The 72,089-nt window shown below is 39.1% G+C and overlaps 3 protein-coding genes across 6 annotated transcripts; 2 read left to right on the forward strand and 1 right to left on the reverse strand.

Moving 5' to 3' along the window:
- The first annotated feature begins 10,338 nt into the window (after nucleotides 1–10,338).
- LOC130748493 (signaling peptide TAXIMIN 2-like) lies at nucleotides 10,339–11,155 on the forward strand. Its single transcript, XM_057601719.1, has 2 exons — nucleotides 10,339–10,608; nucleotides 10,903–11,155. The coding sequence occupies exons 1-2, from the start codon at nucleotides 10,499–10,501 to the stop codon at nucleotides 11,024–11,026; spliced, it is 234 nt and encodes a 77-aa protein (XP_057457702.1). The 5' UTR covers nucleotides 10,339–10,498; the 3' UTR covers nucleotides 11,027–11,155.
- Nucleotides 11,156–29,295: 18,140 nt separating this feature from the next.
- Nucleotides 29,296–32,751, forward strand: LOC130742545 (uncharacterized). Its single transcript, XM_057594640.1, has 3 exons — nucleotides 29,296–29,729; nucleotides 30,152–30,600; nucleotides 32,052–32,751. Exons 1-3 carry the CDS (start codon nucleotides 29,565–29,567, stop codon nucleotides 32,494–32,496), a joined length of 1,059 nt encoding a protein of 352 aa, XP_057450623.1. The 5' UTR covers nucleotides 29,296–29,564; the 3' UTR covers nucleotides 32,497–32,751.
- Nucleotides 32,752–34,661: 1,910 nt separating this feature from the next.
- Nucleotides 34,662–54,118, reverse strand: LOC130742547 (homeobox-DDT domain protein RLT2-like). 4 transcript variants are annotated; one of them, XM_057594641.1, is made up of 18 exons: nucleotides 53,413–54,112; nucleotides 52,464–52,946; nucleotides 49,460–49,533; nucleotides 48,833–49,258; nucleotides 48,671–48,760; nucleotides 48,430–48,594; nucleotides 48,122–48,344; nucleotides 46,937–47,037; nucleotides 45,385–45,471; nucleotides 45,043–45,195; nucleotides 44,799–44,954; nucleotides 43,270–43,479; nucleotides 42,499–43,176; nucleotides 41,811–42,371; nucleotides 40,845–41,471; nucleotides 40,602–40,706; nucleotides 36,695–36,958; nucleotides 34,662–35,737 (listed from the first exon to the last, which is right to left on the reverse strand). In XM_057594641.1, the coding sequence occupies exons 1-18, from the start codon at nucleotides 53,525–53,527 to the stop codon at nucleotides 35,000–35,002; spliced, it is 5,256 nt and encodes a 1,751-aa protein (XP_057450624.1). In that variant the 5' UTR covers nucleotides 53,528–54,112; the 3' UTR covers nucleotides 34,662–34,999. The 4 variants fall into 4 exon arrangements, with proteins under 4 accessions (XP_057450624.1, XP_057450626.1, XP_057450625.1 ...); XM_057594643.1 differs by lacking the exon at nucleotides 34,662–35,737 and adding an exon at nucleotides 35,798–36,054 and having other exon boundaries at nucleotides 53,413–54,116; XM_057594642.1 differs by lacking the exons at nucleotides 34,662–35,737; nucleotides 36,695–36,958 and adding an exon at nucleotides 39,601–39,954 and having other exon boundaries at nucleotides 53,413–54,118.
- Between the last annotated feature and the right edge of the window lie 17,971 nt (nucleotides 54,119–72,089).

Genomic DNA, 72,089 nt, shown 5'->3' on the forward strand with positions numbered 1-72,089 from the left:
TTCTCACATTCATTCCTCACTCTCACACTGGTTCCCTTTGCCGATCTTGCAAACTCAAAGCTCCGGCCCCTCTTGCTCCTCTTCTCACAGTCATTTCCTGGTTAGTTTCTTATCCTTTCTTTCTCCTTCTATTTTTACGATGCCTTCCGCAGGGGCCCTTTCCTCCGTAGAGGAAATCAAAGCCCATCGCTTGGCAACCTTTGCCACTCTCCCTTCCCCCATCTCCGAGGCTCCTGACCAGGGGGTTCTTGACCAACCATCAGAACTTTCTACCAGAGAATCCTTTTCTGACCTTGCCCACAGGGCTAGTGGGCTTTGCTGTTCTCCGCTATTAGAGGGCCTCGTTCGCACCGCCGGCTGCCAAGAGCAAGATCGCCCTTGGCAACACCGTGTGTTTAATGACCCCAAGTATTCCCACTTCTTCTTTGTATCTGAATACTTGTTTCTTGATCTTGGTGTTAAACTTCCCTTTTCACCCTTTCTCACCCAAGTGCTGTGTGACATTAACGTTTCTCCTTGCCAACTTCACCCTTGCTCCTGGGCCTATCTGAAGTGCTTTGAAATTCTCTGTCGCAGCGTTGATGTGGTGCCTTCCCTTGCCCTATTTTCTTTTTTCTTCGAAGCAGATCCCCAATCTCTGGAGACCCATGGTTGGGTCATTCTGGTGCCCAGGCCGGGCCGCGAACGATTTGCCCCTTACCAGGTTGGTCCCGAATCTTGCCTGGCCCGCAGGTACTTCCGGGTCATCGTCCACCCTGCCTACCCCACGTCGTTTACACAGAAGGGTGGGAAGGCCCTTTTCCCTTTTTATTGGACACAATGTCCCAAAACCACGCCTAATTCCCTCGAAACGCGCTCCTCCTCTCAAGAGAATTTCGCCATTGGTGTCTTATCCCAACTTCCTCTTTTCAGTTGCGCTGACCTGCTTGGCGCTTCCCCAGGATCCAAACTATTTCCTCGATTAGGTTTTTCCTTTTACCGCCCTCTTCACTCCTTCCTCTTAATCTTCTTTGCTTCTAACGATTCCTTCCTTTGTTTTTTAGGGAACATGAAGTTTTCTACTTCCGAACTGCTGGAGGCCTTCCTCTCCGGGAACGTTAAGGCACCTTCTCCGGCCCAAGTTAGAGAGAAAAGGCGAAGTTTGCCGATGAACGAGGGCTCACCCCAGAAAAAGAAACTGGGTGAAACAGGCTCCCAAGTCGCACCTCTGATTGATGCGGGCGAGGGACCCATTGCGCCCGCCCCGGCTGTCTCGGATAGCACACGTGACTCCTTGGTGCTCGATCATCATGGATAGGCGAACACTCCCCCTACTGTGGATACCTCTTGCCCCTTGACCTCGATGGCGGGCCAGCAGCCTCCGACCTCTGACCGCCCGCCGTCTCCTCCGCCCGTCCAGACTGCTCGTGATTCACCACCCCCCAAGGTTGGCGGCGAGGAAAAGGAACTTCCCTCGGACCGCCCAAAGGACCCCTCCAGCAGCTCTTCCGCCGATCCCTTCTCCTTCCTACTCTCTCACCCTTATCTTGAGAAATTGAGGGAAGTTCCCAGCCAAAACCCGCAGGAGGTTGCCCAAGAAGTTGTGTCAAGTCTTCTTCGCGCCGGCTGTCTGTTCGCCCAGGTGGCTTGGCATGCTCGGCCCCTCACCAGGATTGTGGGGCTCCGCCAAGAGAAGGAAAGGCTGCATTCCATCAACCTTCAAGCTAACGAGACCTGCTCCAAGTTGTCCACCCAGTTAGCCACTGAGGTGGATAAGACCAAGAAGATGTAGAAAAAACTTGCGGAAGCGAAGCTTGCACAAGTAGGGGCGGATGAGAAGGAGAAGGAACTTGAGAACCAGGTTGAGGGACTCCGTAAGGACCTTAGCGCCAAGGAGGCCATTATAGCTTCTCAAGAGGGAAACCTTGCTGCTAAAGATAAGGAGATTGCCGATCTGCGTGAAGGGCTGACGACCAAAGGTGAGTTACTTGCTGAGGCCCGGTCAGATTTGGAATCGAAATGCAAATTCTTGGCCGAGAAGGATGCCCAGGATGTCGCCCTGGAAGAGCAGATAAGGAGATAAGCTGCTTTCGCGACGGCCAACGAGCGTATCCGCGGCTTCCTAATTTGTAAAGCCCAGGTCAAGCACCTCCATCCAAGTGTCAACCTTGAACCCCTGGGGGTTTTCAAAAGGATTACCCCTGCCGGACTGGTGGGTCGGGAAGATCCGCCGGAAGTCGCTCACGTTGACCTTGGAGACGCTGTGGAATAAGAGAGAAAAGTGTAATATTAATTTGTTTGAAGTTATTGTGACGTTTTGCACCTTTTAATTTCGTTTAAAACTCTTTGTTTGTATTTTGCTTTCAAGTTTGATCAATTCAACTTTATTTCTTTACGTTTTGTGTTTGTTTTAGCGCTATTCCGGAGTTTTCTTTTCTCTTAACACCCCCATAGTTCCCTTGTTCCTGAATTACGTCTGACGACATTGATGGTGTGCTTTGTTTAACTAGGACTTCTGCTCAATTTTTGAACTGAGGCTTTCGTCACACCAATATTTTCCGTCAGAGCAGGTGTGGCCTCGCCGGTTTTGCCCCGGCGAGGACTTATTGTTGCTAGGGACCCAATGGCCATATAGGCTTACCCAGACTTATGCCTAGTTATGTTCGCGCGCCCATATTTCGGGGGGACTTTTGGGATAAGAAGCTTATCCGCACACATCGCCGACGAGTGACGGCGAGCTGCGTCGGCTTTTCCGGAGCGATGCCTAGACTTCAAGGTCGTGTTGGGATCGCCACCTTCAGAGAATTTTTCCCACCTAGCTCTCGCCGCAATTTAGTGTGATTGAAATTGCTGGATACAACTTTTGTATTTTCAATCAGACGTGATAGTCAACAAACTCCCGATATGGAGAACAAGAACGTGTCTTTGTTTTTACCATTTAGGTGCTTTGGCCAACAAACTCTCGAAATGGAGAACAAGAATATGTCTTTGTTTTTACACCTTAAATCTTCGCGAGACGCGCCTAACTGATCATCCTCGCGTCGAGACCAACTCCCTGTCAATCCTTTAGCTGTAATAGTATTTCAGGCTCGCCGCGTTCCAGGAACGTGGAACTCGCCTTCCGTCCAAGCTCTCCAGGTGATAAGCCCCCTTTCCTAAGGCCATCAAAATTCTGTAGGGGCCTTCCCAGATTGGACTCAACTTATTCCCAGTGCTCCCGGTTTGTTTTTTCAGCACCAGGTCCCCCTCCTCCATCGCCCTCGGTCGCACTTTCGAGTCATACTTCGCCGCAGCTCGCTGCTTCATCGCAGCCTCTCTGATGCGAGCCTCATCGTGTGTTTCCGACAACAAATCTAACTCTACCGCCATGTTGGCAGAATTCTCGCCCTCAAACCGCGGTGTTGTTTGCCAAGAACTGTTGTCTATTTCTACGGGCAACATGGCGTCCGCCCCATACCAGTCAAATGTGATTTAAAGTGTTTCGTCCTATGATTACGTTATAAACTGCTGCAACCCGTAGGACCAGATACCTTATCCTTAGGAGCTCAGCATCCTCGCCCACTCCAAAAACTATGTCCAACTCCACATAGCCGCGTACCTGAACCTGCTTTCCCGATAAACCTACCAGGTTTCCTGTGTATGGCATCAAATCCTTGTCCTTCAGCCCCAACTGTCCGAACGCGTCCCCGTAGATGATATCTGCTGAGCTGTCTTGGTCCAAAAGCACCCTCTGCACATTGAACCCATTAATTCTTACCATTATCACTAACAGATCGTCTGTATGGGCCCTGATTCCCTCAAAATCTGCGGATGATACTACTATATCTGGATGTTGGCACCCAAATGGAGCTGGATATCCCTGGACCGATGCCACCGCCTGTTCTCGCTTTTCCCTTGCCGCTGATGTGACGCTGTCGCCGTAAGGGCCCCCTGTGATTGCATTAACCGCTCTGGCTATCGCTCCTCCCCCGTCGTCGACGTCTTCCTCTGCTTCCTTTCCTCTCGCCATATTTATCTTCTAGTCCCCTGCATTTGGCGCTCGCTTCATGTTGTCCCTGTACAACCCATGTCCTGCAACCCGTGGTTGCCTCGCCTTGATCAACCGCCTAATTTGGCCTTCAGAGATAAACAGTCACTAGTGTTATGGCCCCCCAAGTTGTGATATTCACACCACTTGGACCGGCCCTTGACGTCGTGCCAGGGGTCAATTCCGTACTCGCCACCCTCGCCTGTTTCCACAACCGTCGCCCCCAGGAGTGACTTTGCCGATTAATCGCCCGCGTTCCCCCTGCCTCTTTCGTCGGTGAAAGTTAGTTTCCCACCGAGAACGCTTTCCCATGAATTCTTTAATTAATTGGCAAACTTCCTTAACCTTCAGCACATTACTTGCCAACGACGCCTTTGCCGCCTTCAACCGTTTTCTCTTACATGCATCGTCTTCTTCTTCCATGATGTAGTCTCTCGCTCGGGTGCGTACCTCTGTCATCGAACGCGCTGGTTTCCTAACTAGCTCGCAGCTCAGCTTTCCTGACGACAATCCGCTCTTAAAAGCGCATACGCATGTCCGAGGTTCCGCCTCTTCAAATCTTGCGGACGCGGCGCTGTACCGTTCCACGTACTGCTTCAACGTCTCTCGCTCCTCCTGCCGAATCTGAAACAGATCCTCGACCTCGCCGACAGAGAACTGGCCCAGGAATTTCGACGCAAAGTCGCAGAACTTCTTTATGGATCCCTGTGGTAGGGCCATAAACTAGGTCATTGCTGCGCCTCGGAATGTGGATGGAAGCATTCTACACTTTAACGCATCAGAAACCGCGCTTATCGCCATCTTCACGTTGACACGTAGCAGATGATCTTGCGGATTGGTTCATCCGTCGTACGTCTCCAACACGAGGCTTGTCATACCGTCTGGTATGGCCACCTCTCGCATCGCTGCAGAGAACGGTTCGACCTCCGCAACAGCCTCCGCCTCCTTCTCCTCCTCATTGCACTGCTTAAGGTGATAGTATTCCAATTGCTCCTGCAAACACTCATTTTGCAGTCTTAAGTCGCCACTCAGTGCTCGGCGTGCCTCCGCACAGCGATGTCTACCTAGCCTTGCGGTGCGCGGGGAAGAAATGTGGCTCCGCTCCGGTTCCTCGCTACACCGTTGGCGAAACGATTCCATCAGGCTCCGTTGATGAACCAAGAATTTGACCTAAAATCTTCAAATCGCAGAAAACCTCACAGAAAACCGAATTTCTCTAAACCAAATTGCAATCCACGTAGTCCGGGAATCAAAATCTACCGTTTCTCATAGACGGCGTCAAATGTTCCTTCATGAACATCAAGATGAGGTATAGTACCTAAGGTGCAAGGAACGTGATGTGAGATTCCTAGAGAGAATAAGAGCGTAACCGCTTAGACAGAGAGTGTAATTGAATTTCAAGTTTGTTATTTCTCAAATGAGCTAAGAGTCCTTTACATTTGGTATCACTCCCCTATTTATAGTTGGGGGAGTTGGGCTTAGCGCCTCTAAATCATTCTAATGGGCCGGTTGGGCCTCCGGGATGAAGGCCCAAGTCCCTGGTCGGCTCCTCCCCTTAGGCCAGCGCTCCTGGGCGAGGGACCCTGGAGTCTCGCCCAGTCCAACTTATGATCACCGCAAAAGTAAGATAATCATCCAAGCAATGTGCTCTTAAGTCTTAACTATGTTTAGTAAGGTTTGATGACCCGGGATTTAAGGCTATTTTCCTGGTTTATTTGCATGTAGTTTAATATAGTTTTTAGGATATTTCGATCATTTTAGGACACTTTAGGCTTAGTTCATGCATTTTAATGTTTTCATTTAGTTTTAGTATTTTTCTATATTTTTTTTGTTATTTTTATAGATTTCATTAGGATTTAATCAAGTTATTTGAATTCGGTATCTTACTCTATCTTCTAGTTAATCTCTATTATTGGTTTTTAATTATTTTCCTTTATTATTATTGTTATTTTAGGAGAAGATGTGGAATTAATGAGCAAATCAAGGGAGAGAGCCAAGAATCTCGAAGTCTGGAGCAATCTGGATTTCCTTGCGCCAGTTCTGCACCAATTTCCTGTTGCATTTCGCGCAGACGCGCGAAGGAAGTAGCTGCTGGAAAATTCTGCGCCAGTTTTGCGCGAGTTCCTTCACGAAGTTCGCGCATTTGCGCGAAATATCTGTCAAACTCTATTTAATTGCGTTTTAAACCTAATTTAGACACTTTTTCACGTTAGAACTTGGAGAGCTGCGTTTTTGGGTTTTTGCTTAGAGCTTACTTGGTTCTTTGTCAAGATTTTGAGGTTTGGCTTGAATTTTGATTTGTTTCCATGACTATGTCAGGCTAAACTCCCTTTGTGTTAGGGTGATTGATCTAGTTTTCCTTTAAACTATGTTTTGAACCAAGTTTCAGTTATGATTATGATTTCTATTTTAGTTCTTGAATTTCTCCTCTGGTTTAATTGAAACTTTCTATTGCAATAGTTTGTCTTACTATTTTCTATGCAATTGGAAAATTGGTAGAATTTAGGGATTTGGGGAGAAGTTGAGCAAGGGTCTTTACACCTTAGGGATAAGGGTAACAAATTGCTTGTGTTTGCCTGATCTAAATTGAACTTTTATCTCTAATTAATTAGGATTAGGTACTAAGGAATTAACTATCACTAATTAATTGGAAGAGACACTTCTGCAAGGAATTGATAAGTGGACAATTAGGCTTAGCACCTTGAAACTTAATTTGATACATAATTATAACTGATTGGGGAGATACATAGGGAGAAGGTTAAAGAAATCAGGATCCCTAGTGCGCTTTTAAATTGAATTCATTTCAACAGTGTTATTTGCTTTCTTTAATTTTATTGCAGTTAAGTTACTTACGAAAAATCAATCATCTCTTTATTTTTATTTTTACGTCCCTTCATTCTAAGTTTAGTTAATTTAGAGTATAAACTACGCAATCCTTGTGGTTCGATCTTTTTATTACTTCGAGCAATCTGTACACTTGCAGATTCGCTATCAAGGTTCTTAATTCAGGTGGTTCAAGCTATTAGAGCAGAAAGGGTTCTAGGAGGGATTTCACCAGTGATTGATCACCTAATGCCATTGTCCCTGACCCATTTGGTTTAGGCTTAGAAGTGGTTGAAAGAATCAGCAATCTCCAGAAAGAGCTTGGTAAAAACACTGGTTCCTTTTTTTTTTTAGGTTTAAATACTCTAGAAGTCCCTGAAATTGTCTGACTTACGAAAATAAGTCCCTGGATTTTTTTTTTCCAATTCCGAATCCCTGAAATTTTTTTTAATCAGAATAAGTCCCTACTCGTGTTTCCAGCCTATGTGGCTCAATTTTTGCTGAGTCATTTATTCCACGTGACTTTTTTTGAATACACATGGATTAAAAAAATAAAATTAAACATCTAAATTTAAAATTAAAATCTTATTAACCTAATTAACCCTAAATCTAATTAACCTAATTTAAATATGATTGTTATTGATTTAGGGATTTAGGTTAATTAGATTTATGGTTATTTAGTGATTTAGGTTAATTATATTTAGGGATTTAGGGTTAATTATATTTAGGGTTAATTAGGTTAATAAGATTTTAATTTTAATTTTAAATTTAAATGTTTAATTTTATTTTTTTGATTCATGTGTATTTATAAAAAAATAGAAAAGCAACGTGGAATAAATGACTTAGCAAAAATTGAGCCACATAGGCTGGAAACATGAGTAGGGATTTATTCTGATTAAAAAAAAATTTTAGGGATTCGAAATCGTAAATTTTGTTTTTAGGGACTTATTTTCGTACGGAAGACAATTTTAGGGACCTCCAGAGTATTTAAGTTTTTTTTTATATACTTATTTCTTTCAGTTTCAAATATATCTTGTACCTTTTGCTTATAATGATGATGCATTCTTGAGAGGTCTTCTCATTTTAAAGTTAAGATGGGAGGTGACATTTGTTAGGATAAAACATGTGATCTTTCCATGTGTATACACATTTATAAAAGAAAATAAGACTATTATTCATTTACTGAGAGGTGTGGTTTGTGACAATAATGTCCATAAGCCTAAAACTTTTTATGAGGTAAGTAAATTACAGATCACATGTTTGGAAACAGGATGGTAAACTAGCATACAATTCGTTAACATATTCCATTTGATCACATACTTCATATAAACTGTTTAAATAATAAAAAAGTTGAAGATGAGAAAATATGGGATATGCACAGAACAAGGATTGGTTGGTGGGTTAAAGCCGGGTGGAAAGGCTTTCCCTATTCATTAGAACAGTTCTTGAATAGCTAGGGAAGTATCAAACTGCCTTCTTCACCAAACAAAAACAGAATCTGGAATTGGTCCCCTCCCACTTCAGGTTTGTTAAAATTTAATGTAGATGTGGCATCCAGAGAAAATCCTGGAGTAAACTTCAAGATTTGTAATTGGTTTCTCAGCGGGGTATTGAGAAACTTCAAGAGTGAGATCATTGGTGTCTTCTCTAAGTCAATTGGTCATGCTTGAGCTTTTGAAGGGAGGTTCTAGCGATACAAAATGTCTTAATTTTCTGCCAGCATTTCAGGTTTGAAGAATTTTGTTATAGTAACTAGTAAGTGATTCTACATTGGTTGTTGGTTGGGTAAATAACAAAGAAAATCGACCTTTGAAACTGTTGGATGAGTTGAATCTCATTGATTATCTTAGAGCAGAAACAAACTGATTGGATGTAGCTCATATTTTTATAGAAGCAAACTATCTTGCAAAAGAGGGGTGTTCTAGACACACTCATTTGTGGCCTACCACTAGAACAATCCAATGTCCTTGTTTTACCTACATGGAGGAGCTACCTCGGACGAGGAAGCTACTCTGGAGCGCGAAGAACTACCATATTTTCGTTGTCCTCCATCTCTCTAAACACTCATCTGAGTGATTTGGTCGGACTTGTTGATCAAGGTGTTTAGCCTTACTTTGGTGAATTTGACCATGAGTTCTATCAACTTAACCTTATGTTGGGCCAATCGGTTAGAGAGGAAAAAGTCATGTGTTTAATCGTCTTGGCCGACCAGCTCAACGATCACTTGATTGTGTAGTCATTTAGGCCGATCAGAACGATGGTAGGCCGTGTGGGCGTTTGGGCTGATCAGAACAATCCATAAAAGCAATAGACAAAGTCAAACCAATGTGGTCCATTCCTAGAGGAATTGGATACAAGTATACCGAAGTCTCAAGACCATAAGGCAATTGTGGATGTAATTATGAAAGAAAATTTTAATGCTGATCCAGACAAGTCTTCAAAGAACTACACCAATATAATTTATCTCCAACCCTAATTTAAGATTAAATTAGGCATGCGAAGGCTTTGTCTAGCGTCCATCACCTTCTTGGGGTGGTGTGGCAAGCCTTGTAACTTGTAAACATAGGATTTGTAACTATGTGAAATAAGGTTTGTAATTTGAAAAAATACTTGTAAAATAGTTGTCTGAAAAGTATATGCAAAATAACTACAAAATTGTTATTCTCATAGCTAATTCACAGCAATTTGGCAACAATGTTTCCATCCACCACTTGAATAGGTGATAGACGCTAGACAAACCGCGCGTGAGAACCCTTATTTGTCATAGCTATTTTGTAAAGATATGAGATTGTACACAATAGAGCCTGAAAATTTCCCTGCTAAAATGCAATGGCTATTAACAATGTGTACTAGGACCCATATGTAATATTGCACATAAGGTCTGCAAAAGCATCTAAGCAGTCTGTGTTGTTGTACCAAAATGCTGAAAAGCCAATGAGGTCTATAACTTGTGTATGTTGTTTGTATCTTTGAACTTCTTCTACATAATAGGAAGGTCGTAGTTTGGATCCAGTGTGCCTTATGCTTAGTTTGGATCCTCAGCAAAATGAAAGTGTTTTAAACTTTTGACCCATTCAACTTTTAACTAATCAATTTAATGTAAAAATCAAAGACCAAGAAGTTGCAGCAGAAAGTTGCAGACTGCAGTGGATCCATATTGTCTTATGCATCAGATGTAACAAGGAATGTGAGTAAGGAACAACACACCAACCCAAAATTAGTTCAACAGCTATCTATGCCTATGAGGTCAAAGACCAAAAATTCTAATGTAGGCACTTGCACAAAGTACACGAGTAGTTGTGGACTGGATCGTACATGAATAGAAGTGAAATAATTTATTACTGTTATCCAATTTTAAAAACATGAGACAGGGTGGATTAGAATTTATTTATAGAGCGATTCTGATAAATTAATCACAGAAAAAGAACAAAAACAAAGAACAAGTCTATGGTCAACGAGGGAAAAATTAATCATAGAATAGAAGTCATCGAAGTTCACGTCACGGTGGGTGTAACCTTGAAAATTACGTCCAAATCAAGACCCCCATATACATATAAACATAGTTTCTCACTCCTCTTCATTCTTCTTCTTCATCAGATTCAGATCCCAGAGAAAAACAGATTCCAATTTGACCCAGCACTTTATTTTTCTTAAAAAAAAAGAGAGAATATGGAAGATGAATTTTGTGAATGCAGGCCTTTAGCTTTCTTGCTCGGATTACCCTTCGCTCTGGTGTCATTGGTTTTTTCTCTTGTTGGTGTAGTTATCTGGCTTATTGGGTATGCAACTTTCTCCAATTTCTCTCCAATTTTCTCTGCTTTTTTTTTTCCTTATTCTAAGATTATTAGAAGTCTCACAATAACCAGAAATGTGTTTAAAATAGTTTTTATAAACCGTAGATCGAGCAACTCTCGTCTTAAAGCTTTTGAGCAGAGTTATGTCTCATCCAAATGTTCATTTTTCACAAAATTTAAGGTTCAATGATTTTCATTTTTGGTTTACATATATTTTAGAATGTGTATTCATTTATGAGTTTCTGGACATGATGAATTGTTGTGGTGATGGAATTGTAGGACAATATTGAGTTGCTTGTGTCCATGTTGCATATGCTGCGGAGAATTGGCGAATGTAGCTATGAGTCTTGTGAAGCTGCCATTAAGAATTCTTAGATGGTTCATTCGGAAGATTCCTTGTTAGATGGTGATAGATAGATATTTGTAGCCTCTCCTTTTCATAGTAACTAGTTTGTTTGACTTGTTTGCACTACTTGTTCGCTTATTTTAGTTGCTAGTCTAATTTATGATTCAAGTGCTCTATTTGAGATCATTGATGTTTTGTTCACCACTCAATTCTACATCCAGCTCATGTGAGAAAGAAATAGAAGTTACAATATTTAAAGATAGGATTTGTATTGTGAACCAAGAAAAAGTTTGGTTTATAAGTTAAAATGGTTTTCTTTAAATTAATTTTTGCTCATTAAAACAAATAAAATATATGAAATATTAGTTGTAAAAATATGGTTCATGAATGATTTAATCATGATCCATCTTAAAAATATAAATGTGATGTGATGAAAAAAAAAACATAAAAAATAAAGAGATGAAATTGGGATGGAAAAGAAAATAGTATAAATATATTAAAATTGATTTGTCAAGTTAATTGGACACTATTGAACACATCAATTCCAAGTTGTTCTTATATTTAGCCCTTTTTAGCAATCACAAGAAGGTGATTTCTTTTGTATTCATCCAAAAATATTAAAGAGGTCTTGTACCTTTTTGTCTTATATGATTATTTATCACTCATAAATAAATTTTTATAATAAGCAATTTAGTTATGAATATTTTAAACAAACACGTTTTGAATCATTTTTTGGGTGGATTGTCATAGTTTTTTTTTTTGAAAGAGATTGTTAGTTTTATAAACGCGTTTACAATGTAAAAAACGCTCTTAGGGTTGTTTGAAAATGATCAAATCCAATAAAAACTAAAAAAACAAACCAAATTTAATCAAACTGAAATCTATATAAAACAGTTTTTTTTGGAACTGAATCTGATTTTAGATTTGATTTTCAAAACTAAAACAATTAATCTAAACCAAATATTTCCAAATATATATAATTTTATTTATAGATATATCATATTGTTCATGCTTACATATTTGCATTCTTACATGTTTATATACTAGTGTTTTTTTCCCGTGCGTTGCACGAGGAATTTGTCTATTGTATTTGATATATCAATTAATCATGAATGTGATTATGCGTGTTTGTTTGAATGTTAGATAATTATGACAAATCTTTTAAAATTCGTTTTCAATATCTGTTTTGGAATTAGGAAACACGTGTCAATAAAAGATAAATTATCTAATTCTTTTTTAATATATATTAATATATAGTGAATGAGATGACTGATGCAGTATCTTAGATAATTAGGAAAAATCTTTTAAATTTTAATGGATTATAATCTCAGCATTACATTTTTTTTATATTGTAGATCACGAGAAAGAATAAAATGAGAAATCATGGGATTCCTTTAAATATGTAGTAAATTAGGCTTGAGACTTTTTCTAATTTAAAGAGATAATAAAAACAGTTTCAAGATTTGTTTTGGAAATAAATTTAGTAAAGAGTAATCTAGGTAAATCTTAGATAATTAGGGAAAATCTTTTAAAATTCGGTTTCAAGATAAAATAACACAACATAAGAGAATCTATCAAATGGAATGACACGTGAATTTTTTTTATGAGAAATGACACATGAGAATTTTTTAGAGTATTAATTAATTTAAGATAAAAATAAACAACCTAAATCCTAATTAATTTATACTCTAAAAATAACTCTAAAATAAAATAAAATATTTCCTGAAATTAACATTAAATAAATAATAAGATAAATTAAGATAAATCAAGAAATAAACAACCTAAATCCTAATCAAATCTAAAATCTAAAAAGGTAATAAATAAAGATAGATAAAAACTACAAAAATCTAACAAATCACAATAAAAACTCATAAAATCCTGAATTAATTAAAAATTTGAAAATTCAATTAAAATACCATAAAAATTAATTAATACTCTAAAAATAAGTAATAAGATAAATTAAGATAAAATCATGAAATAAACAACCTAAATCCTAATCAAATCTAAAATTTTAAAAAGTACTAAATAAATATAGATAAAAACTACAAAAATCTAGCAAAGCAAAATAAAACTCATAAAATCCTGAAATAATTAAAAATCCGAAAATTCAATCAAAATTAATTAATACTCTATAAATAAATCAAAAATAAATTAAGATAAAATCAAGAAATAAAAAACCTAAATCCTAATCAAATCTAAAATTTAAAAATGTATTTTGTTATGAGACTTAATTTGAGAATGACACGTGAAATTTTTTTTATGAGAATTAACATGAGAATGACACGTCACTAAGAATTAACGTGAGAATGACACGTCGTTAAATCAGCCTGATAGAAGTTCTTCTTTTTTAATATATATTGATTTTTTATATAGCATGTACTTGTCCACCCACATATCACCAACAAACAGAAAAAAACACGGCTAAAAAGCATTTTTGGCCCCTGATGTTTCAAATTTGTGCAAAACATAAGGGGCCAAAAGTGCTTTTTAGCCAAAAAAACAATGGAAAAATAGGTCTTGATACTCCAAATCTCCATCCTCTGACATTGTGGCAGCTGATTATTGTAAGAAGAGATTTGTTCCCAACTTGAAAGAAGTTTTGATGAGGACAATAACAGGAAAAAAATGAAGAAAAAAATGAAGACTATGAAGATAATTAAGATGTTTTTGCTTTACTTTAAATGCTTTCATAATTTTGTCTTCATTTAGTTAGGTAAATATGCATAGGAACCTAGATAATTTTACTCTCAAATAAATATGTTGGACTGGGCGGGACCCCTGGTCCCAAGGAGGCCCCGCCCAAGGGTGTTTTGAGCAAAGGACAAGTTCCCAAAGCTAAGGGCGATGGGCTCGAAGATAGGTATAGTCATTCAAAGTAACCGCCATAGGGCGATCACTAACATGTAAAGGAACTAGGTCGAGAGTAACGAGGCCCAGTTAGCCCAAATAGGTTTAAGAATTAGGGTTTCATGTATCTACCCTATAAAAGAAAATTTTTGTACCATGAAGGTACTTTTGACATTTATCTAAAAATGGCTAGGTTATTACCTCACCCTGCTTCTGCTTGGGTTTGGGGCCTATGCCCGTTCTGGGTGTTCATTCCGGAACATGTGTTTAAAAGAAATTAATGAAAATTGATTGATAATGGTTTTCAATAATTAAAAGAATTAGGAACATTAGGAAAATATTTTTCATGTGTTTTGAAATTTGAGATAATAACTTTCAATGAGAGAACAACTCAATTTTGTTCAATTACATAAAGAGTGTTAAAGAGTGTGTTAATAACACTCCTATATTGTTTGAGTTATCCGTGTAAGAGAGTTTTGTGTAAACAAATAATGTAATTCGAAGATCTCTTTAAAGAAATAAAAAAATACATGTTTTAATCTTTGTTGGCATTAGGGATGGAAATATGCAACGTAAGGCTTCTCATGACCCAAGCCTGACTGTTGGCCTGTCGTGGGACAAAATTTAACGTAAGGTCTAGCCTTTTGAAGATTTGGCCTGACCTATCAGCATGTTTACAGGCTTATTTCACAAAAACAAATATATAACTTGCAAACTAATAAATAACATTTTCTCTTTCCTATCATCTCTTAAAAATAAGATAAGACTAAGAAAAAATAATGAAAAGGAATATTGAATCTGGATACCTGCAACGATACGCAACTCCAACGATGTGATCAAATCAAGAACAATTTCTCCTTCCTTCAATGATGCGAAACTTCTGTTGTGAATTGAAGTGTGATTTGAAGTCCCATATTGGTTAAGCATGAGTGTGGAAAAGAATTTATAAGATATCTTACCCATAAACCTAATGCCTTAAGGTTTTGGGTAAAGTTGTGGCGTCGATATCTCTTGGTGTCTTTCTCCTCGACTCATGGATTCCCCTAACTCTCACAACAAGTGGTATTAGATTTGATGGTTCGTGGGACCATGATAACAACTCCTTATGTCGAAAGTCTTCCTAACAATGTGGTTAGGCGGTGGTGTCCGTTGATGTAGCAAACAACGGTACAAGTTGAAGGTATGAAAAACACTAGAAAGGGGGGGGGGGAGGGAGTTTGAATAGGGTTTTTAGCTTTTAGAAACTTCCCTCTAAGATTAAGACTAATCTTTTCGGACTAAAGATCACAAGGTGCAAAAAATAAGGGAAGGAGAAAAGCACACGATGATTTTATCCCGGTTCACTTGATAAATCCCTCAAGCTAATTCAGTCCACCCGTTAAGGTGATTTCTTCCTTCTTAGAATGAAGGCAATTCACTATTCAATGATTGTTACAACTGCACTAGCAACCAGCTCAGTGACTAACAATACAATGAACTAGCAGCACTAAGACAACCTTGCCTTAGTCTTCTCAAGAATTCTGACCTCACTGGTCTCTTAAGGAACTACAAACAAAGTCTGTGAAAGAGTTTGGTTTACAAAGAGATGCTTCTAAAAAGTAGAGGTAAACACAATAAGAACAATGAAGAAATATTGCTAAGGTATTCGCTGAAAGTATTTCCCGTATGTGCACAAAGTTTCTTAGTTGATTTCTTCAATCTTCAGCCTTTAAATACTCCAAGGTTTAGAATGTGTATCCGTTGGATGAATCTGTCCGTTGGAGGGCAGTTCTGGAATTTCCAGAGCTTGCTGTGGCTGAACGTCGTAGGTGAGGCAGTCAGAATAGTACATTAGCTTTTGTACGAATGTCAGTGACAATGCTTTAGCCTAGTTGACTCTTAATCTTGGGCGTCGCTTCATGTTGGAACTTATGAAGCTTGTGTGATCAGAGTCAGAGCGAAGCTTGAATCTTCACATCATCAGAACTTCTACTTCTGGACTGTTCATCAGAACATCGAGCCTTCAGAGCATGAAGTGCTTCTGGTCTTGAGAGCCAGCTTACTCTTGGACTTCAGAGCTTCCAAGTCTTCAGCTTTTGGACCGTTCCTCAGAACATCCGGTCTTCAGAGCTTGGATCCTTCATAGTCCACATCAGAGCTTTTAATCTTTAGAGCATCTAAAGCGTTTGCTACCGTTCAGAAGAACGTAGTCAAGTGCAGAAGCGTTGTGCTGGTTACTCTTGGTCTTCAACTTCTGATTAGTATATCATCTTGGAATCAGAGTTAGAGCCTGTTTGTCACTACTTAAAAAGACAAACGTTAGAGTACCACAATTGTTCATACATAATAATAAACTTGTTATCATCAAAAATAGAGTTGTACCACCTGACCAAATCTTGGTCTTACAATCTCCCCCTTTTTGATGATGACAAAACAAAGTATTTTGATGAACAGTTTTTAAACAATAAACTGAATACATTCAGAGTTTAAGGTATCAGAGTTAAACTTATCTTGATATGTATAGTTTATCTAGCTCCTTATGAATCCAAGTAATGAGCTTGATTCTTAGCTAAGCTCCCACTGTTACTATGACTTAATGAAAACGTTAGAGTAGTCTAGATTCTGAGCTTGAAGTAATAAAATAATCAGAGTGATAATATATGTATCAGAGATATTAAGCTATCAGAGCATATGAATCAGAGTGTGCGGTCACTTCAACAGAAGTGAAATGTATTTCTTGAGCCTTATGAAAGATCTATAGCTATAACGATTTATCACTTAAATTCTCCAAAAATAAAAATAACACATCAAAAACAACACTGGGTTGTACTCCCCCTTTTTGTCATATTCAAAAAGGACGCAGAGTGTGAAAAACTAAGTGTTTAAGGTACAGGGTACGTCCCTTCAGAGTGATGGTTATTTGGAAAAACTGACTTAGGAACAGGGAAAGAGACACCGACCAAATGGAGTTTGACAGGAGTAATTGCATTTACCACCGGCCAGAAGAATTGATGACTTTCATCAGTTTACATGGTAACAACTTGGGAAATGGTTTTAGCAATAACTTCGGTGACCGTTCCTTGAGTATAAATATCAGTTCTTTCTCATCTTCTTCATCATACTCACATTTTCTGAAGTAATCTTTCAATAATCCTTAAAAGCTTAAGATGGCAGCAATTGAATCACGTCTTAAGGAATTGAGAGAGAGGTGCTTCGAGCAGAATCTTTATGCTGCTCTGTACTTCAGGGTCACGACCGTGATAAGCATCCGTCAGCTTATTGCGGAGCTTCTTGGGATGAGTCCAGAGCCAGTTCTGGACGCAGCTCTGCGAACTTTCCTCGAGTTCGTGGAGGAGCTTGGCGAGCTCTTTCAAGCTGAAGCGGAGGTCACCATGATGATTGGTGGCTGGGAGATGGAGCTCGAGATTCGAGCAGAGGACACGGAGGAACGACGCGAAGAATGTAAGGATGAAATGGCGCGTCTGATAGTCTAGAGACAGCCCATTGATAAATAGTTAGCGGTAATGCTAGAGCGTTACCATGATATGAGAATAAATCCTCCACTCTAGATGTAATCACTATTTCAATGAATAAAGAATCTTATGTTTGATTCATTGTGTTCAGGTTCATGTATGATGTTAGAAAGTGTGATAAATATCAGAGAATGAAAACGATAATAGAAGACAATAAAAAAGAATAAGAACACAAAAATAAACAAGAAAACCAACAAGATATATAATGAAGAGTTTCAAAAATAAAAAGGAATCAAAATCAAGGAAAAAAGAAATAAGAGATCCTAAGATACTAAGGTTTGGGATCTGGAAGCCTCTTGAGAATGTCAGGAAATATTGTTTCAACACTCTTGTTGAACACGGCCTGTTGATCAAGTTGCGTTTGAAAGCTATCGAGCCTTTGCACTATGGCACTTATGTCAGGTTGAGCAGAAGCAGGCGGATCATCTTGAATTGAGGAAGTATTAGAAGCAGATATAGCAACTAAAGCAGAGCTAACATTCAGAGCAGAAGTTGCTTGCGGATCCTGAGCAGATGTGGAAGCAGAAGCAAGAGCGGTGGCCTTCAGGGCAGCAACCTCAGCTTCTAACTTAGCAGCTTGTTTCAGAGCTTCTAGGCGAGTAGCCTCTTTTTAAGCAGCTTCAACTCTGGCAGCTTCAAGTCTTGCACCAGCGGTTCTTGCCAAATTGTCAGCCTTAGCAACTTGCTTTTCCAATTCAGCTTCTTTGGATGCAGATTCAGCTCTTTTAGCCTTGGCTTCCTCTGAATGTTCTTCCTGATTCTTGGTATTCTGAATTGCTTCTTTTATCTTGATGAACATTTGAGATTCTCGATGAACTCTTCTGCGTTCAGTCAGAGATTCGTGCTTTGCCCTTGCAGCCTCAACTTGATCAAAACGCTCTAGATCAGCGAAGGCATGCATATCCTCAATGCATCCTTGCATCCAGCTACAGAGTCTCTCCCACAAGTTATTAACCACATTTGGCTTTTCACTCGTATCAGCGTAAGCATAGAGATTTTTCAGCCTTGTTGATGCCTGATCATTAAAACTGTTAATGCATTCCAGAAGGTTGGTAGGCTCTGGATATGTATAGTGAATGATAGGAAAGTTTGGCTGAGGAGTGGGTTGAGAAGCTACAGCTTGGTTAGAGCTAGTTGCCTCTTAAGCAGAGGTTTCTGCTTCAGGAATTGGGGGTAGAGTCTGAGTCACTTGATCAGAAGTAGTCCGATCTAGAGTGAGAATGGTTTGTGCTTCTTGGTTGGCAAACACAAAGTCTTTTGAAATAACTGGTGTGTAGTTAGACAAAGAGACCTGTGAGGAATCAGGTGAGGAGAAATGAGGAAACACCATATTCAGAGGTGTAGGATTGTAGAGAGAAGAGGATGGTGGAATTGGATTAAAGATTTCTTCTGGAGGTACAAAGGTCCTCTTTTCTAGGAGTTGTTGAAATTCCCGTTCTGAGGAGGAAGTGTTTATGAGGGTGGATGACTGTGGTTGTTCTGGATTGTTTGGGAATGACAGATGGATGATTGGAGGAGTTGGAATAGAAGATTCTTGACGAATTTGATCTAAAATATCTGGTTTGGGAGGTGGAGGTGAGTTTTGTTCTGGAGTGGTGGTGTCTACTATTGCAGATGTGAAAATGGCAGTGGTTGAGGGAAGAGGGGTTGTGAGAGATTGGGATAAGGAATGAATTGTTTGGGATGAAGGTAGAGAAGGAATAACATTAACAATAATGATAGGAGCAGAAGAAATAACAGCTTGAGGCTTACTTGTCTCCTTGGCAGAGGATCTGGTGATCCTTTGAATTCTGCTCTGAGTTGGTTGAGGCTTAGCAGCCTTTGATTCCGTCTTGACCTTCTTGACCTTCTTTTTCTTTGGTTTCTTCTCAGAGTCTGAATCTGAATCTGACTCCTGAGGCCTTTTCTTAGATGGTCTGGACATATCTGGAGGACAATCTGGAAGAGAGTTGAAAAAGTTTTCAAAATCCACTTCAACTCCTTGTTCCTTCATAAGATTGACATACTCCTGAATTGCATCTGGAGAGTCCAGCTTAGTCCAAAGAGGGAAGTCATCAATAACAATCCTCCTCTTGATTATTTCTTCCTGAGGCCCCTTTGGTGGAGGAATGACAATCTCGTCAATTATGTTCATCCTCTTCAGATTCTTAGCATTGAAGGCTTCTCCAGAAGCTGTGGTCAGATCCTCTGTACAGCCCGTGGTAATCAGATGCCAGAGAGAATTTTTCAAGAATGTCAGAGAGAATTTTTCAAAAATGTCAGAGAGAATTTTTCCAAAAGGAATGTAATAAATTGCATTCTTCTTGGCACCGACAGTGGTTCTTGATTTCTTGACGCACTCCTTGAGATATGTGAATATGAAGAAAGACAGGCACAGCTTCATCTTCCTCTTGATTGAGAAAATCATCAACTTCTGAGTGGCGTTGATGTAGTCATATGAATTGGACAGAGTCCTAGGGTTAATGCAAGAGAGGATTATTTTGTGACAAACCCTCAGTTTAGGATGAAGATCAACGGGTTTGTACTCTACTTTCTTTGGCTCTCAGTTAACAAAGAGTTCCTTGTTGACGATTGACTTCATCTCTGGAATTCAGTTGCTTACATTCTGGAGCCGCTTACCAGCAGCGAGCTCCATGCCAAGAAGTTGAGAAATTGATTTCTCAGTAATGACAATCTTTCTTCCTAGAATGTGTGAAACAACATAGTAGTTGTCACACTCAGCATGTTTCCAGAATTCTTTGACAAGCTTGGGGTAGATAGGCCCAGTTAGCCTTTCAAAATAGTTTCTCCAACCTTGTGCTTCCATTTCCGGTCGGATGTCGATGCCGTTTCTAGACATATTCTCAAAATTAACCCTAAGTCCTTTAAGAACTTTAAGTTCTTTGACTGAGAAATTGCAGTGAACAACAACAATTCTCTGGGTAATTGAAATGACTCTTGTTTGATCTGCCAAATCAGTTTCCGCTTGCTGTTGAGGTTCTTCATTTCTGGATTGAGAGACTTCTCTGGGTGCGGATTGCCCAGTGGGAAGACCCACAACCATAGTAGGAAAGTTAGACGATCTTTCACTAGCAGCCTTTTCTGCTTGCTCTTTAGCCTTGTGCTCAGTAAAGAAATCAAGGACAACTTGCTCTTTAGGATCGGAAGAGTTGAGTTGAGACATGATGAAGGCTTGGGTTAAGAGGGATTAAAAAGTAAGAGAGAGAACGGAGAGAATGGAGATTTACTGAACGGTTTAAAATCACGATAGGTGTGTGAAGTGATGGAAACGTGTGTGAGAACGTGGATAGATAGTGAATTTTGAAATTAACCGCTGAGTGGTTGAGAATATAAAAGAGAAAGTGAAGATCAACGGTTGGAAATTAATGTGATTAAAATACGTAATAAGTACTATTAATAAGTGGTGGAGAATCAAGTAGATATGAATCATTACAACAGAAATTTCCGATAGGCACAAGAAACAAGATATCAGAATAAATCTGACACGTGTTTGACGACTTATCACAGAAGTAATACCAATGGATACTAGCCTCTGATTAAGTAACCTTCTAACCTGCTAAGGGCTTTGTGAAGATATCTGCCCATTGATGGCCAGTATCCACAAACTTCAGAAGAAGTACGCCATTCTGAACAAAATCTCTAATAAAGTGATACTTTACCTCAATGTGCTTGGCCCTTAAGTGTAAGATAGGATTCTTACTTAGAGAGGTAGCAGCAGTGTTGTCACAATAAATTGGGATATTGCTCTCAAAGATATGATAATCTTCTAGCTGATGTTTCATCCTGAACATCTGAGTGCTACATATAGCAGCTGAGATATATTTAGCCTCTGCAGTAGATAGAGCAATTGTAGATTGCCTCTTGCTTGCCCATGAGACTAAGTTACTTCCCAGAAATTGACAATTTCCAGAAGTGCTTTTTCTTTCAGTCCTATCACCGGCATAGTCAGCGTCACAATAACCTGAAAGGTTATACTCTGATGTCTTTTTATACATCAAGCCTAGGTGAGTAGAGCCTTTCAGATATTTGAGAATTCTCTTAACAGCAGTTAAGTGAGTTTCTCTAGGATCTGATTAGAAACGAGCACATAAATGAACGCTGAAAAGAATATCTGGCCTGGATGCAATCAGATAGAGAAGAGAGTCTATCATACCACGATAGAGCTTCTGACAAACCTTTGAGCTTGTGTCTTCTACTTCCAGAATGCACGTATGATGCATTGGAGTCTTAGTAGGAGTACATTCTGACATATTGAACTTCTTTAGAAGTTCTTTGGTATATTTTCTTTGGTGAATGTACGTTGCTTCTGGTTGTTGATCTACTTGAATCCCAAGAAAATACTTGAGTTCTCCCATCATACTCATTTCAAATTCAGCCTGCATCAGCTTAGAAAATTCCTTGCACAGAGATGGATTAGCATAGCCAAATATGATATCATCAACATAGATTTGAACTGTAAGAATATCATTTTTATAGGTTTTGCAAAAGAGAGTTGTATCCACTTTACCCCTTACGAACCCATTTTCCAGAAGGAAAGTACTGAGTTTCTCATACCATGCTCGTGGAGCTTGCTTTAGATCATAGAGAGATTTCTTGAGCTTGAAGACATGATTTGGATGTTGAGCATCTTCAAACCCAGGGGGTTGATGAACGTACACTTCTTCAGAGATATAACCGTTGAGGAATGCACTCTTGACATCCATTTGATGAAGAATAATGTTGTGATTCACAGATAATGAAATCAGCAACCTTATAGCTTCTAACCTTGCTACATGAGCAAATGTTTCAGTATAATCAATGCCTTCTTGTTGACTGTAGCCTTGTGCAACAAGCCTGGCTTTATTTCTGACTACTTCTCCTTTCTCGTTGAGTTTGTTTCTGAAAACCCACTTGGTTCCAATGACATGTGTGTCCTTAGGTGACTTGATAAGATTCCAAACATCATTCTTGGTGAATTGATTCAGTTCTTCTTTCATAACCAGAACCCAATCTTTATCTTGAAGAGCTTGATCAATTGAGGTTGGCTCAATCAAAGAGACTAAGCCCTTTAAACTTAGGAGAGACTCTTCAGAAGGCTTGAAAGCTGATCTGATTCTGACTGGTTCATCTTTGTCTCCCAGAATCAATTCTTCAGGGTGAGAAGCTATTACTCTGCTTTTCTTCTGACGTGAAGGTTCAGAAGTTGTGGCAGCTTCTTCTGATGCATTTGCTTATGGATTTGCATCCTCTGAATCTTTGTCTTCTTCTGAAATGATTATGCTCATATCTGTAAAATTTTCAGCTAGCTTTGACTTGTCAGAGTCAAGCTTATCATCAAATCTAACATGTATAGATTCTTCAATAGTTTTAGATTCAATGTTGTAAACTGTAAAACTTTTAGAACGTTCAGAGTATCCTAGCAAATAGCATTTCACAGACTTGGAATCAAACTTATGCAATCTATCTTTAGTATTTAACATATAACACACACAACCGAATGGATGAAAGTAGGAAATGTTGGGATTTATATTCTTCCACAATTCATAAGGAGTCTTATTCAGAATTGGTCTTATGGAGATCCTGTTCTGAATATAACATGTTGTGTTTCTGTCTCGGCCCAGAAGTGCTTTGCCATATTAGTTTCTTGCATCATGGTTCTGGCCATCTCTTGGAGAGTTATGTTCTGTTCTTTCTACAACACCATTCTGCTAAGGAGTTCTAGGACAAGAGAAATCATGAGATATTCCATAGGTATCAAAGATTTTCTCAAACTCCTCATTCTCAAACTCTCCACCATGATCACTTCTCACGTAGACAATTCTACTGCATTTCTCATTCTACACTTGGGCAACAAAGGTAGCAAACACAGAATGCGACTCATCCTTGCGTCTTAAGAATTTTACCCATGTCCAGCGGCTATAATCGTCAACGATGAGCATCCCATATTTCTTGCCACCTATAGACTCAGTTTTCACCGGTCCAAATAGGTCAATATGCAGAAGTTCCAACGGCCTTATGGTGGAAACAACATTCTTTGCCTTGAAAGAGACTTTTGTAAATTTTCCTTTTTGACATACTTCACAAAGAGCATCTGAAGAATACTTTACAGTGGGTAAACCCCTGACAAGGTCAAGCTTAATTTTTTTTTTTTGATAAGCAAGGTCAAGCTTACTTAGCTGAGAAATCTTTCTCATACTAGCATGCCCTAACCGTCTATGTCATACCCATTGCTCTTCATTAACATAAAGAAGGCACTTTACTTTCTGAGTTTCCAACTCAGATAATCTGATCTTATAAATGTTGTTCCGCCTCTTGCTGTTAAACAGAATAGAGCCATCAATCTGACTTACAGCCCTGCAAGACTTTTGATTGAAAATAATGTCATAGCCCTTATCAGCTAATTGACTTATTGACAATAAATTATGCATTAAACCGTCCACTAATAAAATATTATCAATGCATGAACCCTTACCGACACCTATAGTTCCAGAACCAACAATCTTACCCTTCTCGTTGCCTCCAAAACCAACTTCACCTCCAGGTATAAGTTTCAAGTCTTGGAACATAAGATTTTCTCCCGTCATGTGACGCGAGCATCCACTGTCCAGATACCATGATTGGAGTCTCAGTGGAGCTATCAAGGATATCTGCAACATAAACGATCTTTTCGTTAGGTACCCACTTTCTGGGTTCTTTCTTGTTAGTTACCCCAGAAGTTCTGACAATTTTGGGTCTTTCAACAGGGTAATGCAAAGGAATTTGAGCATGATATCTTGACATAGAAATTGATCCTTTCTTAATAGGTAAAGCAATTTTAGAAGGTACAGGTTCAGGTAGAATGGTACCAGATGGAACAAAATGTTCATAAAGAGATTTAGGTTTAGGCATAGGAGGCTCATTTCTACTAGGCCTAGAATAGCCAATACCATTCATTCCATTTCTGTTAACGCCATAGATCATTGAAGGCATTAAACTTCTATCTACGCTTTTAGCTAGAACCTCTGAAAAGATTTTTCATATTTGGTTTCATTCTTATCATCAGAAGTACTGGAGATAATAATCTCTTCTAATTTGGAAATTTGATTTTTAAGAACAGAGTTGGAATTAACAAGAGAGAAATTATTTTCATTTAATTCAGAAATTGTTTTCACATGTTTAGCAGATATATCAGAGGCATCAAGAAAATCATTTTTCAACCTTTTATGTTTAGTCAGAAGCAGATCATGTTTACTCATAAATACAGCTAAGGCAGATTTTAGTTCAGACAAAGAGAAGGATGCAAATACCTCACTTTCATCTTCAGAGTCTGACTGAGCCTCTAATGTTGAATCTGATTCATCTTTTGACTCTGCTTCTTTGTCTTTGACAATTGCCATGAGTCCTTCAACAACTTCGCCATCAGAGTCTACTTCTTCTACGTCTGAATCATCAAGAGTTACCATAAGACCTTTCCTAGCCTTGACATACTTCTTAGGCTTCTTGTCTTTCTTCAGCTTAGGACAATCACTCTTGTAATGTCCTGGCTCCTTGCATTCAAAGCATGTAACCTTTTTAGATGATGACTTGCGTTGACCAGATGAAGACTCTTCTTTTCCTTTGGCTTTTGATGAACCTTTGTATTTGTTGTGTCTGTGCTTCCAGAGGTGATTGATTCTCTTTGAAAGAAGTGAGAGCTCATCTTCATCAGAATCCTCAAACGATTCTTCTGAAACTTGTTCAGCTTGAAGCGCCTTGGTCTTCTCAGACTTCACCTTCAGAGCTATGGACTTTTGCTTCCTCTAAGCAACATGATCAGCACGATCTATCTCATGATTCCTCAGAATGCTGATGAGTTCTTCTAAGCTCATCTTTTTTATGTCTTTAGACAGCTTCAGGGAAGTCATCAAAGGAATCCGCTTCTCAGGAAGACCTCTGAGAATTCTCTTCACATGATCAGTATTGGTGTAGCCTTTGTCAAGTATTCTGATTCCAGAGATGATCATCTGAAATCTGGAGAACATGACATCTACTGTTTCATCAGGTTCCATCATGAAGGTTTCATACTTTTTGATCAAGGACAACGCCTTTGTCTCCTTGGCATCTTCATTTCCTTCATGGGACATCTTCAAGGAATCGAAGATCGCCTTGGCAGAATCACGGTCTGTGATCTTCTCATATTCTTCATATGGGATAGCACCCAGCAAGATAGTTCTTGCTCTGTGATGATCTTTGTACATTTTCTTTTGAGCTCCAGTCATCTTGTCTCTTGGAATCTTCACTCCATCTTCATCAACAAGGCGAGTCTAGCCATCAATAATGTGATCCCAGATATCAGCATCAAATCCAAGAAAGAAACTTTCGATTCTATCTTTCCAGTAATCAAACTTTTCTCTGTCAAACATAGGTGGTTTAGCACTGTAGTGATCTCTTTGAGCATCGCTGGTGGTGGCAGCCATTTGAGTTTTTCACACCGGTTCGGATCTCTGAACACTGTTAAGTGTGGTAATTAGAACTTACGCTCTGATACCAATTGAGGGTATGAAAAACACTAGAAAGGGGGGGAGAGTTTGAATAGGGTTTTTAGCTTTTAGAAACTTCCCTCTAAGATTAAGACTAATCTTTTCGGACTAAAGATCACAAGGTGCAAAAGATAAGGGAAGGAGAAAAGCACACAATGATTTTATCCTGGTTCACTTGATAAATCCCTCAAGCTAATCCAGTCCACCCGTTAATGTGATTTCTTCCTTCTTATAATGAAGGCAATTCACTATTCAATGATTGTTACAACTGCACTAGCAACATGCTCAGTGACTAACAATACAATGAACTAGCAGCACTTAAACAACCTTGCCTTAGTCTTCTCAAGAATTCTGACCTCACTGGTCTCTCAAGAAACTACAAACAAAGTTTGTGAAAGAGTTTTGTTTACAAAGAGATGCTTCTAAAAAGTAGAGGTAAACACAATAAGAACAATGAAGAAATATTGCTAAGGTATTCGCTGAAAGTATTTCACGTATGTGCACAAAGTTTCTTAGTTGATTTCTTCAGTCTTCAGCCTTTAAATACTCAAAGGTTTAGAATGTGTATCCGTTGGATGAATCTGTCCGTTGGAAGGCAGTTCTGGAATTTCCAGAGCTTGCTGTGGCTGAACGTCGTAGGTGAGGCAGTCAGAATAGTACATTAGCTTTTGTACGAATGTCAGTGACAATGCTTTAGCCTAGTTGACTCTTGATCTTGGGCGTCGCTTCATGTTGGAACTTATGAAGCTTGTGTGATCAGAGTCAGAGCGAAGCTTGGATCTTCACATCATCAAAACTTCTGCTTCTGGACTGTTCATCAGAACATCGAGCCTTCAAAGCAAGAAGTGCTTCTGGTCTTGAGAGCCAGCTTACTCTTGGACTTCAGAGCTTCCAAGTCTTCAGCTTCTGGACCGTTCCTCAGAACATCCGGTCTTCAGAGCTTGGATCCTTCAGAGTCCACATCAGAGCTTTTAATCTTCAGAGCATCTGAAGCGTTTGCTACCGTTCAGAAGAACGTAGTCAAGTGCAGAAGCGTTGTGCTGGTTACTCTTGGTCTTCAACTTCTGATTAGTATATCATCTTGGAATCAGAGTCTTCTGATTAGTATATCATCTTGGAATCAGAGTCAGAGCCTGTTTGTCACAACTTAAAAAGACAAACGTTAGAGTACCACAATTATTCATACATAATAATAATAAACTTGTTATCATCAAAACATAGAGTTGTACCACCTGATCAAATCTTGGTCTTACACAAGTATGGATAGCTTTTGCGGAGGGGGCCATAATAATGTGGTTGTGACTCGCACGTGAGGGGGAGATTGTTGAGAATTCAAGTGTGAATTTGAGTCCAACATTGGTTAAGTATGGGTGAGGAAAAGACTTTTGGGTAATGTTATGTCATCGACATCTCTTGGCGTCTTGCTCCTCGACCCATGGTTCCTTTAACTCCCCTAACAACTTCAACCTCCCATCATCAAGTCGTGTTATAGAATAAAGGATCCATAACAAATTGCGCATAACATCAAGGCCTCATTTGGTGTGTTTCCTCACTTCATCGTTGCACTGCCATGACGTCTGAGGCCCTTGAGAGAAATAGGCGATGATGGAAGGGATTTAAGGGTGGTTCGACAGAGTGGAGGCTCCACTCTCAAGTTGCTCGTCTTGTTTCACCATCTTCACCACCTCAATTACTCTCAAAACGTAGAAAAGATTAGGGTTCTTGTTAGTTTGACATTGAGAGATTATGGTTCATGCTAACTGAAGGCGGAATCTTATTTTTCCGTAGGTAAGCAAGGGGGTGTGACTAAGATGGGGTTATGCTTTTTTGTCACCTATGCATTTTTTTGTCCATTATCTTAGCTTTTAGTTTGGACTAACATCTAACTTTTCTTTTCAAACAGATCGGTTTATTAAGCCAAACAACTTCATTTTAATAACTTTGGTCCAGCCTATTTAATTAATTAAATTTTTAGAATGCTTTTTTTTTTGGTCAAAAGATTTTGAGAATGCTTAACCATGACTGTTTTAGTAAATGGATCATACTAGCGTGTAGAAGGTCAGACCATGGTCTTGAGTGGCCAACTGGCCTATTTAGTTGGCAGTCAACAAACAAATGACTCCTATGTAAAATAACTTAGTGCAGATAAGAAAGTCATCGATAGGGGTGGAAATAGGCCAGCCGGCTCGTCAGGGGCCTATGGCTCGGCTCGTCTGAGGCTCGGCCCGGCCTGGCTCGTTTATTAAAAAGGCCAGGCTTAGGCTTTTTAAAAGGCCTGTTTAACTAAAAAGGCCAGGCCCAAACAATTTAAAAAGCCTATTTAGCCTGATAGGTCGGCCTACTTATATATTATTTTTATTAATAATATAAATAAATATAATTTAATTATATATAATTTAATTTTTTTAAAACTGATGTATACTTTAGTATAAAAGAAAACCCTAAGTCCCTACCATAACCTAGATTAGAAACGTTCCAAACATATTCAGCATAGCACATCCTCAGCCACACAGGATGAGTCATCGAGGCGGAAGACTTCGGGTACACCCAAAATTCATTAAATTAATTGTATTAAAATAAATAATATAAAAATATATAAAGTGTAAAAATGAAATTGTAATTTTCTTTTCACTTTCTATTCAACTAACATAGTAGTGTTTACATCATTTTTCTCCTTTGCTCCTATCAAACTAAACAACTTACTAAATGTACTATATTTCACAATTCAACCTCTTCAATCTCTACTCATTTGGTTTATTCTCTCTTTCTCTTCTCAACAAAACATAAACATCCTAAAAGTTTACAATCACTATATTTTCGAAAGAGAAGTTCTAAGAAACCATTTTTCCAACATTTTCCTAAACACTGTTTTATTAATTGTTTAAATTTCATATGAGCCTCATTAATATTTTTAGTGAATTGAAATTAAATTTTAACATAGCATATGTCGTGCTGGGATCCTTTCAAGTGTAAAAAAACTTGAGAGAGTCAAGTTTTACCATCACACATTCTCACCATTAACCTTTGTGTAGATAATATGTGAAGAAATAAAATTAAATTAAATCAATGGTGAGATGATGAAACTTGACACTTGATGTTTGGTAGAAGGTTGGAAAATACATTCCCAAGAATAATATTCGGAGTTTGATTGTTGGGAATATCATTTCTGGGTAAGACTTAAGGTGTGTTTGGTTAAGATTTAAAATTCCCGGGAATATTTTTAAATTTTATTTAATTTAAAAATTCAAAAATTCAAAATGATAAAAAAGTTACATTCACTTTTCAGGAATGCAAGATTCTCACCTCATTTCATGAGAATCAAATGACGGAAGTTATGGAAGTTATGTCATTCCCGAGAATGTTTTATGGCCGAACATCCAATTTACAACCCCATAACAAACACGGGACTATAATTCCCTACCTCCACATTCCCGGATATAAATTTCTCAATCTTATACCAAACGCCCTCATTTCCGAAATTACCTTACCCTAGAAAAATCAACAGTGAGTTTGTGAATTTCTGGAACATTCCACGGAGACCGAGGTGTCACGCATCATGTAACTCGGTAAGCTTCCAAAACGTTAAAGATTTAACAATTCTTAGACACGATCATCACCTTCAGATTCTCTGCACAAGCTCTATGAACTGTGAAGAACATAGTAGAACAAAAGAAGGAGAAGAAGAAAAATATTGTGAAAGTGAAGAAGAGAAACAGAGAAGAACAACAACAAGCACCAGCACCAGCACCATCACCCAAGATGGGTGTGGACTATTACAAAATCTTGCAGGTTGATAAGATTGCTACAGATGATGACTTGAAGAAGGCTTATAGAAAACTCGCCATGAAATGGCACCCTGATAAGAATCCAAGCAACAAAAAAGAAGCTGAAGCTAAGTTTAAGCAAATTTCAGAAGCCTACGAGGTATGTTTTTTTTCTCAAGGGTATTGCAATTTTTCTTTTTGTTCTGAAATTATGAGTGGGGAAAAAATGAAACCACATGAAATTTTTTTATCTGGGTGATGCTTATGTTTTTCTGTTTTCTTCAAATTCTATTTTCAATATGGGTACTGCAAAGTTTTTAGCTTTCTCAGAAGTTGGGAGTAGAAAAGTGAAATTCAATCATATGGGTACTGCAAAGTTTTTAGCTTTCTCAGATGTTGGGAGTAGAATAGTGAAAATTCAATCAAAAAATTCATCTGGGTGATGCTTAAGTTTGTGATTCTAATGTTTCTTCACAAGGTTATTGCAAATTTGTTAGCTTTATGTGAAATTAGGAGTGGAACAATGAAATCCAATAATAAATTTTAGCTGGGTGATGCTTACTTTGTTTCTGTCTTGATTAGGTGCTAAGTGATCCTGACAAGAGAGCTATCTATGATCAATATGGAGAAGAGGGTTTGAAGGGTCAGGTTCCCCCTCCTGATCCTGGTGGTGGTGGTGGTGGTTGTGGTGGCAGCACTACTTTCTATTCCACAGGAGATTTCCCAGGATCGTTTCGATTCAATCCAAGGAATGCTGATGACATTTTTGCAGAGTTTTTTGGGTTCTCAAGCCCCTTTGGTGGCATGGATGGGAGAGGTTGTGGTAGTGGCATGAGATCCAGGTTCTCTGGTGGTATGTTTGATGATAATATGTTTGGATCTTTTGGGGAAGGTGGAAGAGTAAATGTGAATCAAGGTGCAACGCGCAAAGCTCCTCCCATTGAGAATAAGCTTCCCTGTACACTTGAGGAGATATATAGAGGGACAACAAAAAAGATGAAGATCTCTAGAGAGATTGCAGATGCCAGTGGGTGAGTAGTTGTTATTACCTGGCTATTTCTTCAGCTATTTGAGGATATTTTAGCTTTTTGGTCCCCACCTCAGTTTGTTATTATGGTTGGTTTTGGTGCATGATTGAAATTATTGAATTTCAATTTGGTAGCAAGTAAAAACAAATATGGATCCACTACCCCAGTATGTCATTGGCACCCTTTCCGGTAGGTCTTGAGGTGCCTCTCCGAGCCCTACCGTTTTTTAACCAAAAAACAAACAAGACAAATATGGATCCACTGAAGGAAAAACTAATATGACCATAAAATATGAAATTCTCCCCACAAGGATTTGCTAGTTTCATGTGGTTGTGTTGAGTGCTTGGCTTGAAAAATCAAATTCGAGAAAGTACTTGCTAATTGGCTGTCCATTGTAGGTGGCCATTTGGCTGTTGAGTTTCCTTTCTATGTCTGTACATCTATTTCGTTGATCAAGCCTTTGTCAATAGATGTTTTTGTTTACATAATAGTCAATGCATAGACTGTCATTTTGTTTCTTTGTTCCTTTTGCCTATTTGTTTGAAGAAGTATGCATGGTAGTTTCTAGTGACTGTTTAAACAGTTAGGTGAACATTAGATGCTTTCTACTTCGAAGTTTCTTCCCTGTAAAGTCTGTATTCCCTCTACATATATCTGTGCTTAAGACATGCTGTAATTGCTTACTGATGACATGATTTTTTCTCTCAAAGTTACATGTTTGGTACAAATTTTAGGAAGTGCGGTAGGGGAATGGAGGGAACCAAAACCCCTCATAATCAATTTTATCTCACCTCCAAAAGTGCTCCGGATTTGGAGGGAAAATAGTTTGTATGTCAAAAAAACATTTTCCCATTTTAAACTGCATTTTAAGAGTAAGGTCAATAAAAGTAAATTTTGTTTTAAAATCCCTCCCCTGCCCCCTCTTATGAGGATTGAGATAGGGGAGGGATGCGTGTGGGTGCCACTCCAACATGACTAAAAATTATATTAATGTAGAAATCCCTATAACGGACCAGTCTTGTATCTTTCTATGAGCAATGCTGTTTAGGCCTTTACATACTATTAGAGGTACACTTCTATAATGCTGACTACTATAGCTTGGAACCTGGAAATTCCCTCAGTACTACATAGCATATTTTCCATGTTGGTTTGGATTTCCTTAATTTAACTCCAATTAAGAGATCTTGTAAATTTTACTAGATGTTTGGCTAAAACTTGAAATGGTGCACTGATTTGTAATCCCCTTTTTAGCATCAAAAGTACATAAGATTTTATACACACACAATCTGTTTGATGCTGCACTGATTTGAGTGGGTACTTTTTATTTCTCAAATTGTGTAATATCCATACAGGATGAGATAGCATCTTCATTCCAGATTGTATGCTCAGTTTCTTTTCTGATATGATGTTTGTTTACCTTCATTATCGAATTAAGGACTTCTTATCGAATGCAGCAAAACCATGCCCGTGGAGGAGATCTTGACCATTGATGTTAAGCCTGGTTGGAAGAAGGGGACAAAGATCACATTCCCAGAGAAGGGTAATGAACAGCCAAATATAGCACCTGCTGATCTTGTTTTTGTCATCGACGAAAAGCCGCAGAGTGTTTTCACCCGCGATGGAAATGATCTGATTGTCACCCAGAAGATATCACTTGTCGAGGCCTTAACTGGTTACACAGTGCAGCTCACTACCTTGGATGGTAGAAACTTAAGCATACTAATCAACAATATTATCCATCCCAACTATGAGGAGGTTGTCCCAAAAGAAGGAATGCCACTCTCTAAGGATCCATCAAAGAAAGGGAACTTGAGGATAAAATTCAACATCAAGTTCCCAACTCAGCTCAATGATGAACAAAAAGCAGGAATCAGGAAACTCTTGGCTGCCTCAGCCTGAGATTGAATATAGATGGTATATAGTACTTAGATATGCCAATAAATTTGGTTGTTCTATATGTATTGTAGCTTAGTCACAAAATTTTGATGAGAAATTTCCTTTTTCATGGTTTTCTCACAGCTTTTAAATTCTTTTAATCGCAGTGATCAACAATCATTGCCATGTTCAAATTAAAAGAATGAGCTTCTAGTAGTGATCTATCTATTATAATATATAAATTCTAAATCTATCTATTATAATATATAAATTCTAAAGCGTGTATTGTAGCGCTAACAACTCATCTCTTTTAGGTCCAATGTTAGATCTTACAATGATGTGTCAAGCATTTTGCTTTCTTCACAACTCTTTCTTTGCATCTTGAACTTTTTTACGGCTTCGTTTGGTTGGAGGGAGAGGAAAGGAAAGGGAAAGAAAACACGAAAATCGAGTTTAGTCCAAATTCACTTCTCGATTTCCGTGTTTTCTTTCCCTTTCCCCTCCCTCCAACCAAACATAGCTGTCCTTTTGTCTTCCAAAACTTGATAATTATTTATCATTAAAAGTTTCCTTTATCCATCATCCTGTTAGTAACGTATTGAAGGGTTAATACTCCATAAATAATTAGTAATAATTACTTAGAAAATCATTTTCTTGTATCAACACATCTTACTGCTGTGAAGTCCAATCTAAATTTGTCGGTATGATGTGTCTCGACCGTTCCTAGATCTCCAAGCCACCTTTTGACTGACTTTAGATCCGTGAACTTCCCTGATCTTGGAACACCTTTTTGGTGACATAATTATTCACCCTTATAGTTACTACTATAGGATCATCCTTATGTGATTTGACATGCTCAAAATCCTTCGTAGTGAAAGTGATACCCAAATGATTCACTCCACACTCCACTTCATGAAGAGCGTGCACCAAGGCCACAACATCAACATACATCTAAACAACCTCCCTTGAGGTTACCACATAAGGTGTTACGCTTAAGTTTTTTTATATTTCCGGTTAGTATAATTAATCGTACAAAGTTCAGTATTCAGATTCTTAGTAGTTCATGTCAATTCAGCAATACACTACTATATGACCAACTAGATAAGAGTTTTATGTAGGATTGTTAATTGGATAAGTGACCAACTCCAATTATCAACTTGAGAGGTAAAATAAGCAATCATAAGGTTCATAAACTAGAACAAAATTGGGGGACCATAATCAATTAGTCATAACTTTAACACCTCTAAACTCTGGAATTTCTTTTGTTATTCTCTTTTTTTATATTTTTCCATGCTGACAACCAACTCAACTAATATTTGATTCACCTAAACAATGATATGTCCAAAGGAAGAACCAACCTTTGGCAGTGGAGAGCCTGAGGTTCCCTCCTCTCTTGACCCTGAGGATATTATTGTGGGTACTTTGGATAATCAGTTGGTGATCTTTGATTCTCAGAGCTTCAAGGGACCTGCGGGTGTTATGACGCGGGAGAGAACGGCTTTGGCCTTATGATTGCCCTGATGAAGTTGTCCTTCAAGGCATTGCAGCTAATATTAGCTCTCGGAGATTGAGGTAGAATTGATTGGGTGGCTTGTGATTATGTTAGCTTTCCTTGGACATATCGCTTGTTTTGGGTTTCTTTTGGTTTGGCTAGATGTTGATTTGGGATCTCTTTAAATTTTGGTTTCTATTGGGGTTGCTTCATATTGAGTGATGGTTAGCTTTTGTTCGCTCTAATCATCCTTTCCCATATGTATTCTTTGAGATCTAGTCTCATTTCTGAATATTTATATAGATAAATCCTTTTGCTTTCTAAAAAATAAAATAAATAAATAAAGTATTTATTCCTAAGTCTCCTGAGTACAATAACAGGGGCTTAACTTATATATACTTTTCGGATAGAGTGTGCCTACTTTTAAAGAGCGTATTTGAAACACAACAAGAATACACTATTGATAATGAAAGAGGAAGGGAAAGAGGATAGGGTTTGGGTGGAGGAAAAATTGAATTTTAGAGGTATCATTATTAATTTTTGGTCCTAAAATTTCCTAATTTTGATTTTACACATTCAATTGACACGTCATTCATGATGTGGCCACAACACAAAAGCTCAGATAGGACACATAAGCAAGTCACCTTAGATCATGATTAAACAATGACTAAAACCAGTTTTTTTCTGGAGGTATGGATGAATAATTTTTTTTCCAGCTGCACTTAATCTTATAAAAATGTAGTACAAACATTGTGAAAATAAATATATAAAATGAGCCAATACGAATTTCGGAGAGTGCAAAATGTGATCCCCTTTGAGGATGCAAGACTTTGCCTTAAGCTAACAAGATTTTTCCTGCTGTTGGAAACATGTTATAATGGCAGGGGAAACGAATTTCCTTTCATCATTTTGCAGTCTACCACTACAAATTCTATCCCAAAAAACCTGATCATTGGCCTAATCCTACATTACTAAAAAAAATAAAATTTAACTTATAGACACTAATGGAGTCACTCCATTTAAGTTTTTCTACTTTTAATCACTGTAATCTCTGTTGTCCCCTATATCTGAGTCCCCTCCAATTATATAATCTTCAACATCAACATCAACTTGCCCATATTCTTCATCATCATCAACAACATCAACATCTACATCTACATCATCTCCAATATCCAAATCTTCCACATTATAGTGGCTCTGGTCTATGAAGTTCTCAGGTTTCCCACTAAATGCATCATTATTATCCACCAAATAATCATCATACTTATTGCCTGTTGGTTGATAACTTTCATCTTCATAGCCTGATCTCTCTGAACTACTAGCATTTAGAGCAGTGGCTTCCAAAATACCAGCACTAATCTCCTCTCTGGCAAAGATACCAGGTGATTCCTCCGGGACATTTTTTGGGGTATCCCTCTCAACACTGGTTAGGTCCAAGTTGGCAGCTGGCTTCTGCCAGCTTCTAATGCTTCGAGGACCACGAACACGTCCTCCTTGGTCACTTGGTCTCCCTTTCCATCCAAGTAATTTGCCCATTTTTCTGTTTTTAGAGTTGGTACTTCTCTTTCTAGATTTGGATCTTGAACTAACAACTTTTCCTTGTGATTTTCCACCGCAAGAATGGACTCGGCCTTGTCGAGCCCTTTGTCCTCTGCTGTAGTTCGCAAGGCCAGCACCAAGATCAACACAGTCCTCATGCTCAGCCTGATGTGAAGTTTCAGTGGCACTAGCATTGTAGGAATTTTTTGCAGCAGCATATTTTGATGGAAGCTTCTGATAGATAGATAGATACAACATGTTAAATGGGGAATTCAAACAAAAACAAACATATGCCAATAGTAAGAGCTAATATTTTTATGTTGGTATAAATTATTCAGAAACATATATCATAAAACATCTTCGCTTTAGTTTTCCAGTTCCCTTCTAAAAATTTACAAATTGTCCTAATTTAAACAATTATCCACATCTCTGGTGCAGGCCTAACCCTCTCATTAGTTGGGCCATGAAAAGATCAGGTGCATCTCCCAAAAAAATTGGACTGGTCAGCCTATAATGGGGAGGTTTCTTTTGGTAACACCTGAAAACTCTCCCTGCACCACAAAAATAGCTTCCAGAAATTAATTTCAGAATCATATGGGTGGTGCAATGAGAGTTTTTGGGAGGTAACAAAAGAAGCCCCCAATATAGTAACACTGGCAGGACCCGTTCTAAATGTAGCACCACAACCATCCAAAGTAATTTTCTTTATCAGCACTTCTACTCCCCCCTCCCCTAAGAGCATCTCCAATGCATGGTTGCTAGTTGGGTTGCTTAAACACTATTTCCTTGAGCAGTTTTACTTCCCTTTTTTTAAAGGATGATCACTAACAATGGCCAATTTCCTTTATTAGCAATTTTATTCCCCCACCCCTAAGGACTTGGACAGATTTTCATTTTTTAAAAATAAGAAAGTTTGAACCTTTCAATCTCATTGATCATTTCCCTCAAATTCTTTAACCTTTTCAGTTGTCACTATAGTTCACTTTCAAACCAGGAGTACAAAGCATACAGTATATTAGCAACAATTTCAATTTTCTTTACCAAATTCTATTCTCCTCCCATAAGGACTTGGGCATCTTTTTCATACTTCTTTTAAACAAAAAGTATGAACTCTTCAACCTTATTTTTGTTAAATTCTTTAACTTTTTCACCATTGTTCACTAAAAAAGTAAGAGAACAAAGGATACTCACCACAACAATTCCAATTTTCTTATCCTTCTCAGACTCCAGCTTTTGCCGTGAGGTGTAAAAGATGCAAGCATCAAGTTCCATGAGCCTTAGAGCCACAGCAGATGTTGTGCACGGGACCCAAGGAAGTACAGGTATCCTTTCACCACCTATGAAATCATTAATGGGGCATTCAGAAGTACTGAGAGAACCCAGCAGCTCATGGGCAGTTTCATAGTTTGAAGCCAAATACTCCCTCTTTATGGCACCTTCCAATGCAGTCAATATCTAAGAATGTGATGCCTTACACATTAGTAAAGGAGTGCAAACAAGAAAGCTCATTAAGATAAATGAAGCCTAACATGTTTAGTCTAGGAATAAGTATGAATCGATTTCTGGGTTGAGGAAATAAGCATAAGCAGCAATACTAAATACTAAAATGTTTAAAACAACACAATAACTAGGTACATGCCAAGCTAGTAGGATGAAGAATATACTTCTTTTGGACATAATATAGCTATAATTTCCTCGTACCTCAAAGGACTAAAGAGAATACTGAAGGAAATTATAGCCAGGGTTTAAAACCCTGGCCCGCACAAGCTATGGTTCAGTTTTTATAACACTGAATATAATACAAGAACAATGTTACGTTAACTTATGATCTACCCAACAAGATTGCTACTACAAAGACTTAAAAGGTGAGGTTATTATCCACCACCCAGTTTGGAAGCAGCACTATCCTTCTTCTAGATACCAGTATTTTGAAAATATTACAATCTTTCAATCAGAATAATGATCCTAGATTTCTTAGACTTAATCACTTGAATTTGATGAAAATATTACTTGTATATTTCATTCATAATACTTGACTAGACTACAATATATATAGAGTAACAAAGAGATAAAAAGAAACTAAATCTATCTAAACCTAACTCTATCTAAATAGATATTATCTCTATTTAAATAGATACTAATCTAAAATAGATAAACAAATCTTAACTAAATCTCTATGAGATAGCACTAATAATAAACTAAATCTTAACAGATATTCAACACTCCCCCTCAAGCTAAAGCTTACTTAGCTTTAAGCTTGTAACACATCGAACCCAGGAAGAAAATTATCTTAATATATATCCCTTAATAATGACGGTCTTGGCGAATCTCTGAATTGAATAACCTTTCAAACTTCTAGTAAATTCATGGCGGCAAAAGACAACTTCTCATACTTCAAATTGAATAATCTTTCGAACTTCTGCTAAATCCATGGGCAGGCAAAAGACAACTTCTCATACTTGATCTGGCTGAAATTGATGCAAGGCAGGCAAAAACCAATTCTTCTGGAGTGTCGTAGGGTAGCTGAGCCAGCAAACAAGGGCGAAAAACCAGCAACAATACGCCCGAAAACAAAACAAAGCTGAAGCAACAACTCCCCAACAACAACCACACAGAAATAAAACATACTTGAAGTCAATCGATTGATGGCTTCTAAGACAAACAATGGTGTCAACTTTGACACAGACAACTCTAAAACATTAGAGAGTGGGCCAGCGCAACTCGCAGCTGAAGCCCTAAAACCAGAACCAATAACTCTCAACTAGAGAGTGGGTCAGCGCAACTCGCAGCTGAAGCCCTGAAACCAGAAAACCAAACAATCGAGACAAAACAAACGAAGGTGACACTGCCACCTTCAAAACCAAACCAAACCAAATTGCATAAAGTCAGCCAAGATTAATATAATAATAGCATCTCGAACCATGAGACGCAAACACCAACTCAAGTCTCAAAAACCAATGTGGACCTGAGCGTCAAAACAGAGTTAAAACTCTAAACCAAACCAAACTTGGCCAACAGTGAGATATGGCACGGGAAACGTCCAAACAGGGTCAAAACAGCTGACCCACAAACCAAACAGGGAGAGGAAGACCGGATGATCACAATTGTGAAGGCACAACACACGTTAAAACAGAGGATCCTGAAAACCAAACCTGGCTGATACACAAAGAGGACCAGCGAGAACAAAGCAGCGGAGAGAGCGGTGCAACCTGGCTGATACACAAAGAGGACCAGCGTGAACAAAGCAGCAGAGAGAGTGGCGCGTGGACTTCACACGCAGAGAGATGGGAGGCGTGTGGCTTGGAATCCGGCGGCGGTGGCTGACTGTAGTCTCTAAGATATTTAACAATATCTAACACTTCCCCTCAAGCTAAAGCATATATGTCATATGCATAGCTTGTAACAAATATTATTAACTCGAGAAGCCGCTGCTGCCGGAGAGAGAAATTCCCACAACACTTTCCCTCAAGCTAGAGCATATATATCATATGCATAGCTTGTAACAAAAATAATTAACTTGAGAAGCCGCTGCTGCCGGAGAGAGAAATTCCCAAAAACAATCCAAAAATCTTTTCCAACTCTAAAACCACAACTGTGCCAACCAAAACCAAGAGCAACCCAACACACTAATTGAGAACTGGACTGGACCAAAGAGCCACGTGGTGCTTCATTCTGGCATCATCAGAAACTTCTAATATCACCACTGCTTAAAGCAACATGAAAACTTTTATGTACCATTAAAGACAAACACAAACAAATGCAGTAATCAGAAATTGTTGAGGCTTGAAATTGCCCTTCAGCGCCTACTTCCAACGAGTAGGTAAAGACTTTGCCCCTTTCGCACAGTAGGAAAAAAGAGAGTGAATCTGCGAAATCTGAAAATCTCAACCTTGTCATGAACCAGAATTGTAATGATGTTGGCCGAACACTTTATCACTGTTAAGACTGTTAACACATTAATTTATGAAAAACTGATTTTGAGAAATCGCCACAGATGTAATGATCAATGATCTTTTTTGTGGTTTCTACACCGAATATTCAGTATATGAATTGACAAAGAAGGAAATTGACGAAGAAATCATAGGAGAATCACAAGATGAAGGGCATTAGTAGCGTTCTTTTCCATCAAAAAACTTTAATACCACTGCTGTTGATGAAATACAAAGGAAAGCTCCAACAAAAACCTCTTCTGAAGCTTTACCACCACATAGCGATAAAGTAAGTCCACACATGCACATAAATAGAAAAATCTGAAGTAGGCCTCCAAGAACAGCAAACAATACTCTGGATCTGGGCAAAAAGACCTCTGGAACAGCACCAGGAGGGGAAGACGACCTTGTCTGTGCAATCACGACAGCGAAAGGATGCTTGGAGGGCGGCGCGTTAACATCACGCACCAGGAGTGAAGCCGTGAGTGAAGGGACGTTGACAGTGTTGAACGTCAATGGTGACTGCCAAGAACGTGACAAGGATCACTAGGGTTCCAAGAGAAAGGGAACCATAATCAGAAAGAAACGAGGCCGTAAGAAAACGGCTAGAACTAACAAACGGAAGCAAAGTACGAAAAATAAATCCAAAGAGATTTGGAATGTCACCATGAATAGGATCAAAAACTTGCTCTGATACCAACTTGAATTTGATGAAAATATTACTTGTATATTTCATTCATAATACTTGACTAGACTACAATATATATAGAGTAACAAAGAGATAAAAAGAAACTAAATCTATCTAAACCTAACTCTATCTAAATAGATATTATCTCTATTTAAATAGATACTAATCTAAAATAGATAAACAAATCTTAACTATATCTCTATGAGATAGCACTAATAATAAACTAAATCTTAACAGATATTCAACATAATCAACTAAATGTTTTCCAGCCCTGGCCCCTTATTCAATTATTAGATCTTCCTAATAATCAGAGCATTAGTTAGTCTTTCTGTCTGCAATAGGTAAGGGAAGAACAAGGATCAGCTTTAGTGATATTGTAATGACTAAACCACAAGCCAAAAGAAGAATATTTGAACTTGAGAGTTGAGACAATTAACAACAAATCTAAAGCATGCTCTATCAGGATGCGTTAGATTATAACCTGAAGAAGGTCTTCAGTTGATGAGGAAGCTTCCAGCTTTATACTCCAAGGTTTTCTGTACTTCTCTGTCCAAAGAGGTAGCAGAGCTTCCTGAGGAAGGGATACCTACCATCCATAGCCAAACACTATCAACTCCAATGAACAAGACACAGTAAACAAGACCTTATCTAAACAACTATTCAGAAATTAATTATATCCATCAACTCATAAATCATTGTCATGAAAAATTATATAGGATGTCACCTCAACAACGGACAAGAGGATTTTGAGCAATCTCATCCTCAAAGGAGACGAGGGTGAAAAATAATCAGTGCCAATCTTCACCTTGCCTTCAGAATGAGCAATATGTTCAGAAGAACTAGAGTTGTTCTTACAAGTACTGAAGGTTTTATGACATGAAGGACAACGAACTTCTCCAAAGAAACAGACATGATGGCACACATCACATATGGCCAGCAGTTGGTTACACCTCTTCTTCCCAAACTTCAATGCACATAATAATGGGGAATTTAGGCATTCCTTTCGCATCCATTTCTCAAAGTCCTGATACCTAGTACAAGCATCTTTGTCATCAGCTTCACTTTTTCCAAGTTGGACCACAAAAGATGTTGAGGTCTCTGATGCATCCAAATTATCAATGCCTACAGTAGTAGGACAATGAATATCAGCACTGCAATCTTGCTCAGCCATTTCAACAGCTTCTGTCTTGAGTCTCCTGACTGTATCCCCATTTTGCATTCTCATGTTACTATTTAAGACATTCCTTCTAACAGATTCCTTGAATGACATCTCAACTCTTTCCAACATCATATGCAAGTAGGACTCCCTGATTCCACGGACATCCAGAGATGCCAATAAAGCATCAAAACCCTGCATGCAAATGGAACAAAATGAAAAACCAACACAAAACAGAATATACCTAGGATAAATCAGAAAGTACAAGTGGGAAAAAATAGCTCTATGAGGATAAGACTGTATTTCTAAATGCTCCGGAAATAATGATGTTGAAAAACGTTGCTAATAATTACATACTTGGTAGCAGTAGATGTCATGACTTCCGCAGTAATACACGTATGTTACCTTAGCTACATTAAGCTTGACAAGATAAATGCTCAACATAAAAGGTGGTACAAAGATATTACATAGAGAGATCACTTGCAAATCATATAGCTATCATCATAGATCAGCTAAACCTGAGAGAAGCAATACCTCTTCTGAATCAATCAGCTTCCAACACCCATCACGTAACTCCACAAAAATCCTGCCACAGCCAGGATCATTACGAGAAGCAGATGTAATGAACTGCCAGTATCGATTACGCCTTCGATCCAAACCAAGAGGCAATGCCCTATACATATAAGTCTGTTCAGCCAAGTGGCCAATGTATGATTTTAAAATTGACCTTGATTTTTCAGCAGCATATCCTGATTGTTGGAAAGAATAATTATCTGGGCCCGTAGAGCAATCTTGCATGTGCATGTTAACTTCTAATGGGGAACTGTGAAGATTGTTTTGATTTTCCTGTAGTGCATTTGTCTGTTCAAGCTGGTCACAAGGAGTGAGTAAATCCTTGTCATGTTTTACGTCAGCAGTAGGCAATGCGCACTGTTTACCCCCTTCTGATAGAAATGCAACAGCTGGTTCATTCTTATTGCAAAGATAAGAGATAGGCTGCATCTTAACAAAATAATCCTCTTTGATACGGCGTTTATCAAGCTGTGCTTCTGCCCACATCTGCTTCTTCAAAGCATTTGCTGCTTCCAGACGTTCCTGCCACATTGCTCATCAGAAAACCATCCATAGAACATATGTACATGCACAAAACACATACCACAAAAAAAGTTTCTTAGGCCACAGACACAATGAGAAATGAAAGTATGAAACTAAAAGAATATACCTCAAGTGCAACACGGATTGAATTTCCTTCAGTTGCCACACCAATCAAAGCAACAAAAGCCTGAAGACGCTCCTCCACGCTAAGATCTGAATACTCTCCCTCCATAAGCCCCTGTACCCATGGTTCACCTGGAATGCTATCATCAACATCCTCACCGTCTATATCAGAAATAGTCACAGCATTGCTGCAAACAGCAATTTTACTAGAGGTGCTCACAATTTTATGTTTGTTGAGGCCTTCAGCTACAACGGGAGCTAAACCCTCATCCACTTTATCAGGCCAAGCATCAGTAGTTTGTAAAACCTCACCATTGTCCTTTCTACTTTCGATTACAGTGTTTTCACTAAATCCCAAAGAATTGGAAACCTCTTTTTTCTTATCTGTTTCAGTTTCTAAATCATCAATCTCGGGATCTTCTGCCACATCACTTTCAGAATCTTCATCCTTTTCACCATCATCAACGTCTTCTGCATCCATAAACCCACTTTTGAATATCCTGATTCTTTCCCTAGCAGCTGAATAAATTGCTACAGAATCAGCTGGGTCCTTTCTATATGCAGGACGTACACAATATGTTGAAGGAGCTGTCCTTTCAAATAGTTTTGTATCCCTAGACAAAGCAGCTGATATAGAAGCTTCTGGAGTTTTGCTAGTTGTAAGGTCACGAAGTCCAGATTTCTAGATAAGAAAAAAGAATATCAACAAGAAAACTCAATAATTAACACACTACAAGTCTACAACAAAGAACATGTCCAGTCAGAAAAGTTTTACCTGAATCTTGTCTGCAACTTCTAATATATTGAGGCCTTTGCTTCCTTCGAGCGAAAGGACATGAAATGCAGCGTATTTAACTGTGCCAGGCGTCAATCGATGCCTAGATCGTCTTGGGTTAGATAATCCCTTCTCTTGCATAATAGCAACAGCATTTTTTGCAGCTGCTCCACTGCGTAGATTAGAAATTATATCCTTACCATCACTGCCCTGCACTTGCAACCCAAAAGGAGGTAGAGTAAAGAAAGGAAACAACAAAACCGAAAAAAACAAATTAGAATTAGAATCACAATTTCATTATGGAATGCTAAGTAAATTCTTTTCAATGCAATAGATATAATTTTTAATGATGAATACAATTACATATTTACAAACACGACAAGCAAGTAAGTGCTTTACTGCTTTACTTCATCAATCATTCTTCTGAAACCTGTAAAGCAATTTCCTCATAACTCCACTGCATGTCAAAGGGAGTGAGGGAGAGTTATTAGGACCCAATTCGATCCCAGCTCCCATTCAAAAAGAAAAAGTTAAACAAACTTCATTTTTCTGTTGTTTACATTGTATTATATTAAATTAAAAAACTATAAAGTTTTGAGCCTCTTAGAGGTTGTTTGTGAGTTAGTTTTTGGAGGTTTTTGGGAGGGAAAGGAAGGGGAAGGCATATTTTTTATTTTCAAATAAATAGTATCGAATTAGATGATTCTTAAAAATTAAATCTATGAAATGATAAATTAGCATAAACACAATATACTAATAACTTATTTATTATAAAAAAATATTACGTAAATCTTCTAATTTGAAAAATAAAAATATGCCATCCCCTTCCTTTCCCTCCAAAAACTAACTCACAAACAACCCCTTAGAATTCAAACTAGGCTTAACTCTACCCCAAAAGCTAGCTCAGGGATGAGGATTGATTTACCCATTATAAGGACTAGTTTGGACTTGGTCATATCTCTAGTTAATATGGGACCTTAAAACCCCCCTCACGCCCACAGCTAGACATATGGAGCGTGAAGTTTGCAAGACTGGACTTATGCAAGTGGCCCAATAAAAGGATCTAGAATATGCTCTACTACCATATTAAAATTTGTGCTAGGTGTAACTGTACCCCTATGGTTGAGAACTGTTCCACCCTTTATAAGGATTTAATTTCGCTATATCTCTAGTCATTATGGGACCTTAACAGAGCCCATAGATGATATCCTATAATTTACTCCTTTGCAACATTTTATGCAAGTTCAGTTTTTTAAACAAGCCATTGGCTTAAAGGATAAAAAATCCAAATAATTGTTTGTAAAAGTTACCTATTTCTTATGGCGCTCAGAAAATGCAAACTCTCGAAAACGAAAAGAAGTTTAATTATTGCATGTGGTAACTAAGATGGCTGACAATAGATTTTCTATTGAAACCATTAGTGATGTGTAAGAAATATAATATAAAGTCATTCAAAGTCCTTTACCCAATAGCTTAAGCTTTTGGGAATATTGGTTCTTGACATGATGAATAGAGGAAATATAAGTTACCTCATCGTTATTGCCAGAGAGAGCCTGCTCAATATTCCGTTTCTTCAATTTAGGCCCAAATCCTGCTGACAATGCAAATTGTCGCAAAATCTCTGGCCATGTTAATGGATTTAAGTGACTTTGCCAATTTCTTATATCAAAACCCCACAAATATGCCTGACAGAAGATTCCAAATAAGTCTATTTTAGTTTAAGCAAAGAACAAAGGAAGTAGATTTAAAGCTGGAATGATGAAAAAAAATTACCCCTTCAACAACGTGGGGATGTCCCCCACCAGAATTGGCAACATTGTTTTGGTTAGCCCCTAACCCAGTAAAGGGTGTTCTTGCAACATCTTCAATATCTTTTATAATGCATCTCAGAAGAGCAATATGAATCTCACCTAATAACCTAGAGTCCTGCAGTAATAAGAGATAAAATATAGATCCCTTGTCACAAATAACTGTATTTCCAGGTTCATTGTAAGTTATGTTCAGTGTATTGTGTAAATAATCAGGAAAACTGTAATTTAGGACAAGACAATGTGGATAGGGATCATAAAACGTGGAGATAACCTGGCAAGCAAATATGGAGAAAAGAATACTTACATAGTCATGAAAAGCTTGTATAAGTTCATCCAAGGTAAACGGCCATATTCCAAGAACGTCAGCAAACGTAATCAAGAACTTCCAAACCTAAATAGAAATCATTTATATTCATAATAGTTCACAGAAAATTTGGCAAGCCACGGACAGTATCAAAATAAAATATAATATTTTGAACAATTTGGTACAGGCGTAAAGCTTAAATGCTTGAGCCATGCTGACAAACTCTCCATAAACAAAACTAAGAACAACTAGAGTACAGGATTCATCTACGGATTTGATGAGCCAGTGCAATCAGAGAGAAGACAAATGACAAAAGATCTTAATTTCCAAAGCGGTGAAGCAGATTAGATGTTTCAATAGCAATGTGTTTCACTTAAAAGAAAGGCCAAGCAGAAAACAAAATCCGCCATTTGCCACAAAATATAATGATGCACAATCAGCAACATATTTGAACAACAAATATGAAGCACCAATACATGCATTTTCTTCATGTATCAGTATCAGATATTAAAATTTGGGAGACAAAACTCAACCCAAAAACTAGCTCAAGAGTTAAGGATTCCCTTCCAATATGTAAGAGCTATCTTGGACATAGCTCGAGTTAATGTGGGACTTCTCAACACACACCCTCACACCCAGAACTAGACATCTGGAGTGTGGGATATGCAGGAATGAATATCTGAGTGTGCCCCATATACGGGTGGTCTCCACTTTAACGAATTAACGGATCTAGGATAGGCGCTGATACCATATTAAAATTTGGGAGACCTAACTCAACTAGCTCAAGAGTTGAGGATTGCCTTCCCACATATAAGGGCTATCTTGGCCATATCTCTAGTCAATGTGGGACTTCTCAACAAGATACATATCAAAAAGATTAATACCAAAATTCTTGGATAGTTCATCAATACTCTTGGGGAAGTTTGAGATACAGCTTGGACTTGGACCCTTGCATCTGAATACATAACTCTTCCGCTCAATTAAGACAACACTCCTCATTCTTTTGATCTCTATTTTCTACACAAGTTCCAATATCAACACAACATCTTCTATTTACTAACTCTACCTCAACACATGATTCTATTATCTATTTAAGCCCATTCCAACGCATGCCTATTTGTATCTTCAAGTTGTTGCATACTTTTCAACTTTCACAATTATGTTTGTTACATAATAGTAGCCTCTTTTAATTAGATACTTATTACAAAGTCCAAGCACACAACATCAAACCAGAACCAGGTATCGTTTTTATTTATTTATAAAAAGTATAATTTTCAGAATGCAATTTTTATTTTTATTTTGTTTTACGATTTTTTTAATAAATATCTATTTATGCATAGTATCAGATATGCATCGCATTATCTGTGTACCATTACCACATAGAGCATAACTAGGTTACGTTACAGCTTTTATATTGGTGACGAGGGATAGCTTATCTCACCTAAAGTTAACCTCAAGGACAGTAGTAACATCAAAGACGCAGAAAATTCCATCAACCAGTCAGAAAAGCAAAAGGCAAAAATAAATAAATAAATGGGAAAAACAATCTTACCATCAGAAGATTTCCTACATTCTCATCAGAGTCTGACCAAGGTTGAATTGAAAAGGCTTGTTTCAACTGTACTGACTTTGGTGGGAAAGAAGTCTGCTCATCTGAAAACCCCGTGCATGTTTGGTTTTGATTAATACATATAGAAAAAATCACCTTAAGAGGGGGGGGGGGGGGGGGGGGACTTTCTAGTAAGAAGATTTTGATTATTAGCTGTTTCGAACACAAAATAAGCAAATCCAAATACACATCAAATTCCATCAATGGCTGCCTTAAGATGAGCACTCAATATTTCAACCATCAAAACCAGAAATTATCATATAAGCAGAAATATTATGAATTTGGATAAAACAACAAGGACAAGTTAAAGCTAGCCAATCAACTTACAAGTGTCTACAAAGTGATACCTCAAAACAGTAACTATATCAGGATAGAAACTTTCAAATTTGGAGTAGTCATTCCTAGGATAAACTATACAATGAAATTTTTTGGCAGGTTCATTGAATTTAGAGTTCACTAAGTTTCATGATTTTGCCATTACTGTTAAAAGTAACAAACACAAATGACAAATGGTTGATTTTTCAACCTCTCAATTCACCTTATAATTTGAATTTCTAACCTCGTACTATTGTAGGAGAAAATGGCACAATTTGCACAATAGCTAAATTTTAACTCAAACATACAAGAATCATTCAAAAGAAAAAATTTCATTCACATAAATACAAGTACGATACAATGAGCTGTGGCCCAACAGTTGCCTTGTGACATTGTGATAAAGAGTTCTAGTGGAGAAAAAATAGTCTCGTGAACATAACAAAATGATTGAAGTCCTGTGACATTGTTTTAATAAGAATACACAGGTATATTCTCAATGTAACACTAACTACAAGTGAGAGATACCCCTTGGGACAGTTATTTATAACTTCGGAAAGAGAATAATTTCTACATTTTTCCCTGTTTACACAATTTTTTTATCATTTTTTATCTATCTGTCATTAGACATGATTAATAAAAAAACACTATGACCCTTGTTTGATAAATATTGCCACCTTGTAGGAAAAGACTTTGGTGGTGGTGTTGTATCCACAGTCAATTTGCAGCGTAAAAAAACTTAATTTCATTGCTTTCACAATGAGTTAGATGCAGAGCAGATCAACAGAATAAACATTTAAGTGTCAATTTATTCACCTTGATATAAGTCAAGATTTTGCATAGTTTCATAGTCAAGAGCCAGTATTGAAGAAAGCCCCTTCTTTGATGCAGCTAACTCCATAAGTTCCAGACGTTCATCGTCAATAAGTTCCATTGATTCTTTGGCCATTCTACGGGCAATAGCTCTTTCATTGGAAGCTTTGATCCTCGCTGCCTCTTTAACCCTGCGAAGCTCTTCCTTCTGTCTCAGTTTCTCAGCCTACAAGAATAAATAACGAATAGAATAAGCATCATTTATTTTCACACTAAAGATTGGAGTGAATTGGCAGAACAAGCTTACTTACTCTGATTGATTCCTTCTGTAAGAACTTCTCCCGCCGCTCAAGTTCCCGCCTCTGTTCTCTTTGAAGCCTCTCCTCCTCTCGCTGTCTTTCACGCAATAACCTTTCCTCTTCCTTCTGCCTCTCACGGTTATGCCTCTCCATTTCTTTCTTTATTTGCTCCTCTCTCTTGAGGTGTAGAAGAACAGTATTAGCTAAAGAATAAATATAATCATCAAATGGGGGAAATAAAAACTGCCCATACCTTTTGCCTTAGAATATCCTGTTTTTCAAGCTCTTTTCTAATTCTTTTCTCTTGTGCTTCAAGTTCCCGTTGCATTCTAGCCTCTTCAATCTGCGGCAAGACAAGTCAATGAGCAGCCATTCAATTGTGATAAAAACATGTCAGCATTGTCGGTGGAGATACCTTTCGCTTCCTTTGAAACCTTGAAAGTTCCTCCTCATGGATAACCCTCCTATTAGATGGCATTAGAGGGCTGTCAATCAGAGTTATTGGGTGAGCCCCATTATGAGTTTCGAAAGTTGCATCAATAAACGGGTTCTTTTGTAGAACATCATTTCCTCCTGAAGCAGAAGGAAAAAGATGATTCTGCCTTCCTTGCTCGGACAAAAGATTTAGACGAGGTATCTGACCTTGAACTCCATATCCATAAGGGGCAGATTCATTCCCATTAAGGCAAGATCGCCCACTAGGTAATAATGTCCTACGATGTGGAATGCCATCAGGAGAACTAAAGTGGATGGAGGGGGAAACTCTCTCATATTTCTCGATTTTAACAGTTGGCTGCTCTGGAATAAATTGATATTCATGGAGAGTCCTTGATGAAACACCCTAGAAAATTATTTTTTTTAGCAAAGAGATAAAGATGCACATAAAAATTGTTTTTACACCTATGATAAAGAATTATAATGAATGAATATACAGATAAAATATAATATTCATTACTTATAGTTGTAACGAAATAACTTTTATAGCAGTACATTTTAAAACAATGCAATGGGAGAAAGACAGAAAGCAGAAAAGAAATCCAACCTTGTCCAGCTGTTCATAAGTTTTTGCCTCCAAGGTCCTTCCAGATTGCCTGTGTTGACCCATTGTCACAGCCCCTGGAAAAATGGACGACCATGCCGAAGATTCAATATCATTAATACTAACTGCAAAAAGCCATGCCAACTGAAACAAGTTGACCAAACTTCTCTCATTCACAACGATAACAAGGATATGTTCAGAATATTGTCTATGCAGTATGAACTCTTTCCAAAATAACTTTTTAAGGGCCATTTGCTTTTGCTTTTTAAGCATAAAATGCTTTTTATCTCAAAAACAAGTTTAACATTTTTATCATAATTAGATGATTTTTTGGAGACAAAAGTAAAAATATGTATAAAAACTGTTTTAGTACCCTTATTATTAGCTAAAAATAGTAGCTTTGGGGGGGGGGGGGAGCTCTATGAAACAGCTATATCATAAGAGCGCTGTTTTAAAAAGCTTGTCAAAATGCACCATAAATCTTTTATTGGCCTCAAAAATCATATTTCAATCATTGAAGCTCATACAAAGAAGCACGAGCAAACCAAACTTCTCTAATGCACAATGTTCAAAACACCCTTTCGAGAATCCCTTTTCAAACTTTAAAGAGCTCAATACTCAATAGTGATTTTTAGCCTTAAGAAATCAGATTTTCATTCCTAAAATGCAGTAAGATATGGCACTTCATAATTAGCAACAGAAAAAGATGTCAAATACCAGTTTTCAAAAGGGAGATAAAAAATTGAAAGCATATAGATAGATATTATTTCCTTTAAATTGACAGATGACTGCACCACAATTAAAATGGAATATTACCCAATCAAATCCAGATGAAGACTGATTTATTCAAATCATTTTTAAAAAATTACTTACATGACAAGTGTATTCAGAATAAGATCTCAATATAAACCTAAATTTCTTAACCTTAAGAGCAACTAGCTACTTGTAACTTATTTTAATAATTATTTGGGTTTGGTCTGACTAATAAGCAATAAAATTACTCCATCCGTCCCCGAATGATAGCTCAAGTGGCAAGAGCTGGCGGACGTATGGGTTGGGGAGGGGAGGTCTAGGGATCAACCCTGGAGGTGGGCTGTAGTTTATCTTTCTGATGTACCAAAAAAAAATTACTCCATCCAAATGCACAGAAGAATTCGTAAATTATGTGCTTGTGACAATGAACACACTTATCAGGTATCAGCCGAAAGTATAAGTTGATCCATTGGGTCATACACACCCTATAATGATATTTCAAATATTTTGTATGAGAAGAATGCTAGCAAGTAGCAACACACTCCTTCCAATACACACTCCTATTGGCTAAAGTTCATGTGGATCCCACCAAACTGGAAGTGGAACCTATCAAATTAGGTATGGGGACCTGGACCATACATGAATTTCAACCAATAGAAGAGAATGTGCTGGAAAGTATGTTGCTACTTGCTAGCACTTGAACCCACAGTAGTGTAAAATTCTTAGTCTCCAGCATCGTTGAATAAATTACTATCTATCAAACATCAAAGCATGCATAATAGTCTATAATTCAACATCTCCACTACCAATGCTGCATTTGCCTATAATTTCTATACTACAGAGCAAGCATTTTACGAATACATGTATAAATACATATGCACGCAATATATACTATTACTACCTCCGGTCCTTATTATAAGAACCACATTCAAGGTAAAGTTTGGTCATTTTAATAAGAATGCATTAATTATTTTTTGACAAAAATACCCTTATATGATCAGATTCTCTCCCCTTCCACTCCCCAATGCATTAAAGATGAAAGAAATTTAAAAAAAGTGGGTTAAGGCTAATTTTAGAAAGTTAATGTAAATCAAGTACAAATTTAATGCTAACGACTACATTAACAATATTTCTTAATGGAAGTGAAGTAGTTATTTAGTTCCTATAATAAGAACTGGAGGTAGTATATACATATATGTATGCATGTATGTATATATATATATATATGCTAATATGCATATAATTATATATATGTGCCTGTTTGTCTCTGTGCATGTGCGTGTGCGCGTGCATGGATGTATATGCATGCAGAGCGCAAGTCATGATTTGTTGACACCAAGTGTAAGTATTGGCATATTAACACCTTTTAATAACTTTTCATACAAGATAATTTTAGAAAGTGGCTTAAGGGTAACTTTAGAAAGTTCAATTAAATTGATGACAATTTAATGCTACCAGCTGCATTAACTATATTTCTTAATGGACGTGAAGTAGTTATTTAGTTCCTATAATAAGGACAAAAGGTAGTATATACATATATGTATTTATGTACATATATGTATATATATGTAAGTATGCATATACATATGTGTGTGCGTGCATGAATGTATATGCAAGTAAAGCGCAAGTCAGGATTTGTTGACATCAAGTGCAAGTATTGGCATACTTACACCTTTTAATAACTTTTCATACAAGATAAATTTTTCCAATCTAACTCTTGAACTGAGAGTTCTCATGAAGTAAATCATGTCAAAAGAATTACATACAACTAAAAAACGTATAAAATGCTATTTAAAATATAAGAAAATATCTACAGTCAAACTATATATCTATAGTGTCCAGATTATCCAAAACCTGAATACCTGATCCATAATCATCAACATAATATCACAAGTTTAATGATTGAATTTGTTAATTTTGCATTCTACAAAAAAATATTGAGGGTGTAAGTATGTCCAGACTTACACCTGGTGTCCATAAATCCTAACTCTCTCTCTCTCACCACATTCACACACGCAATTTATTTCCTTCAAAACTAATTAAAGAAAACAGAATTAATTCCTCTATACCAACAAATTATCTATCGCTGACAATAACGTGTCCATCTCTCATTGGAATTCATACGTAACTAAGCCAAGAGCATAGACATGATACAATATATGGATAAAACTTTCTGATTAGCATAAAATAGTATCCCCTTCCCTTCCTTTCACTATATCAGTCCTTAGTAAGTGCAAATAGAATACTAAGTTACCTATTGGTGCACCAAATGCACCCGGTGGCAAAGAATCAAATTCCATTCCCAGAATCGGTCCATCCTCTCTTAATGGCTCCCCCAACTGTCTTTCCATAAATGCAATAGCTCGCAGCTCCTCTCTGGTCTGATGAGGTTCATTGTAACTACTGCTCTCCATTGCAGGCAACCCAGCAGCCCCCATAATAGGAAAGGCCATAATCCCAGGCTGTGGCACAACTCGCCACGAGTCAGGATGACCAAATGGCCTCAACTCAGAAGCCACACCACCATCATGCTTGACATCAGCCTTTGCTACTTGTTCAGCACGCTCACCAACTGGACCTGAAGTCGGCGGTGAGTCATTTAGCAGCTTGTTGGACCCCGGCGTAGCCTTCCTGTCCTTCAGTCTCCGGTGACAGAACCACATCTGCAATTGACGATCTGACAGACCTAATTTCTCAGATAGCTCAGCCCGCAGCACCTCCCCAGGGTAGGCCTCCACTGAACCAAAAATGCACAACCCCATTAAACAAAATTCCACATTTCAGCACAAATTCACATTACAGGTCACAACCCCATAAAACAAAATTCCACATTCCAGCACAAATTCACATCTTATGTTAACAACCCCATGAAACAAAACTTCAAATTTCAGTATAAATTCACATCACAGTTAATAAACCCATAAAACAAGCATTCCACATTCCAGCACAAATTCACATTACAAGTCACAACCCTATGAAACAAAACTTCAAATTTCAGTACAAATCCACATCACAGTTAACAAACAACCCCATAAAACAAAAATTCCACATTCCAGCACAATTTCAAATCCCAAGTAACAAAAACTCACATTCCAGCAAAAATTAACATCCCAAGTCACAACCCCAGAAAACAAAATTTCACATTTCATCAAAATCACAACCCAATTAGAAAAAAAAATGGGTGAAATTTTACTTTCACATACCAGCATAAGTTTTCTCAAGAAGCTCCAACTGTGAAGCAGACTTCATTTTGCGCTTGACCTTGTTCTCCCCCTCTGGTGTATTCTTCTTGTTCTCTTCCTCCGAACCACACTCCATAGCCAAAAAATCAAGCTCACACTCGCACAAAACACTCACAAATTGAACCCTAATGAACAACAAGCCAGAGCCAGAGCTTCTCTCTCTAACATTTCAGATTCCCTCTCTCTCTCTCTATATGGGTTTGTGTGTGATTGAGATATGCGGTTAGATTTGGGGAATAACAAAAAACACAAGAATGAATAATAATTAAGATTATGGAGGAAAATGAAAATAATAGAAAAGGGGTTTGTGTTTGTGTGATGAACTGTGATTATTGAAAAAGAAACTAGTAGGAACAAACGAATCAACAGTGTTGCTGCATTTCCCAAACGCTGCCATCAAAAATTGTTTTTTTCTTTTTTTTAATCTCTCTCTTTCTCTCTGTTTTTGATTTTTAAGTTTTATCGTAGTAATGTGTTGTGTTCGATAAAATGACCCAGAAGAAAAAGAAAAAGAAAATGGAATTTATATACTAATAAATTGTTTTGATTTGCGTGAGAGATAGATAGATGAGCAATGAGAAATTGATTCACAAAGGAATGTGATTGTGATTTGTGTGTGGTTTGCAATTGAAGTTGTTTCTCTCTCTAGATTTTGGGTGGGTTTTTGGGTTTTGGGCGCAGCGATCATTGGATCTTTATTAATCCGTTTCTTCGTACTTCGTTCCATTGGTTTGTAAATGTTCTTCTTTCTTGGTACGACACTGGTAGTGTCGTTTCATGACTTGTTCTTTAAACATTCAGTGCGTTTTGAGCTTGCTTGTAACCGTGGTTAAAAAGATAAAAACAGGTTTTGGGTTTTATTTCTTTTATGATGAGAATCTAGGGGCGCATCTTTAAACATTTCCGGGTAAGTGAAGTTGGGAATGTAACATTCTCATGTTTACTATAAGTTTTAGAAAAATTAGTATTATGAATTTTCAAGCATGCAATTTACCTTGTTTTCTCCAAATTTTATTCTCATGTTCAAGGATTGATATCTTTCTCTTCCCCACTAACTTTTATTTTTACTTCAAATTTAAATTTTTTAATTTTTTAATTAAATAAATTTTAAGAATATACCTAAGAATTAAACATATTAACCAAACATTTTTTTGAAAGATGCCCGAGAATAACATTCTCAGAATAATGTTACTTTCACACCTTTGTTTGAGGTAAAATGAGGTAGAATGAGGAGAGATAGGAAGAAAAAAAAAGTAAGAGAGAGAAAGTATGAGATGTGATACATGATAAGAGAATAGAGATAGAAATAAAAATAGATGAAAATGAAGTGTTTAAAAAATGAGGTGTGTCTATATTATTGACATTCTCATCGTAATATTCCCAGAAATAAGATTCCCCTCATTTTCTTGTAACAAACGCCCTCTAGGTATTCACCGTGGATAGTATTGGTAATTTATCTTACCGCGAGTGTTCGTACTAAGCGGTACATGTGTTGACTATAAAATGTATTCATTCTTATAGGTAACGACAACAGAGGTAGGGATGATGTCACGACCCAAAATCCTAAGCCGTGACCGACGCACAGACTAACACCCTAGTCTGGCAAGCCTCAATCTCACAAAATCGTTTTCCAACTATTTTCCAAAACTTATACAAGTTCTCTATATTTTATAATAATTCAGCGATATCTCTTTTGTAAATTTCAATAACTACAAATAACATCTGCCAATAAGCTCTTCCATAGCCAGTATTTCAAGTAAAATATAAAATCAACTGAGGCACTCAAGTGTCAACTCTTGAAAATAAAAATAACAAATAACAACCCCAAATCTGAATCCACCTAGGTATCCTTATAGCTGCAGATAACCAAGATTAAATGAAAGACACCAATGTGACGACCTGCCAAATGAAATAAGTCGAATGATCTAAAACTGACAACAATCTGCTACTCAATTGCCTGAAAATCTGTGGAGGGAAATAAGGAATGGGGTAAGTCACAAAGACTTAGTGAGCAGTCAACAACCACCATGAACAGGAAAGGGAAACAGAATAGGCACGAGTTTTTCTCTCTCAACTCAGTATAAACAATTTATATCCATAATAATACCATTTTAAATCATCTCAACAATGAACTTGACAAAAAAATCATAAAGTTCATTAATAACCACTTCAAATAAATACATTTAAAATCATGTCCTGATATGAAAACATAATACCATAAATTTAATATCATAGGGTCACACATGTAGAACCGTGAGGAGGCTCCATCTCGTTGATAGCCCTCTCCTCCTAAGGGATGGCCTCTCTGATAGGGGCGGCTCCATCTAACGGATAGCACTTTCCTCCCTCACATCATATATCGTATCGTATCTCATCGGGGGAAGCCACATCTCGTTGATAGCCCTCTCCGTGCACTGACGGCTCCATCTAACGGATAGCCCTCTCCTCCCAGAATCAATCTAGCTAGGTGCTCCTAGGCCGTTACCTCCATTAACGGCTACGGGGTTCTATCAAGGATCCCCAAAACCGTTTTCTCAAACCAGTTCAAGTCTCGTCAAAAGTCTCATAATCAACTTTCCAAGTTCACAATCTCAGTTTCACATAATTTCCAAAGTCAAAGCAATATAAATTATTGTTTCATATCAGTTCATAATCAGACTCAAATCAACTTCATAAAACCAGCTTTCAGATAATTCACGAATTGTAAAGCATGTTTCCCCAATTTTCAAATGAATAGGTAATATATCAAAATAATTAAAAATAGCAATTATTGAGTAATAAAATTATGCCACAATGATTGAAAACCACTCACAACTAAGACGAATCAACTAAACCGCTCTCAACAGCTCCACGCCAACCGAACGAACCACTAGCCGATAAATCTGAACACCAAAATTAACCTCAAACCTTCAACATTTATTACCCTTTTTACATACTATCCATGAGCAACCATAAAATTCTCAATTGTGTAACTAAAGCCCTAAAAATAATTCTACTTAATTACAAACTGTGCTATAATGCTATTATTGAAATTTGTGGATTGAAGGTATACCTCAATAGCATCCAAAGAGCAATTTTTGTAGAGTGGGCACTCTTCTCCTTCCTCAAAGCATACATCATTAATCCAAAAATTATGTCAAGAACCCTTCAACTCAAATTCCGAATTTCCCCTTCATGATTGTGCATTCCCATGATTGAATTTGGTGTAATTCTAGTGAAGGAAAGAAGATTGAAGAAGAGGATAGATGAGGGGCATTGTCACATAGGCAAAACGAGGGAGAGAAAATGAGATGGGTCGTGGGTTTTGGTTTTAGAATAGGGTGGGGTGGGGGCTGCGTTGGCTTTAAAATGCCTGGTAGGTTAGGTTTTTTTTTTCCCCCTTTATATCTACATATATATTTTTTTTCATTACTTTTATTTTGTCACCTTTTTTTTATACGGACCGTTTCAATCTTCCCCCCTTAGAAAAATTCGTCCTTGAATTTAAATGTTTTTAGCTAACCTAAAATTTCATACAAGAGTGGATATTTCTCACGCATGATTGTCATGGTTCCCAAGTCATCTCTTCGCCATGTCATTCTCGCTTAAACACTTTAAATGAACCAATAATCTTATAAAACAGATATGTAACACCCCGATTTCCAGGTGTCACTTTAGTAACAAAAAATAAACTTTACGCGAAAACCGGTATATTTTTTTTTCGATTCCTTTTTAAGTTAAAGCGATAGAAAACAAAGACATAACCCAGCAGCTAAACTAACCGATGTACAACATATATAAACAGGTACAGCCTCGGCTGCACGTCAACGTCACGCGCACTCGCAGTGACCTCAAAGTAGTGTGCCCGTTGGCAAATATGTACAGAACCAGTAATGTAAGTAAGAAAGTTTTAAGTACAGTCATCCAAGAGAAAGTCGGCTCCAAAATGGCCTAAACAAAAGACCCCTATAGTCCGACACTCTCTGTGATTCCTCATCAAGAGAACCACACAAAAGCCATGCATCGGGAACCTACCCTGTCCCAAAAGTAAGACGAATCAGAGCTCTACACAAAATATGACGCTGCCTAACCTACCCTCCCAGTACCGCTCATAGCTCCTCCTCCTCTCCCTCGTCGCTCGGCGAGTAGCTATCCACATCGCTGTCGGAGTCAGAGTCGGAATCCATCGTAATCATCTCGGTGTCCAAGTCCACGACCTCCCTCCTAACTGTCCTGCGCACCGTCCTAGTCAAGCCCGTCTCAACATCCACCTCTCCAGTAAGAACATCCTCCTCCACCACCCGAACCAGGGGTTCCACACGGTAGCCGCGCGGTGGAGTAAAAGGAAAACGGCGAGAGGCAAACGAAACAACAGACTCCCTCTTCGGCTCCACGAGCCTCGAGGACGACGCCACGTCGGTAGGATCGATAGCAGTAGCAGGAGGTGGCGCAACAGGTGCAGCAACATCAACCTCGATCTCAGATGGGTCCTCGTCATCAGAAGAAGATGAAGTCGGAGGTGGTGCAGGTGGTCCTCGACCAGTACCTGGTCCACAGCGAACCGAAGGCGGCAAGTCAAAGCTCAGCTCCATGCGTCGTAGCACTCCCCTCGTCAAACGTCCACGCTCGTCTGTCCGGTCCTCCATGACCCTTCCCTGGTACGTCGCTCGATGACCCACAACATCGATCACCCAAGCGGTGGGGGCATGACGGTCCACCAACTCAAACCTGATCCCCCCCGAGGGAGAGACCATCGAAAACCAGTCCGCCATCGACATCTGGCAGCATGCCGACCGCCCAAACACAAACATGAAACCAAAGCCAAGGCGCTAGGGTCAACTCACGGAAATAAGTAATTATACACTCAACATGTGATTGGGGTATAGATATATATGTTGATATATATATATAAATAATCCTAGAATGTTATTGGCTCTAACAATGCTTCAATAATTCAAACAGCATACAATTCCAGTCAGAGTGAATGTATGCGTGAAATGCAATTCAATATGATCCGGATAGTTGTTTGGGATGGGCACCACGAGACCGCACGACACAGGCCTAGTGTCGCTAACTCTGCTCGGATGTCGCTTACAAACCCATGCATACTCGGATCAGCCCCAACCATCAATGGTCGTGCCACTCTGCCCGCTATGCTGAAGATACACCCAGGTGTTCTTCGATGAAGGCAATTCCCCAACCTTCGTGAAGCATTCCCGTTCTTCACCGAGGCCCAATCTTTAAATTGTACAAACCCCGAATGATGCATGATGCAATATGATTAGCCAAACATCGAATCGTCCTCCCAGCGCAAGTGTTTAGCTCAAAACCCAGTTTCAAAACCCAAGAGTTAAGTGTCGGTCAATACAACACAACTCCAACAACAAGAGTACTAAAGTACTCGGTGACTTTCACTCATCACCGTGGCTCACCCCCGTGATGTCCACCAATTCTCCAAAACCCACGACAAAGTCGACTTTTCCCCGTCTTTCACAATCATTTTCCCATTGAGATTCCCTATGGTTTATTCGTTAATGAAAACGTTTCGAATCGAATTAATCAAGTTATGAGTTTATTTCTCGAAGTCTAAGTTTCCTAAAGTCTCTAGTTTTCAAAATTCTATTTTCTTTCTAAGTTTTCCAAAAACCCACCAAAAGAAATTCCCGGGGAAAGTCTAAGTATACAAACGAATGGCTAAGTCTCAAACCCCCTGTTTGGACTTGCCTAGGGTTGTTTCTCCAACCCGAAATATCAAAGGTAACCAGTTCAATGATTCCCCACTCCGAAGTCGCGTCAAAACGCACAATTCAGTAACATCTCAATATCATAAGTTATGGAAAACATCATAACATTAATTCATCATCATAATCAATATCAAAGTAAAGCATAAGTCGAATTCATCGACGCCTATCATGCAGTCTTAGCTATTAGGTAAGTTGCCCTAACCTCGAGTTGCTCCAGCCTCGTGGTCTAGGTTTTCTTCACACAATTGCTCTGAGAAACCCAAAGTTCCTTCAACTAAACCTCGGAGAAAACAAAGCAGAAATCCAAACAAAATCGATTAGCTCGATCACAATACAACTAGTTAACGATAGACAAAGCATCAAAGCTTCAGAATACAACAATCGAGTACGAAAGGACAACTTTTCGAAAACGAAAAACTCCCCCCCCCCACACAAACATGCTCTCGGCCACAAGAGGAAAAAGGCTCCGGCTCTTTTTCTTCGATCTAATTTAATTACAAGGTAGTTTTAGGGTAAAACTAGGGTAAAGAAATTGTCAGAAAAATTTTCGGACGATCGGATCGAATTACGGCTAGTTAGGGGCATTTTGGTCCAAAATAAAAGCTCAAAACTCAAAGTTAAAACTTCGGAAAACAAATTTGATAGCGATGTTCCTAATGACATTTGTAGCAACTAATCCTAAAGGCACTAAGTCGGATTGCGACTTTTCGACAATAAAGTTTCGATATGTGCACAAAAAGGGTTTTGAATCAGTTTTTCAGATCCTTGACAACTCGATCAAAATCGGCGAACAACGGCGAGTGTTCTAGGTTCTTGGGCTAGTACAGAAGATATCCCAAGCGAAAAATCAAGAAAAACGGATAGTTTTACGAAAAGCTCGAAACTTTGAGCATAGAAAGAGATATAGAAACGCAGTAGAAACAATGATCAGAGGTAAGAATCAAGCTAGTTACCTCGATACCTTGAAGTAGGGACAAACAGCTCGAAGATCGGTCGAGTTTCGGCGAAAATCTCCTTCCTCCTTTCTTTCCTCAAACCCGCGGCTTCAATGGGAAGTTATGGGAGATATTTTGAATTTTTTTACTATTTATAGGAAGGTGAAATTGCGGGGAAATGAAAATTTCGCGATTCCGATTTTTGCAGCAAGTCCATCGGTGAATTCTAAGAGAGATTCTGGCGACAGAATTCCAGAACTCAAAATAAATCTCTAGAATTAGGGAAAAACGATCTCTAAAACCCCAAAACCGGTGTAAGTTAATCTGTGCCGAAAAACTACTTTTTGCTGTGAAGGTCGGACGACAAAACTTCGTTCTGAAGAAAGATTGGAAACATCGAAACAAATCTGGCAAAACGCGGATAGAAACTTCGTTAAAAGCTCCGAATAGAAAAAGTCTTCATTCAGTGATTGAATTTAGGGTTTTAAAGCAAAGAAATTAGCGTCGTCGGACTTCCGAGAAGTGAATACTATCGTGCGTACAGTCCAGGGTTCCGAAATGAAACACTGGTCGAAGGAAAAATAAAGAGAACTTCTTATTTTCTCAAGGATTTGAAATCTCACTTAAACGTTGCTTTACGAGCGAAATTAGCCTATTCCGGACACTCTCGCCATAAGGCAGGTGTGTAGACGACTCGTACTAACTCCTAGAACAACTATGAAACATTCCTCAAGCAATTCCTGAACTTTCATCTTCATTAATCTTTCTCAAACGGCGAACTCCTGTCACGCTTACACTGATTCTACGCGTGAGTCGGAAAAGTAACTAGTTCAGTAAATCCAGGTCTTACAATACTCCCCTCCAAAAAGAAAGTTTCGTCCTCGAAACTCAGAGTTCTGCGAAAAGTCCGGGATACTGTTCCTTGATCTTGTCTTCTAATTCCCATGTAGCGTCTCCCGTATCGTTGTTCCATATCACTTTCACTAATGCAATCTGCTTCCCTCTCAGCTGTTTCACTCTTCTATCCCCAATACGAATCGGTGGTGCCGCAAAAGTCAAATCATCCTTCAGTTCAACGTTGTCTGGCTCAATTACATGTGTCGGGTCTGGAATGTACTTCCTCAACTGTGACACGTGTAAAACATCATGAATGTTGGAAAGAAACGGTGGTAGCGCAATCTGATACGCAACTGGTCCAACACGTCGAGTGATTTGGTAAGGTCCAATAAACTTGGGCGTGAGCTTCCTTGACTTAATAGCCCGCCCAACTCCCGTAGTCTGAGTTACTCGTAGAAACACATGATCGCCCTCTTCAAACTCTAGGGTTCTGCGTCGCTGATCAGCATAACTCTTCTGTCTGCTCTGTGAAGCTCTCATCTTTTCTCTGATTTCCTTAACCTTCTCAGTCGTCTGTTGCAGAAGTTCTGGCCCAATCAACAAACTCACCCCATCTTGATACCAACACAACGGTGTCCTACACTTTCGACCATACAAAGCTTCATACGGTGCCATCCCAATGCTCGCATGAAAACTATTGTTGTATGTAAATTCGATCAATGGCAGAAGATCATCCCAGCTTCCTCTGTTGTCTAAGACACAAGCACGCAGTAGATCCTCTAACGACTGAATAGTTCTCTCTGTTTGCCCATCAGTTTGTGGATGATACGCCGAACTCAATCTTAGCTTGGTTCCTAACGCATCATGAAGAGCTCCCCAAAAGTGCGAAGTAAACTTTGGATCCCGATCAGATACAATACTCGTCGGAACTCCGTGTAGTCGCACAATCTCAGACACATAAATCTCAGCCAACTTTTCCACGTTGTAGGTAGTTCTCACTGGTAGAAAATGCGCTGACTTGGTTAAACAATCCACAATTACCCAAATTGAATCGTGTCTCTTCTGTGTTCTTGGCAAAGCTACCACAAAATCCATGGATATGCTATCCCATTTCCATTCTGGCACGTCTAAACTCTGTAACATACCAGCAGGTCTCTGATGCTCTACCTTAGCCTTCTGACAAGTCAAACATGCAGCTACATACTCGGCCACTTGTTTCTTCATTCCCGGCCACCAAAAATTCAGTTTCAAGTCTTGATACATCTTTGTCATTCCAGGATGAATGCTTCATTTGCTCTTGTGTCCTTCATCCATGATTAGCCTTCTCAATTCTGGGTTGTTGGGTACACAAATTCTGGGTTGTCAGTTCCTATCTTGAACTCCGGGTCTTTCCCTTGAATTACTAAGTTCATCTTCTCTAGCAGAAACGCATCTTGCAGTTGTTGCTCTCTAATCTCTTCCATCAGTCCACTGACAATTCTGATCATTCCGAACTTCAACATTCCCTCAGACGGTGTCACACCTAAACTCATATCTCGAAATTGTTCCAGCAACTCCAGCTCTTTAACCATCATTGACGAGACATGCATCTTCCTACTCAAAGCATCAACAACTACATTTGCCTTCCCAGGGTGATATTGCAGCGTAAACTCGTAGTCCTTGATAAACTCCATCCATCTTTGTTGCCTCATGTTCAGCTCCTTCTGATCGAACAAGTATTTAAGACTCTTGTGATCGCTAAATATCGTGAAAGTACACCCATAGAGATAATGCCTCCAGATTTTAAGCGAAAACACAATGGCAGCTAACTCCAAATCGTGAGTCGGGTAGTTCTTCTCGTGATTCTTCAACTGTCTCGAAGCATAAGCCACCACTTTCCGATGTTGCATCAGTACACATCCCAAGCCTTGATGTGAAGCATCACAGTAGACCTCATAAGGTTCCTCCGGTTGTGGCAAAATAAGCACAGTTGGCGTCGTCAAACGTTCCTTCAGTGTCTGAAAACTTGATTCACACGCCTCAGTCCATGCAAAAGGTTGATCCTTCCTCGTAAGTTGAGTCAAAGGTCCAACAATCTTGGCAAATCCCTCAATGAAGCGTCTATAATATCCAGCTAAACCCACAAAATTCTTATTTCTGTCACTGTCTTCGGTTGTTCCCAAGCCAAAACAGTCTCTACTTTCGCTGGATCCACAGCTATGCCTTCCTTTGAGATAACATGGCCTAAGAAATTGACTTCCTCCAGCCAGAATTCACACTTGGAAGGGTTCGCATACAACTTTTTCTCTCTCAACACTTGTAAAACTTGGCGCAAATGTTCTTCATGTTCCTTCGCGTCCTTCGAATATATCAGTATGTCATCAATAAACACCACCACAAACCGATCTAAGAATTCATGAAAGATGCGGTTCATGTAATCTATGAAAACAGCAGGTGCATTTGTCACTCCAAACGGCATCACTAGGTACTCGTAGTGTCCGTAGCGTGTTCTGAAAGCAGTCTTCGGTATATCCTCAGTCTTCACTCTGATCTGATGATCCCTGACTTCAAGTCTATCTTGGAAAATACGGCCGCCCCTCGTAATTGATCCATCAAATCATCTATCCTCGGTAACGGGTATCTGTTCTTGATCGTCGCCTTGTTAAGTTGTCGATAATCCACACACAATCTCGACTTCCCGTCTTTCTTCTTGACTAAAAGCACTGGCGCTCCCCACGGTGAAACACTTGGTCGAATAAATCCTTTTGCCGAAAGATCCTCCAACTGAGATTTCAACTCTACTAGCTCTGCAGGTGCCATACGGTAAGGTGCAATCGAAATCGGTCCGGTTCCGGGTACAATGTCGATCACAAACTCTACATCGCGTATTGGCGGTAGTCCAGGTACGTCTCCAGGAAAAACATTAGCAAAGTCTCGAACCACCGGAATGCCATGAACATCCGAATCCTTCCTTCCCTCCAGACTTAGTAATGAAAAGTACTTCTGAGTGCCCTCGCTCAACGATGCATTAATGTGGTTAGTAGAGAGATACTCGAAAAGATCCGAGTCTGGGAACACCACTTTCTTTCGACTACAGTTAAAAGACAATGGTACTGGGATAACCAATCCATCCCTAGGATTACATCTAGGTTTTTAAGGGGTAAACATACTAGATTGGCATGAAAAGTTCTATCTCTATATACTACTGAACAGTGCATGCATGCGGCATTAGCAATTAGGGTCCTAGCAGGTGTAGTTACCATAAGATCAAAACTCAAAGCAGTAATAGGCATATTCAGTCTTGATACGCAATCCTTAGAGACAAAAGAATGAGTTGCACCAGAATCAAAGAGTACAGTTAGAAGATTACAGTCGATTTAACATTCCCCTCTGATCAAGCCATCCACTCCTTCAGCCTCTTCACCATCCACTGTATAAACTCTTCCCCTCGCAGCTGGGCGCTTTCCACTGGCAGCATTCACAGACGGTTCCGCCTTTGGTGCCTTACTGTCCACAGCCAGATGCCCCGATCTATTGCAGTTGAAGCATCTTGGTGGCATTGTGCAACTGCTTGCATAGTGCCCGACCGCTCCACATCTGAAACAAGTCACATCACGGTTTGGGGTACGGTTTCTCGACCCTCCAGAAGTAGCAGCAGCAGCCATCGGCTTGTAAGATCCTGGGGTAAACCCTCTCCCCGCAGGACGTTGATACGACTTCTTCGTCTGAAATCTTCCCCTTCCTTGAAAATTCTGTGGTGTTGACTGTAACACCCCGATTTCGGTGGCGTCACTTTAGTAACCAAAAATAAACTTAATGCGGAAAAACGTGAATATTTTTTTTTTCGATAAATATAGACAAGACTGAAATAAATAAAACGCAACTGCGAAAGATAACAGAACTAATATACAATATATATTACAGCCCCCGCTGTAAGTAGCAACCTCGTCACGAGTAACCTCCAGTGACGGTAAGTAGAAAGTGTAACGCTCGTAGGCAATATATACAAACCAAATGAAAAGGTTGAGTGTCCGCAACACAAACCTTCAAAAACGAGGATAAGTCAGCCCAATCGGCCTAAAAGAAGACCTCCTAAGTCCAACCAACTCTCTGTGATTCCCGTAAGGAAACCACACAAAAAGCTATAGGTGGGAAACTACCCTGTCCCCAAAGAAACAAATGACAGTCAGAGCTAAGACTCTACTCCTACACTAATCCTATCTCGAGGAGCTCACACTAACACTCAATCCTACATGTTAGCATGATCGTCGTCTGAATCCGAATCCAGAACGACCAAGTCTATGTACACTACCCGTCCTCCTCTCGCAACCGCGATGCGCTCCGGTGCTGGCCTCTCGGGCTTAGGGCCCGAACCATGATCATCAATGATAGCAACGGTGGGTGCGCTGGACTCTGAAGAATGCACTCGCACAGGCTCCTCCTCTGAAGGGTCCTCATCATCAGAAGATGACGGTGGTGGTGGTGGTCCTCCTGCTCCTGGTCCGCAATGCACACCGGGCGGCAAGTTGAAACAGACAGTGCATCTCCGCAGCACTCCTGACGTCAAGTGTCCTACCCTATCTACATGGTCCTCCATGATCCGCCCCGAGTACGTCGCTCGATGGCTAGCGGGGTCAACCACCCACGAACCGGGGTCATCCTGGTCTATCATCTCGTATCTAATCCCCCCCGAAGGGTGGACCATTGTGAACCAGTCCGCTATGGACATCTGACAAAGGCGTTGTCCGCCAAAACACACACAGAAGACGCGAGGGTCAACTCCAAAGAATTATGTAAATATTAAACCCAATAGGAACAAATAAGAGAATAGCCACTTAGGCTTATAACTAAAGATAGCATCCTAGGGTTGCATATTCCATAACGAACATAAATGACAATAATAACAATTAACATGTTCCAAATAGGATTAACAAATAACAATCACACTCAGCAACTAAGTTAGTATGCATGTTGCATGATATGCAATGCAGGTTAACCCAGTCAACCAATATGCATTCCGGAAAGGATGGACATCAACGGATCAGCCCTAGCACCAGCCACGGTGGGACCATTTCGGCCCGCGTGCCTCTTATACCAACAACAACGGTAGGCAGATCAGCATAAAACCCGAAGGCCTGCCATTTCGGTCTGCTACTAAGAGTCACCTAGCAGCGCTCTTACGCGGAAATCCCGGTCTTATAACCATTTTGGAATCCGCCGTGGTCCGGCATCTCACCGTGTTTAAACCACTTAATGAGTGCATGCAATGCAGTGATTAGCCAAACAACGTCTCCGACCTCACTCGACACGTCGCCACGTGTTCTAGCTAAATTAATGTCTCTAAAAGCTTACCCTAAGGTAAAGTCGATTCTGCGACAAAAGACACTTCTTTACAACAACATAGTAACTCATGATGATCTCCAAATCATCCGACTCATCTCAATCCGATGGTCAAAATTGCTCAACGAGCAAAGAGTATCAACATACTCGGAAACTATCTGTTTCCCGGCTTATCTCTCAGATAGCCCAACAACACAACTGCTCCCAGAGCACAAGAGTATCAACATACTCAAAACTTCTTAACATCCTCAACACTTGGATCCGACGACACTTCTCGCTTTCCAAAACTAAGATTTGCATCCTAAGCTTCCTTTCGAGTTTATTATCATTAGTTGAAGATTTAGAGGTTGTTTAATGTCTTATGAGTTTTCTTTACAAAATAATATCCTTTTAGTCTTATCGCAAATCTTATGAGTTTTCAACATCCCATAATCCCAATTAACTCCCCGAGAATGTCTCGATCCATTATAACCATAACAAGGCCCGAATCTCATTCGTCCTATCAAACTTTCCCCAAAATCTCAAAATAAAATCGGCATGACCTGCCCGCTATTCTCACTACTCAGAATCACAGATATCAGTGAAAAGACATAATTAAATCAGCACAGTCAACAACCATGTCATATATCAACACATCCTAGAATAATCACGTAGCACTTAGCATATAAAGCATGCATCACACATCCTAGATTACGCACTTAGCACGTACCATGTAATTCAATCTCAAAAGCATTTAGTAGATGAATCATCTACATTGTCAGCCGAAGCCTCAGAAAACATTTTTCCAATCAAACACAAACAAGTGCATAAACAGTAAATCAATGTCGAAAGCATCGACCCTAAGCATTAACTAAGGATTCAGTGAGTAGCCCTCACCTGTAGATTCTCCAGGGTTCCCGTCTAGCGTTCCTTCACAATCAATGCCTTGCTCTTCAGGAAAATCCTCAAAAGCACCTTTAGAGTAAAACCACAGAATTCCATAAAAAACTATCAGAAACTCAGTAATCAATACCCACTAAGGTTACACGAAGTAGTATATACTCCGAGGTACGATAATCTAGCGCGAAAGGACAAGTTTTTGAAAAAGAAATTTTCCTCCTCCTCCTCTATAGCTCTCGGCCACTATTGGTAATTGGGTGGGTCGATTTTTCTTCGATCAAACTTGGTTCCTAGGTTATTATTAGTCGTAGCTAAGGGTATTCTAAACTCGGAAAAATTATCGGATCAAAAACTGTCGCAGGGGTATTTTGGTCATTATTTTTAGCTCAGAATTTCAAAACTGAAATTTCAAAAAGCAAATTGGATGGGGACGTCACCAACGACGTTTATGACAACTAATCCTACTAGCACTAAGCTAAGGCGATAGTTTTCAGTCCAAAGGACGAAGCTTTGCCCCAAAATGGGTATTTTAAGCAGAATTGAAACTCGACGGTAGTTTTTCGAGAATCGGCGCAGTATTATTAGCTAAACATACTCAGGAGAACGTAGGGAAGATGTTTAGAATCAAAAATGGAATTATCAGGATAGTTTTGCAAAAACCTCAAAACTATGAGCACAGAAAGACATAGAGAAAAGCTATGGAAAAGACGATCAGAGGTAAGGATTAGCGACTATACCTCAATACCTTTAAGCAGCAACTGTCGAATCAACAATCAAGCAAGAAATGAACAAAATCTCTTCTCCTCCTCCTCTTGTGAAACTCGCGGCCCTTGGAGAGAAAATTGTGAAGTTTTTGCCATTTTTTCTCCTTTTCTTGCTATATATAGAGGTTGGAAAAACGCGGTAAAATGAAAGTTTCGCGATTCCGATTTTTCCGGCTTCATTCTCCGTGAATTCTAAGATAGGTTTTGGCGACATAAATCCAAAACTCAAAAGAGGTTTCCTTGTATTTTAGGTAACTAATGCAAAGTCGGTGTAAAACTATTTTACCCGATAAGTTACTTTTTGCATCGAATGTCTGAATAGAAAACTTCCTTCTGAAGAAAGATTGAAATCATCAAGAGAAATGGGTGCAAGCGTGTAGAATCTTCATTTGAAGCTCTGAATAGAGAAAGTCTTCATCGTCGGTTGATTCTAGGGTTTCTGAACTATCAGGGTTTTAGTTTCGGCAAACTTCCGATGATTGGTATCGGACGTTCGTAGATCCTAGAGTTTCGCCTCGAAACGCTTGTTATATATGGAATAAGAGAAGTTCTAACATTTCTCTGAACATTTTTGGAATTAGTTCCCATCGTGCCTTTAAGAGAAAACTAGCTATTTACTAGGGTTTTTGCCCTAGGTTTAAGCGTAATTCGATCGTGCTATACCTTTTATCGATTCTGATACAATCCTTAGACTTTTCCTGAACTTTCTCCTTCATAAACTTATTTCATTTAGTAAACTCTTGTTCAGGTTTCCTTTCACGATACATCAACCCTAATCGTGAATAAGAAGTTTATTCACTTAGCATAAGCTTAAAAACTTGGGTCTTACATTGACCTCACTGGTCCTCCTACTCCAGCCCTGTTCAATCTCCTATTCTTCATCAACTCTACCTCTGTTGCTTTCTCAACTAATGCTTGAAACCTCACGATCCCTAACGGTCTCACTGGGTCCTCAATATCAGCTCTCAATCCCCTCACAAAGCGCCTGCACATATAGGGCCCATCAACCTGATCACGGAAAAATCGAAAGTATTTTGCCAAAGACTCCAACTTAGCAGCATACTCCGGAATGGTCATGCTCCCTTGTCGAAGAGTCAGAAACTGTGATTCACGCTCGTCACGAGCACTGTCAGGAAAATACTTCTCCAGAAAAGCAGTACGAAAAGAATTCCAGTTCACCTCAACATGATTTGCTTCCATTATCCCTCTGGCGCCTCTCCACCAGTACTCAGCATCACCCAACAGCAGAAAGGTGGCCATCCCCACCTTGGCTCCCTTAGCAGTCTGTAACACGCCAAAGATCTTCTCTATTTCCTCAATCTAGAGATCCGCTTTGTCCGGGTCAGTACCTCCCGAAAACTTAGGTGGATCCTGTCTCCTGAAGTCATTCAACCCCTTGTTCTGATCCAGAGTCACCTCCCTCTGACGCTGGTGTTGATCACGCGCTTCCTCCGCAGCACGCCTCTGAGCATTGTCATTTGCTTGATTAGTCATCTCCTGGGCCATAGTGGCCATCATCTCCGCTTGTTGATTCGTGTTCACCATCGTCTGTTACCCCATGGAAACTGTTAGTCTTAATCGTATGATAGCACCAAAACTATTCCATATGATTAAGTAACAATGCAATCAATTAGAACGAAAATCGCTCTGCAGACAATCACTTTTCACTCTTTGCGAGTCACACAACCTAGCACAGAAGACCTATTCCCCAAATACTCCGAAAAGACTCAACCAGGCTCTGATACCACAATGTAACACCCCGATTTCCAGGTGTCACTTTAGTAACAAAAAATAAACTTTACGCGAAAATCGGTATATTTTTTTTTCGATTCCTTTTTAAGTTAAAGCGATAGAAAACAAAGACATAACCCAGCAACTAAACTAACTGATGTACAACACATATAAACAGGCACAGCCTCAGCTGCACGTCAACGTCACGCGCACTCGCAGTGACCTCAAAGTAGTGTGCCCGTTGGCAAATATGTACAGAACCAGTAATGTAAGTAAGAAAGTTTTAAGTACAGTCATCCAAGAGAAAGTCGGCTCCAAAATGGCCTAAACAAAAGACCCTTATAGTCCGACAGACTCTCTACGATTCCTCATCAAGAGAACCACACAAAAGCCATGCATCGGGAACCTACCCTGTCCCAAAAGTAAGACGAATCAGAGCTCTACACAAAATATGACGCTGCCTAACCTACCCTCCCAGTACCGCTCATAGCTCCTCCTCCTCTCCCTCGTCGCTCGGCGAGTAGCTATCCACATCGCTGTCGGAGTCAGAGTCGGAATCCACCGTAATCATCTCGGTGTCCAAGTCCACGACCTCCCTCCTAACTGTCCTGCGCACCGTCCTAGTCAAGCCCGTCTCAACATCCACCTCTCCAGTAAGAACATCCTCCTCCACCACCCGAACCAAGGGTTCCACACGGTAGCCGCGCGGTGGAGTAAAAGGAAAACGGCGAGAGGCAGACGGAACAACAGACTCCCTCTTCGGCTCCACGAGCCTCGAGGACGACGCCACGTCGGTAGGATCAATAGCAGTAGCAGGAGGTGGCGCAACAGGTGCAGCAACATCAACCTCGATCTCAGATGGGTCCTCGTCATCAGAAGAAGATGAAGTCGGAGGTGGTGCAGGTGGTCCTCGACCAGTACCTGGTCCACAGCGAACCGAAGGCGGCAAGTCAAAGCTCAGCTCCATGCGTCGTAGCACTCCCCTCGTCAAACGTCCACGCTCGTCTGTCCGGTCCTCCATGACCCTTCCCTGGTACGTCGCTCGATGACCCACAACATCGATCACCCAAGCGGTGGGGGCATGACGGTCCACCAACTCAAACCTGATCCCCCCCCGAGGGAGAGACCATCGAAAACCAGTCCCCCATCGACATCTGGCAGCAGGCCGACCGCCCAAACACAAACATGAAACCAAAGCCAAGGCGCTAGGGTCAACTCACGGAAATAAGTAATTATACACTCAACATGTGATTGGGGTATAGATATATATGTTGATATATATATATATATATATATATATATATATATATATATATAAATAATCCTAGAATGTTATTGGCTCTAACAATGCTTCAATAATTCAAACAGCATACAATTCCAGTCAGAGTGAATGTATGCGTGAAATGCAATTCAATATGATCCGGATAGTTGTTTGGGATGGGCACCACGAGACCGCACGACATAGGCCTAGTGTCGCTAACTCTGCTCGGATGTCGCTTACAAACCCATGCATACTCGGATCAGCCCCAACCATCAATGGTCGTGCCACTCTGCCCGCTATGCTGAAGATACACCCAGGTGTTCTTCGATGAAGGCAATTCCCCAACCTTCGTGAAGCATTCCCGTTCTTCACTGAGGCCCAATCTTTAAATTGTACAAACCCCGAATGATGCATGATGCAATATGATTAGCCAAACATCGAATCGTCCTCCCAGCGCAAGTGTTTAGCTCAAAACCCAGTTTCAAAACCCAAGAGTTAAGTGTCGGTCAATACAACACAACTCCAACAACAAGAGTACTAAAGTACTCGGTGACTTTCACTCATCACCGTGGCTCACCCCCGTGATGTCCACCAATTCTCCAAAACCCACGACAAAGTCGACTTTTCCCCGTCTTTCACAATCATTTTCCCATTGAGATTCCCTATGGTTTATTCGTTAATGAAAACGTTTCGAATCGAATTAATCAAGTTATGAGTTTATTTCTCGAAGTCTAAGTTTCCTAAAGTCTCTAGTTTTCAAAATTCTATTTTCTTTCTAAGTTTTCCAAAAACCCACCAAAAGAAATTCCCGGGGAAAGTCTAAGTATACAAACGAATGGCTAAGTCTCAAACCCCCTGTTTGGACTTGCCTAGGGTTGTTTCTCCAACCCGAAATATCAAAGGTAACCAGTTCAATGATTCCCCACTCCGAAGTCGCGTCAAAACGCACAATTCAGTAACATCTCAATATCATAAGTTATGGAAAACATCATAACATTAATTCATCATCATAATAAATATCAAAGTAAAGCATAAGTCGAATTTATCGACGCCTATCATGCAGTCTTAGCTATTAGGTAAGTTGCCCTAACCTCGAGTTGCTCCAGCCTCGTGGTCTAGGTTTTCTTCACACAATTGCTCTGAGAAACCCAAAGTTCCTTCAACTGAACCTCGGAGAAAACAAAGCAGA

This window comes from Lotus japonicus, chromosome 3 (genome assembly GCF_012489685.1).
Source record: "Lotus japonicus ecotype B-129 chromosome 3, LjGifu_v1.2".
In the NCBI taxonomy this organism is placed as follows: domain Eukaryota; kingdom Viridiplantae; phylum Streptophyta; class Magnoliopsida; order Fabales; family Fabaceae; genus Lotus; species Lotus japonicus.

What these genes read in the sequence shown, in the direction of transcription:
- LOC130748493 (XM_057601719.1), top strand. Translation starts at nt 10,499, where the DNA reads ATGGAAGATGAATTTTGTGAATGCAGGCCTTTAGCTTTCTTGCTCGGA. An exon ending in GTAGTTATCTGGCTTATTGG is followed by an intron (nt 10,609 to 10,902) that starts GTATGCAACTTT and finishes ATGGAATTGTAG; the next exon opens with GACAATATTGAGTTGCTTGT.
- LOC130742545 (XM_057594640.1), top strand. Translation starts at nt 29,565, where the DNA reads ATGGGTGTGGACTATTACAAAATCTTGCAGGTTGATAAGATTGCTACA. An exon ending in AAATTTCAGAAGCCTACGAG is followed by an intron (nt 29,730 to 30,151) that starts GTATGTTTTTTT and finishes TGTCTTGATTAG; the next exon opens with GTGCTAAGTGATCCTGACAA. An exon ending in GAGATTGCAGATGCCAGTGG is followed by an intron (nt 30,601 to 32,051) that starts GTGAGTAGTTGT and finishes TATCGAATGCAG; the next exon opens with CAAAACCATGCCCGTGGAGG.
- LOC130742547 (XM_057594641.1), bottom strand. Translation starts at nt 53,527, where the DNA reads ATGGAGTGTGGTTCGGAGGAAGAGAACAAGAAGAATACACCAGAGGGG. An exon ending in AGGATATTCTAAGGCAAAAG is followed by an intron (nt 48,595 to 48,670) that starts GTATGGGCAGTT and finishes CTACACCTCAAG; the next exon opens with AGAGAGGAGCAAATAAAGAA. An exon ending in AGAAAATTGGAATTGTTGTG is followed by an intron (nt 35,738 to 36,694) that starts GTGAGTATCCTT and finishes TCTATCTATCAG; the next exon opens with AAGCTTCCATCAAAATATGC.